General features: G+C 37.6%; 4 protein-coding genes and 1 long non-coding RNA gene across 5 annotated transcripts; 2 read left to right on the top strand and 3 right to left on the bottom strand.

The window, feature by feature from the left end:
• Window positions 1-7,816: 7,816 nt before the first annotated feature.
• Window positions 7,817-9,472, top strand: LOC139707486 (uncharacterized). Its single transcript, XR_011709046.1, has 2 exons — window positions 7,817-7,939; window positions 8,732-9,472. It is a non-coding gene; the product is annotated as an uncharacterized lncRNA (long non-coding RNA).
• An 11,342-nt stretch (window positions 9,473-20,814) lies between these two features.
• On the bottom strand, window positions 20,815-21,762 carry Or10t2 (olfactory receptor family 10 subfamily T member 2). The gene has a single exon (XM_027920206.2). It carries the CDS (start codon window positions 21,760-21,762, stop codon window positions 20,815-20,817), a length of 948 nt encoding a protein of 315 aa, XP_027776007.2.
• A 10,706-nt stretch (window positions 21,763-32,468) lies between these two features.
• LOC114079130 (olfactory receptor 10K2) lies at window positions 32,469-33,410 on the bottom strand. Its single transcript, XM_027920255.2, has one exon. It carries the CDS (start codon window positions 33,408-33,410, stop codon window positions 32,469-32,471), a length of 942 nt encoding a protein of 313 aa, XP_027776056.1.
• Window positions 33,411-51,732: 18,322 nt separating this feature from the next.
• LOC114079102 (olfactory receptor 10T2-like) lies at window positions 51,733-52,677 on the bottom strand. The gene has a single exon (XM_027920207.2). It carries the CDS (start codon window positions 52,675-52,677, stop codon window positions 51,733-51,735), a length of 945 nt encoding a protein of 314 aa, XP_027776008.2.
• A 13,035-nt stretch (window positions 52,678-65,712) lies between these two features.
• LOC114082177 (olfactory receptor 10K1-like) lies at window positions 65,713-66,621 on the top strand. Its single transcript, XM_027923543.2, has one exon. The coding sequence runs from the start codon at window positions 65,713-65,715 to the stop codon at window positions 66,619-66,621; it is 909 nt and encodes a 302-aa protein (XP_027779344.2).
• The last annotated feature ends 5,468 nt before the right edge of the window (window positions 66,622-72,089 follow it).

Here is a 72,089-nt window from a genome sequence, read left to right as displayed (position 1 = left end):
AACTAGAACAAAGTAAGGGGAAAAGATGGGGGTCAGATGTCACAATGATAGAGGGAGTGGAGTAGAATAAGGAGGTTGAGGGGGAGGATAGAGGGAGAGGAAATGGGAGAAAACAGAATGAACTTGACAAAATCATACTATGTGCATGTATAAATATACCACTGTGAATTCCACCTTTATATGTATCCATAGAGTACCAATTAAAAATAAATAAATGGGTGGAAGGAACACCAGTAGAGGAAAGGAAACAAGAGGAGGGTAGGAGGGAGGAAAAAAGTGAGAAGGGGGTTCTGGGACTGAAATGTAGTAAATTAAATTTTATGCATATATGATTATGCAAAAATGAACTCAATTATAATGCATAAATATAATGAATGTACTTATAAAATTAAAAAAAGGAGTCTGGCTTTGTTCCATAGTGCACAGAAAGGGAAAAATTACACAGAATAACACAGAATAAATTAATAAGTGATGTCTAATATATTAGAAAGTAATACATGCTATGGAAGGAAGTGGAGCAAGTCAAAGGGAGTCGAGATGATGGAGGAGACAATTCTAAATAGGATATTTAGGGAGGCTGCACCAAGAAATGAGGCTTGAAGCATAAACCATGAGCATTAAAGGAACATGAATGAGAAGGTTAGCAGTGGCACACATATCTGGGAAGAAAGGTTTGATTGTATACTGAATAATCAATACAAAAGCCCAAAGTCTACTGCATGCCTAAGGTGTTCTCGAAATTCCAAAGAAATGATGACTCTAACAGTAAGTGCTAGCAGAAGGAGTTAGAAGGTTCTAATCCATGGGGACTTATCCATGGACTTATCCAAGGTGACCAGCAAAGAGGGTGCTGAGCTATAGTAATCTAGGCAACTTGTAGGTTTAGTACAAGAGAAGAATAGAGAACTGACTACTGGTTCAAGTAAAATGAAGTCAAAGCAAAACATATTTATTATGCCCGCTGGATGATCTTCCTTCTTAGTTTTTGTCATGGTGTCATCTCAACATTATAAGTTACTGGATCAAGTGTAAAAATCCCAGCACAACCATCACACTGTTAAACAAAATAAAGACAATACAGAAGCAAGGAAAAGGGATTTAAAAAAAAATTGAATTACCATTAGAAGATATAATCCTCAGTTCTGCTATTGATATAGCAACATAACTTCTGCTTATTTATGTTTGATTGATTCACTTGCTTTTGTCATGAATTTTTATTTTATTTAGCTCAAAGTTATATGGCACTTATTTACAAATCTCATTCTTGAGAAACCAAGAATTTTTGAAGAAACAACCTTTCAGTGTCTTCCTTTGTTTCTAGGCATATTGGTGCAAGAAGGCATGAAGAAAAGATGCCCAGCATCTGATCATATCTTCCAATCTGCATAACATGTCTGATCTCTGGTTTCCCTCAGACAGTGATGCAGGTCAGACAGAGCAATACCATATTCCCATTGTTTTCTTGTTTGTTCAATAGCTTGGGAAAACTGAAGTTGCCAATTGGTCTCATTGATTCCATTACTGAAGAAGTATTCTTACTTTGGACCCCAAATCCTATAGACCAAATGGAAAGAAAAGATGGGGAAGATGATGGTTTGAACCTGGATATTACATATTGAGAGTTGATCCCTTGTTGAGAGCCACAGCCGAAGGGGCCCCAGCAAACTTCCAGCTGCCAGCAAACTTCCAGCTGCCGGCTGATGATTGGCTCACAGCGGCCCCAGCAACATCTAGCTGATTGGCTCCTCGGCCCCAGCAACATCTAGCTGATTGGCTCCTCTGCGGTGATGCTCATTGGACTGTTTCCCTGCCCTTTCAGACCACGGAGCTGCTCATTGGGGGACTTTTTTGGCTCCGCCCACGTGACCCAGCCAATCGGCCTCAAGAGCAGGAGGATTGTGGGAGGTGGGGAGAAGCTTGGGTGGGAGAGAGAGGCTTGTGGAAAGCCGGTGGTGGCAGTTGAGGCTCTGAGGGTTTTTCCTGAGAGGCTGTTTTGTTTGGCGTGTGTGGTTCTAAAAATAAAGTTAGTTTCTTTTGACAAGTGGCTCCTGATTGTGCCCAACCAGACTGCGGCAGTTGGTGGCTCGCACGGGGAGCGACTGAGGGTAAGTGAACTGCTCGCCCCTGAGGGCAGGGCGAGAGGATGGGTAGCCATTTTAAGATTCTTCTTTTGTTATTTTGTTTCACTTTTGTTTTAAGTTGCCTGTCCCTGGAGATGTGTAAGATGGAAGAAAAACCGCTCACATCTGAGGAACAGATAGGGAGAAAGGACAGATGGACATTTCAGGAGGCTATTATAATGATTTTGTGTTGTTCCAATTTTGTTTCACTCAGTTTCAGTTTTGTTAGGCGTTATCTTGTTGGGTTGTATTATAGTAGAAATACGGGATCAGAAATTAGTAAAAAACAAACTGAAAGAGTGTTAAGTAAATTGTTAGAGGAAGGAGGCATCTCAGTAAAATCAAGAACAATCAGGGCATACGTTGATACAATACAAAAATGTAGCCCATGGCTTTTTAAGGAGGAGTTGTTAAATATATCACAATGGAACCATCATGGTGAAGATTTAAAAAGAATAGAAAAGAAAAGCCCAGGGACTCTGCCAGTTGGCACATTGCCATTGTGGACGTTCATATCTTGTTTGCTTAGTCCAAAACCTTCAGTTCAGACAATGGTAGAGGAAGGAGAAGACATATTGATTCAAGTAAAAGAGAAGGTCTCTCAAGTTAGTCAGACAGAGGAAAAGATTCAAGTAAAAGAGAAGGCCTCTCAAGCTAGTCAGACAGAGAAAGAAAGTGTAAAACAGAAAAAGCCATCAGGGGGAAAGTTACAACAGGAGACTGCTACTAACACCTTTCTATCACCAGAGGACGTAAGTGTCCAACTAACAAGGCCACCTCCATATGCTGGGAGGTCCCCAACCCCCGCAGTTGATAGTTGGGATCCTGAGACAAGATCTCAAATATTAACATGCCCTGTATTTGAGGCAGGAGGGCAGCGATTTTACCAAGTTTTAAATTTCAAAACAGTGAAGCAGCTAAAAGAGGCTGTAACAACCTATGGTCCTCAAGCACCCTTCACTGTAAGCATGGTCGAATCCATTAACAACTTGAACATGACGCCAGCAGATTGGGCTAATATGTGTAAAGCTGTGCTAAATGGAGGACAATAGCTGTTATGGAAGGTTGCCAATGAGGAATTTTGCAAGGAGACGGCTAGGCGAAATGCAGCAGCTGGTTATCCTCAGAGAAATCTAGATATGTTGTTAGGAAAGGGACCTTATGAGAATCAGCAGCAACAAATTGCATATGATCCTGGCGTATACGCACAAATTGCTGCAGATGCAATTAAGGCATGGAAGACTTTACAAGGACATGGAGGTTTACAAGGTCAATTATCTAAGGTAATACAAGGAGCTAATGAACCTTATGCTGAATTTGTAGATAGGCTTATTCAAACAGCTACCAGAGTTTTGGGGAATACAGAACAAGCAATGCCATTACTAAAACACCTGGCTTATGAGCAAGCGAATCGTTGGTGCAGAGATATCATTAGACCATGGAAACATGAAGATTTAAACACATATATTAAATTATGTAGAGACATTAATGAACAAGAGCAAGTCGTGGCAGCTGCAGTAAAACAGGCTTTAGATGCCAGAGACATTAATGAACAAGGGCAAATTGTGGCAGCTGCAGTAAAACAGGCTTTAGATGCCAGGCCAAGAACATGCTACAATTGTGAACAAACAGGACATTTTAAAAGGAATTGCCCCATTGGAGGAGGGTTTAACAAAACTAGGTATCAAAGGAGTAGAATACCAGGTATTTTCCCACGATGCCGTAGAGGGAGACATTGGGCTAATGAATGCCGTTCTCAAACCACCATAGAGGGTACTCCATTATCAAAAAACGAACAAGGACCAGGTGTTTATCCACGATATCGTGGAGAAAGGCATCAGGCTCCATTGCCAAAAAATGGACAGGGGGGCCCAATGCTCCGGGGCCCAAAACCACAAATATACGGAGCACTGGAGGAACCCAGCAACCCCATCAGGGTAGTGCCCAGGACACATTGTCCATCAGATCCCTCATCAGACAAACCAGAGGGAGCGCAGGGTTGGACATCGGCGCCTCCGCCAGAGCAGTACTAACTCCAGAGATGGGAGTTCAAATCATTCCCACAGGGGTGAAAGGACCTCTTCCCAAAGGAACAGTAGGCTTATTATTGGGACGCAGCTCTTCTACTCTAAAAGGACTTATGATAAGTCCTGGGGTAATTGATCCCGATTATGAAGGTGAAATAAAAATTATAGCCAGTTCTCCAAAGGGTATATCAGTAATTTCACCAGGAGATAGAATAGCACAGTTACTAATAATACCCAGCCTACATGATAAATTTTCCAGTCGTACTGTAGAAAGAGGTTCCAAGGGATTAGGCTCCACAGGTGTAGATTGGGCTATGCTTTCTTTAAACTTAGATTCTCACCCCATGCTAAAACTAAATATTCAAGGACATGAATTTAATGGGCTACTGGATACAGGTGCAGACCTTAGCATCATCTCTCGTCAAGAATGGCCAAAACATTGGCCATTACAACAAGCCACTCAAACGCTTCGAGGCCTAGGAGTGGTGACTAATCCCCATAGAAGTGCAATGGTATTAGATTGGAAGGATCCTGAAGGATGTGAAGGAACTATACAGCCATATGTATTGGATCATCTTCCCGTAAATTTATGGGGACGAGATGTCCTAGATCAATTAGGTTTGACATTAACAAATAACATCAACCAAAATGCACCCACTATTATGACTAGACAAGGTTTTAGGAAAGGAAAAAGATTAGAAAAACAAGAACAAGGTATAGCAGCACCAATACAAATAGATCAAGGAACAGAAAGACATGGGTTGGATTTTCAGAAAGGGCCACTGAGACAATAAAAATTACTTGGAAATCAGAAAGACCAGTATGGGTTCCTCAGTGGCCCTTGACTAAAGAAAAGATACAAGCAGCCCATGACCTGGTCAAACAACAATTAGCGGAGGGACATATACAACCTTCTGTATCTCCCCATAATACTCCCATTTTTGTCATCAAAAAGAAATCTGGTAAATGGAGATTATTGCAAGATTTAAGAGCCATTAATAATGAGATGCTTATTATGGGACCTGCTCAATCAGGGATTCCTCAATTGTCTGCTTTGCCAAAGACCTGGTATGTTTTAGTTATAGATAATAAAGATTGTTTTTTTTCAGTTCCAATTCATCCTGAGGATAGTCCACGTTTTGCATTTACTATCCCTGCACTGAATCATGAAGGCCCTGATCAGAGATATGAATGGAAAGTACTCCCTCAAGGGATGGCTAACAGCCCAACTATGTGTCAAATTTATGTTAACAAAGTAATCCAGCCACTTAGAAATCAAAATCCTGAACTACAAATATTTCACTATATGGATGATGTATTATTAGCACACAAAGATAAAAACACATTGCTAGAATGTTATGCCACACTTACAAACTTATTAAAAAATTATAATCTAGAGATAGCAATAGATAAAGTACAATTAAATTTTCCAATTAATTATTTAGGAGTTCTATTATCCTCAACCATGGTCCGTCCACCAAAAATTCAAATATGAGTAGATCAACTCAAATCACTTAATGACTTTCAAAAGTTATTAGGAGACATAAATTGGATAAGGCCTTATTTAGGTATACCAACAGGAGAGTTGGGACCTTTATTTGATATCCTAAAAGGTCCATCAGATCCAAATTCACCCCGAATGTTAACGCCTGAAGCAAGAAAGGCATTAAAAATCATTGAAACATATATGGAAAATATGCATTTGGATAGAATGGATATAAATTTGCCTTTATTATTTATTGTACTACCAACAAAAAATATTCCTACAGGAGTATTTTGGCAAGAAGGTCCATTATTATGGATACATTTATCTTATTCTCCTAACACTATTCTTACTAGGTATCCTGAGGCTGTAGGACAATTAATACTCAAAGGAATAAAAGCAGCAAAGGGAGTGTTTGGAATTTCTCCCAATAAAATTATTACTCCATATACTATGAATCAAATTGATGAGTTAGCTAATGAGTTAAATACTTGGGCAATAATCATGTGCAAATCTAATGTTTCATTTGATAACCACTTACCATCTAATCCTTTATAGTCTTTTTGGTCATTGCATCCTGTAATTTTTCCAAAAATGACAAGAAAAACACCTATCATGAATGCTCCAAATATATTCACTGATGGGTCAAATAATGGTACAGCAGCAGTAGTTACCCCTGATCAAACTTTTACATTTTTAGTACCCAAACAATCAGCTCAAAAGGTAGAGCTTAATGCAGTTTTACAAGCTTTTGTGATGTTTAAAGATTCTGTATTTAATTTATTTTCTGATAGTCAGTATGTAGTTAATGCTATAGTATCTCTTGAAGACGCTGGTAGGATTTCCCCTTCTTCTACTGTTTTCTCTTTGCTTTCCACTATACAAAGTCTAATCTGGGACAGAAAACATCCATTCTTTATAGGACATATCAGGGCACATACAGGATTGCCTGGAGCCCTTAGTTTGGGCAATGATTTAGCAGATAAAACTACACATGACATACATATTTTCTCTACACTAGAAGAAGCTATAAATTTTCATAAAAAGTTCCATGTCAATGCTAATACTTTACAAAAGCGTTTTAAAATAACTAAGGAACAATCTAGACAAATAATAAAACAATGTCAAAATTGTGTGACCTTTTTACCACAAGTTAATCTTGGAGTCAATCCTAGAGGATTGATACCTAACCATATTTGGCAGATGGACATCACACACTTGCCAGAATTTGGAAAATTAAAATATTTGCATGTTACAGTTGATACTTCTTCTGGATTTTTGATGGGCTCCCTTCATGCCGGAGAAAAAACTAAAGATGTTATAGCTCATTGCTTACAAAATTTTGCCACTGTGGGTGTTCCAAAACAGTTAAAAACAGATAATGCCCCTGGTTATACTTCTACCTCTTTTAAACAATTTTGCTCAACATTTGGCATTATTCATATAACAGGAATCCCATACAATCCACAGGGACAAGGCATAGTTGAAAGAGCTCATCAAACTATTAAAATGTACTTATTAAAGCAAAAAGAAGGAATTGGGAAGGGGTATATATTCCCCAAAGATAAACTTAAAATAACCCTTTTTACTCTAAACTTTTTAAATTTGGATTCATCAGGACTTAGTGCTGCGGAAAGGCATATGTGTCCAAAAAATGTGCATAAGCCCAAGGTACTTTGGAAGGATATTCTAACAGGACAATGGAAAGGTCCTGACCCAGTAATTGTCTGGAGTCGGGGGTCTGTTTGTGTGTTTCCACAGGGAGAACAGCAGCCGATTTGGATTCCAGAGAGATTAACCAAGGTCCTGACCCAGTGATTGTCTGGAGTCGGGGGTCTGTTTATGTGTTTCCACAGGGAGAACAGCAGCCGATTTGGATTCCAGAAAGATTAACTAAAGCGATTTCTACAGACCAAAAAGAAGATGATTTGGCTCAAATCCATAACAACTGATATCCTGTTAGAGTCTGTAAACAAGTCAAAATAACACCTGGCATTTAGCCAGGGGAATGTTAGAGTTCGTAAACAAGTCTGGATGGTGCCTGGCAAAATGCCAGAGGGAGTGGTTTGAGAAGTAACAAAAGCGAGCCATTAAGTGTGGAGATTTCTTATTGGTTCAGTGCTGTATTGAGTTTATGCTAATTAGATAAGCTGTGTGGAATGTATAAATACTGCTCCTGTCCTGCAATAAACGGCTCCTACTCCTGCTGTATCAACGTACACAAGTTATTCATCACCCCCCCGTTAGTTTGCTGCAGCCGGACTGTGGCAGATGGTGGCCCGTTACGGGGAGCCCCGGGACACTCGGGGGTAAGTGACGAAAAAAGCTGCCCATCCATAGATAGGACGGGAGCAATCTGTTCGTCCCTAGGCAGATAGGGCGAGAGGAAAAATGGCCATTTTAAGAAAATGGAGAAGACTGATACAGTATGTTTGTGTCTTGTTTTGTCTCAGTGTATTGTATTGTCTTTGTGATGAAAATATGGAAGGGGTGAGAAGTAAATTACTAAGGGAAGAAGGCACCCCAATGGAACCAAGAATAGTTAGGGCATGTGTTGATAGAAGCCCAGGAACTCTAGTCAGAAAGAAACAGAAAGTTCAGAAGAAGAAAGATTATCAGAGGAGGAAGGATTATCAGGAAAAAAGTTGCAGCAAAAGGCTATTACTAAATACTTTTCGTTACCGGAGGGTGCGTGAAGCAGAGAGGCGGCTGCCGAGTGTGCAAGCCGGTCACAGCGCAGCAAGGATTTTCCAAGAGGCGGCAGCGACTGACCCTTCCCCGCCTTCTGGCTGGGGAGCTGGCTCTTCCACTGCTGCGAGCCCAAATCTAGACCTGACCTGGAGGCACAGTCTCGCAGGCTCTTGCTCCCTGTGTCCTGAAGCAGTTTGAGTCCGGGACACTCCCCAGGGCCATCTGGGGCTGCCCAGGCACTACAGCCAGCAGAAGACGCTACCAGCGTCACTGATGTTTGGTCATTTTCAATGCCAATAACTAAACTACAATGGTTCTCCCTGACCTGGAGGCTGATAAATAATGAGTACTATTAATGCTTATTTCAAATGCAAAAAAACCTTGAGATAATGTACTAAATTGTTCAGAAGGTTGTTTTCTTAGCACCTGCTGGAATACTACAGGATTTTCTTTAGCCATCCGGAGTTCCTGCCTTCGTCCCAGTGCCGGTAAAGACCAAGGTGGAAGAATTTCCAGTGTTGCTGAAAACCGGAGGAGAAACAGACGAAACTTCGGATCAAGCTAGCTGCCTGCAGAACTTACCTGGACTGTGATTTAAGCTAGCTGCCTGCAGAACTTACCTGGACTGTGATTTACCTGGACTGTGAGTTAATCTATTGAGACACTGCTTTACCTGGACTGAGACAACAAACTGTAATCTATAACAAATTGTAACACGGTATCTTTGCTAACAGTGTCATTGCTGGTATAATTTTTCCAAGGGCTTCTTGCATGGAGCCATCAAGTGGCTTGGTATTGTGGCATTTTTTATCCTCCCTTTCTGTTTGTAGCAGGTTATTTATGGTGTTTCTCTAAAAACCAATATGGTCGTTATTTAAATTAAACAAAAGGGGGAAATGTTAGAGTCTGTAAACAAGTCAAAATAACACCTGGCATTTAGCCAGGGGAATGTTAGAGTTCATAAACAAGTCTGGATGGTGCCTGGCAAAATGCCAGAGGGAGTGGTTTGAGAAGTAACAAAAGCGAGCCATTAAGTGTGGAGATTTCTTATTGGTTCAGTGCTGTATCGAGTTTATGCTAATTAGATAAGCTGTGTGGAATGTATAAATACTGCTCCTGTCCTGCAATAAACGGCTCCTACTCCTGCTGTATCAACGTACACAAGTTATTCGTCACCCCCCCCGTTAGTTTGCTGCAGCCAGACTGTGGCAATATCCAAAACTCCAGTTTGGCTATTCTTACACCTGCAACAGAACCAGGATGCTTTTTTCAATATCTATTTTATTATTGCCCTTTGCCATATCATGAAGTTCTATTTTGTTTTTTGAGCTCATACAGACCTAGGTTAATGTTTTGCTGATCAGTTCTATTTTTTGACTATAGAGTTTTTAAACATTGCAATGGAGATTTCACATGTAAAAAGTTATAAGGCCTTTACTATAATGTTATGTGTTGTATGTATTATATTATGTGTGCACACTTGTGTTTTGTGTTATATGTTTGAATGTATGTATGTCCATATATCATATATGATGAGCGCTCATGATAAAATGGATCCAAATATTTTTTTTTTCACGTGATTTATATGGTTTAATTTAAATTGGGTAAACAACTGTTGAGGATTGTTTTAATATGTAAACAAAAAAGAAGGTTAACAGATCTGTTTGTTTACTTTCACCTTTCCTTTTCATTATATTTAATAATTCTCTTAAAGATAATGTAAATTGTTAAGAAAATTGTTTTCTTTTAGTGCCTTCTGTAATGTTACATAATTTTTTCTTTAGCCATTATTGCCAGAATTCCTATCTTCATCCCAGTGCTGGTGAAGTCAAAGATAAAACCAATCTACAGCTTCTACAATAGCCATCACTGAACTGCTTGCAGAACTTGCCTGGACACATTGTGAGCTCACCTGTATGCATTGTGAACTATCTGTTGGTGCAGCGACTTGTGGTAGTGTTGGGGTATTTTTGCTGATGATGTCACCGGTGGTACAATTTTTCAAAGGAGCCCTCAATTGGCTTAATGTCATGGCATTTTGCATCCTCCTCTACTAGTGATGGTCTAAAATTTGGGGGCCAACAGAGGTGAGGCAAAGAACCTCACCCCCCCACTGGTGCAAAGGCCAATCCACAAGTATAGCTGTATGCTGGACCGGTAGTCAGTGACGGGTATGATCCAATTGCAGTGGTACCAACCTAAGACAGGAGGCTGACGCCTAGAGGTCAGTTCATCCGATGACGGGTAAGGACCATATGTTGAATTGGACTGCCTAACAGACACGGTCCCTAAGCCACATGCTTGTTGTTTAAACAGAGAGGGGGAGATGTTGAGAGCCACAGCCGAAGGGGCCCCAGCAAACTTCCAGGAATCAGGAGCCACTTGTCAAAAGAAACTAACTTTATTTTTAGAACCACACACGCCAAACAAAACAGCCTCTCAGGAAAAACCCTCAGAGCCTCAACTGCCACCACCGGCTTTCCACAAGCCTCTCTCTCCCACCCAAGCTTCTCCCCACCTCCCACAATCCTCCTGCTCTTGAGGCCGATTGGCTGGGTCACGTGGGCGGAGCCAAAAAAGTCCCCCAATGAGCAGCTCCGTGGTCTGAAAGGGCAGGGAAACAGTCCAATGAGCATCACCGCAGAGGAGCCAATCAGCTAGATGTTGCTGGGGCCAAGGAGCCAATCAGCTAGATGTTGCTGGGGCCGCTGTGAGCCAATCATCAGCCGGCAATCCCTCTAACCTCCTAGGATTTCCACAAGCTCACCACCATGTAGCAATTACACTTTCAGGCCCTGTGTTTCTTCCACTAGAGGGCATACTTCTCTTTTATCAAACGCATCACACTGAATTCTCAGTAGGTCATTTCAACAAGTGTATGGCAGAACTGGGACAAAGAGGGAAAAACAAATAAAAACTCAGGATTAATGGATAAAGTTAGAATCTATTAGTGAGTGGTAAAAGCCAGTGGGCATTTATGAGGCACATAGAGAGCTTCTGCCACAGCCAACGTTGCCACTGTGTTCCATCAGCTGGCTTAATATACACTGGTTTGGCTATGAAAGTGAGGGAATGGTAGGTAGTCTTGTTATAGGGCTAAGGCTGAGATGAAGCTGAGGCAGCCTGAAAGATTTCAGATATGTTGCTCAGAGTAATAGGTATGAGTTTTTGAGGAGGGATGGGGAAAAGGTAAAAAGGGACACTCTCAAGGGAGAGAATAGGTCTTCTTAGAGAGGAGAGGGACAGTGTGTCTCTCACTCTCCAGTCTTATTGGGGGAGTGTGTCCCAGGAAACTTCCCAGAGAATCCTGTCCAGGTCTACCTCTTGACTTTTGACTGACAACAAGATAACTTGAGTCTTTCAAGTCTCCACTACCATGAAACCTCTAGGTCACTTTGGCTCATGCTGACCTATTATAATTGCAACATGTTCTTTCAGATTTTATGGGTATGGGGAGGGGTATCTTTATCTCCCTGAGTTGTGGGATCTGGTCTGTGTCAGGGTCACAAAAGCCCCACCCCCTTCAGGATAACTCATATTCTTTTTAGGAACAGCACAGGACTGCATTTTTCCTGCAGATAACAGGTTGTTTGCTGGGGAATGTAACATATTCTGTTGACTTACGTTTGGCTGGAGGTAAATTGCTGGGGTTTTTTGTTTGTTTGTTTGTTTGTTTTTAAGCCTGTGCGGATCAGCCCAATGAGCCCAGTTTATAGAATTATTAGAATTATTCCCTTAACCTTATGTGCCCATTGCTTGTGTCTGTCTTTCTCCTATTATCCTCAGAATATGTTACCATAACTACTGCATTATTAAAGTCACTTTGTGCTTTGAGGTCCCACCGAACATGTATGTGGATACAATTAAATTTATATTCAAGGACTGTTCTTGCAGGTTTTTCTAACTCTTTTCCAAATGTCCTTGCTACCAATGTCTGATGCTCCCCCCCCCCCCCCAGGTTTCTGATCATTTGGCAAGGCCAGAGGAATTTTCCTGGATTTTCTTCTGTCTGTCTGCTTCCTCTGTCTGTTCCTCCTTTAAATCAGATGGAAAAACACTCTGTTTGAAGGTTTGTCCTCTGATGGTTCGGACCCCTTTCTGAGCACTCAGAGTCCATTTATTGGTACTGATATATCAAGCAGAACTATCTGTAAAGCAAGCTTTGGGTTTTCTTGCCCAGTCATGTGATCATGGGGAACTCCCTTTAAAACCACAGTTGCAGAATGAAAAAAAAGAATAGAGGTACAATCTAAGAAAATGTGCTTTCCGGTACGAGTCATGTGCTTATATAATGTACTTACTTGTGTGTTTGGGATTTTCTATCCCAGTCACCTATACTTCCCTCAGTTAGTGACTGACAGTTCTCTGGACACCCAGTTTTGTGATTATATCTCTGTTGGTTTCCCTCAGCCCATTTAGTCTCTACCCAAAACATAATAAGCCAGGGGTTCTTTATTTAATGAAAGAAACCTCATGTTAAAAGGGCCATGATCTTATTCTGACATAAGTGGGGTAGTATGAGCTTTTACATTAATATTTAGATTGTTTAGTTTACTCATTAGTTTTTAAAACAATTAACTAATTTTACTACACAAAGGGTAATGTTTTATTTTTTTAAAAATTAAAATAAATGCACTTTGGGGATAATTGTAGGGGACCGGCAAAGCATCGGAGGGAGAGACCACCAAGTGATCACTCATGCAATTGGCAGAAGGGGATTTATTGATCTAGCATGCTAGGGCTCCGTGCCCACTCAAGAAATGAGAGCAGCCCAGAGCCCAGAGCAGGGGTTGTGCAATGCTTAAGTACACTTTTTGGGGAGGGCGGGACTTTACATACATCACAGTCTCCTTTAACAAATCATCATACACTGCAGGAAAGTCAAACAACAATTCTTAGACTTGATTAGTACATACATACATTGGCAGGAACAGGTCGGGCGGGGGTGATAGGTCAGTTCTAAAGCGGGGTACACATTCAAACTGATAGGTTTAGGCCCTGTGATGCCTACGTGCAAGACCACACAGAGCCCTTAAGGTATTAAACAACCAGGCGGTCAGGGGAAATATTTACTGGGCGGTTCCAAGCATTGTCTTAACAGCTACAGGAATTTCAGGTTTTGCATGTAGCATAGGAACTTAACAATACCCAGTCCTTTACATTTTAACTCAGGCCTTGCAGCTTAGAAACTTTACAATACCCAGTCTTTTACCCTTTAACTTTTACACTTTAACTTCAATTTCTTTTACCCTTACATAATAAAATATCTCAAAAGAATCTTTTATATTTCAAACTGTTGGTGAAAACAATTCCACATTTTTAATGAGAATATTATTTAATATTTATCTCAATGTATGATTTCATGGAAAAACATAAAATTTGAAACCCTTACAAACTGCCTGATAAGAAAACCTGATATACACTTCAAGTCAAAAATAAATAAACAAGTAAAACAAACTATGATTTTCCTTCTGGAGATGTGTAATACTAATTTCTTAGGTTACTTACGGAAGACAACAAATGCAACATGTTTCCTTTAAAATAATCACCAGGTTGCCAGGTCTGGTGGCACATGCCTATAATGTCAGTGGTTCAGGAGGCTGAGGCAAGTTCAAAGTCAGCCTGAGCAACTTAGCAAGGCCCTAAGCAACTTAGCAGGTGCTGCCTCAAAAATAAATAGATAGATAGATAGATAGATAGATAGGGGTGGGCATGTGGCTGTGTGGTTAAACACCCCTGGGTCCAATCCCTGATACCCCCCCCCAAAAAAAAGATCACCCTCATTAAATGTAACATTTTATAGAACACTTCAAATCATCTTCCTTTTCAAGCTACAATTTGTTTATTATTGAAAAGATAAGAGCATGTATGAAGAATCCTGCCAGAAGTATACTGACAGTTTTACTTTTCAGACTAATTGGACAGGTTTGGTGATGCAGGCCTGTAATCCCAGTGATTTAAGAGGAGGCAGTGTAATGCCAGATTTGTGGGACCCCAATAGACCTCCAGGATGCAATCACAGGAGAGTCTTTATTGCAAGCTCGAGCCTGGACTCACAACCTTTCCGATGCAGCGGTCCCAGGGAGTGAGTCCCAGTCCTTTGTCCAGTGAGATTTTATAGGTTTTGGGGGGATACTGAAGCCAGATTTAAAGTTAGATAGTCAGTGTAGTTAGGTAAATCGGGTCTAATACCGAGTGAAATCTAAAATGGAGGCCATGCTGACAATGATTCCGGGGAAACATAGGACAACTCAAGGAATGTTAATGAAGTCCCAGAAAAGCCCTAGGCCAAAGTCCACCCCCAAAGGAATGTTAATAGAACCCAGGAAACAGCCCCCAACAGATTTGGAGATAGCCCACCCCAAAGAAGTGATAATGAAGTCCTTCCTGCCCAGATTACTTGTTTGGCCCACCTGTGTCCCACCCCTCAGGCCTTCCAACCTACATTCCATCACCAAAACTATAAAAAGGGGAGACAACCGCACTTCCATGGATTCCACCTCTTGGGTCCCCTTCTTCCTCTGGGAGAAGTCTTTTCTGCTGTCCTTTAATAAACTTCTAATTTCTACTCTGACCTTGCCTCGGCGTGCTTCTTTAGTGTTATTCTTCAACACTGGGGAAGCAAGGACTCACCGGTCAACAGTGGTAACAATACTCTGATAAGAAAACCTGATATACACTTCAAGTCAAAAATAAATAAACAAGTAAAACACTACTCTATGTGTCACAACATCACACAGCAAATCATTTCACACCGCAGGAAAATCAAACAACAACTCTTAACATTGATTAGCACATTCAATGGCGGGACAGGTTGGGTAGGGGTGATTGGTTAGTACAAGAGGGGAATTCCTTTGAACTGATTGGTTTAGGCCACGAGGGGTGTACATGCTGAACTACATGGTTTCCCAACATGTTATCAACCACCATAAACTACTTGGGGGTCATCTGGCATCCCAGGTATTTTCCCTGTCTCATGCTGATTGGTGGTTGCTATGGGGTTGCTATGGGTCCCCACCTAGCCTGACTGAGTCAGGGACACCTGGAGCAGCAGCTCTCTCCTGGTATTTGTAGACAAACAACTCAGCAGGGTGGGTATGTGCTTAGGAGTGCTCTGTGGGTTTTTCCAAGGACAAGGGTCACGCCCCTTCCTTGGACAGGCTTTGAGGTAGAAGCTGTTTTCAAAAATGGAGTCACATCAGTTTCTCAGACAGAGGATCACAAGTTCAAGACCGGCATAGGCAATTTCAGGAAACCCTGTCTCAAAAAATAAAAAGGTCTAGGGATATATTTAAGTGGCAGAAAAGTGCTCCTGGGTCCAATCCCTAGCACCAAAAATAAACCAAACAAACAAAAAACATAATTTGACTTTCCTACTTTCCTAGTGAGAAAATTGTTACTGCTTGCTTCCTCGAATGCTGAAGTACAACACCAGAGAAGCACACTGAGGCAAGGGTAGAGTGGAAAGTGAAAGGCTTAATTAAAGGACAGCTTTAGAAAAGACTTCTCCCCAGAGGAAGAAGGGGACCCAAAAGGCGGAATCCATGGAAAGTGGAGGTCTTCCCTTTTTTGTAGCTAAGGTCTTCTTTTAGTCCTCCCACACTCCTGTCCTTTGCAGGTGGGAAGGTCCAAAAGGTGGGAGGTAGGTGGGTTGGAGGAGTAATCTGGGCAGGAAGGGCCTGGGGTCGTTTGATTAGCATTTCCCTGTTTGCCGGGAGCTGTTTCATTAATAGTTCCTTAGTATGGGTTCCCAGCCTTGGGGACATTAGCATTTCAATTTCCTCAAGTGCTGCTCTGGCTTCCTGAACCCTATTCTCCACAATGGCCTCCATTTTCTTTATCTGACTTGATATTAGACCCGATTTACCTAACTACACTAACTACCTATCTTTAAATCTGGCTTCAAAATCGTCTTCAAATCACTGGAAGAAGTTGTTATAGGTAGACACACTTGAAAAAGGTACATAGAGGAAGCCCTTGAGTTGCAAGGGTATTTTGCCTTTGAAGAATGGTGTAACTTGATGTCTGAGACACCTGCACAGCAGAAAAAAATTCTCAGTATTCCTGAAATGGATGGTGGTTGGGGACACGGCTCTGGATGGTAATTAAAGAGGGGCAGGGCTTCCATCTGAGGAGTGCCTGTGTGAAGAAATCTCATTTTTTTCTGAAAGCAGTAAGTTAACAACCTTCAAAGAACCATGCCACTTGGGAATGTTGCTGTAGAGAGTTGGATGAAGTGCACTGCCTTGCAGCCCTTAGGGACAGCCCTGATAGTGACAGGAAGGAACAGCAGCCCAGAGTAACCAGCCCCTTTCTGCTTTGGTGTGGAGGCCACTCTGAATCCCTTTTGAATATGTAAATCCCCAGGGTTTCTGAAAAAAACTCCAGGATTAAAGAACTTCAGAAGGAAACAGTCAATTTCTTGCTAACCAGGCAAGAGGGGTGGAGTGAAAACTTGGAAAAATAAGAGGTGCCCCTGCACATGCACCTTGAGTGATACAGCAATTCATAAGATTATAAGACTTCAAATAACTTTTAAGATAGAATTAATCAACGGCACATTCATTGATACTGCCTGTTATCAGTGATGAGTCCTGCTCCCCCACATGTTGAAGTTTGAACATTAGATAAGCATGCGGAGGCAAGCATATAAAGCAGGGTTTATTTTAAAAGGGGTAACATAGGCTTCTTCCGGGAGGGAGAAGGGGTCCATAGCTGGTGTCCTGGTATCCCTAGAAGCGAGGTGTTCTGCCCTTTTTATATGTTCTAGGCTTCCTTTGTTCTCCTGCCCTCTTCCCCTATCTTTCTCCTCCCTGCATAGGTGACTAGGCCCAGGAATGCTTGGTGGGATGGCTGAAAGGTGGGAAACAGGTGGGCTGAAGGGGGAAGGGCAGGATGCAGCAGCCCAGGACACATTAATTAACAACTTTATAGCTCCCTGTAGTGTGTGTGGGGGGGCAACTCCTGGGCCAGGTTACCTTAGCAACAGGCTGGAGCAGGGGGAGGTTCTTGATAAGGGTGGAGGAAGGGCTCTGAAAGAATTAACATTTCAGTCCCTCAGGGGACAGTCTCCAACTTGAGGGACTCACTCAAAATCGCCCTCCTTGATCCAACCTGACTCAATTTACCTATCTATACAGACTATCCATCTAATTCTGGGTTCTTCATCACTTTAGCACATTTAACTTTGGTTTTGTATATTATATCCTTTTCTCATCATATATATATATATATATATATATATATATATCTTTTTTTTAATGGTTGAAAGCATATGATAGAAACCCTCTCATCTGATCTTACAAAGTCAGGTTAATTTGTTGGTTAATTTTAAAAAAATGGTTGAGCTGAAAATCAAAAAAGATGACTTTTGTATAATGAAAACGTTTTGCTGCAACTCAAAACACTGAACTACACATGTTAACACATATTGATTGATATTTTTATATACATATAAGGCTTTTTATTTTGAGTATTGAACTACATGACTGGAGTTCTTCAGAGTGGTCCTACTTAAGTCCACCCACAATACATTCCCTAAATTCTGGTAAATTTATTTATTTAGCAGCACTGGGAATTGATTTAAGAACAAGCAGGAACTTGAAGACAATTGCAAAATAATTCAAATAAATCACACTTTTAGATTTTTATGATTTTATTTCTTTGGTCTGAATTCACGTTTCCCAAACACTTGCCTTAGGTGAGTAAGTAACAAATAATCTTTGTGCCAGCATAGTAAAAAAAAATAAATAAATTTCACAAGTAGAATAAATAGAATAATAAATACAATTTCTATAAAGGGTTTTGAAAAAAAGTGCTATGGCTTGTCAGAGGTGAAATAGGCAGGCATATTATCAAGCAATCTATTTGATGTGTGTTCATTACGCTCTGGGAATCAGGCACTTTACAGAGGGAATAGAACATGCTGCTGAATATGTTATGTAACATATTGTCTTGTTTATATGTTATTTTCACAGTTAAAATATGATACACCAATCATCAGTGCTGAGTCCTGCTCCCCTACATGTTGAAGTTTGAACACTAGAGAAGCATGCGGAGGCAAGCGGATAAAGCAGGATTTATTTTAAAAGGGGTAACATAGACTTCTCCGGGGAGAAAGGAGGGGGCCATAGTTGGTGTTCTGCCCTTTTTATATGTCCTAGGATTCCTTTCTTCTCCTGTTCTCTTCCCCCTATCTCTCTCCTTCCTGTGTCCCTGAGGAGACCCAAGAGGTGCTGGGTGGTATGGCCAAAAGGTGAGAAGCAGATGGAAGGGCAAAGGGCAGATGGAGCAGCCCAGGATAAAATAATTGACAACTTTAAAGCTCCCTGGAGGGAGGGGCATTCCTGGGCCAAGTTACCTTAGCAACAGGTTGGAGCAGAGGCAGTTTATACCTCGATGGGGTGGAGGAAGGGCTCCTAGGCATTTCAGTCCCTCAGGGGGGAGTCTCCAGCTTCCTGATCCAACCTCACTGAATTTACCTATCTGTCCTGATTGCCTGATTCTGGCTTCAGTTACACAGTCAAGCATAATACAGTTTTTCATTTGTGTGATGCAACATCATTTTAACAATTCACAGGGTTTTATTCCAATATGAGTTGGATTGTTGGGCAGGAAAAAAAAAAAAAGCTCTATATTAGCTGGATATTTTACATATTCTCTGAAAAGGAAAACCAAAACAAAACCCAAAGTTCAAGACTCATCTGTTTTAACAGTTTTAAATACCATGTCTCAAATCACACAGCTTGAAAGGAGTAGAGTTAGGATTTAAAATTAATTCTGTTCAATGTTTATATTCAAATTATTTTTAAAAATGCTAGATTCACATGAGTGTTGCATTACTGCCATCACAGTTATGGTCTGTGGAAAGATGGTGGCCTTGTCTGCCTCCTTAGAGTGCTTTGTTCATTTGAGCATCAAGCATGAGGGTGTCATGATGGAGTTTTTGAAAGAATTCCCCATGCAAAGACACTTCGCTGGGAGAATTCCAATTTTATTGCAAAAAGCTGTGTGCTTATATGGAACTAAGGGGGAGATGGTAGGGCTTAGATAAATGGCAGGCAACCCGTTTGTTGGCAAGTTCTTTCAGATATCAGCTCCGGAGCCCAGGAATTAGTTCTCATTGGGGCTAAGGTTCCCCGCCAGCGAGATTTGAAATTGGCGCTGGCGGGAGAGTTCACACGGGAGGGAACTTTTCGCGCCACTGCAGAAAAGAAGAAGGTAGGAAGAAGAGGTGCTTAGGCGCCATGTTGGGGTTTTTTCTCTGGGGTATGGCTGCAGTTTATACTTTTCCCAACAGTTTTTAGTTCATTATTAAATACAATTATATTGTCTTACAGACTTAGACATACCACTACATAAAAATAAAGCACAACTATAAGCAAAAATGTAAAGTTTGCTTTCTAATTAGCATAATAAAATTCTAGTATAAAGTTTAAAAATCAACAAATCTACAATGTTAACTAATGTTTTTTTTTTTTTTCCACTGGAAAAACTCACTTTCTTAGTATTCAAATCTTTTTCTCTCTTTAAGAATCTACTTCAAATTTTCTCTTCTTTCTTCTCATCCCAGTTATCCCAAACCTTTTTACCTTTCAGAAGGAATAAAGATTCATTTTATTTTCATTTTTTGATTCTTATAAACATTTATTTATATCCTTTTAATAGATCAGAATATCTTGCATTATAATTTTTTTTAATTTTTGTCTTTCAACCTACCTGCTGCTCTCCCACCACCAAAAACTATGGGTTTATTTATTTTTTGGTAATAAGGATTGGACCCAGTGGTGCTTAACCACTGAGCCATATCCCCAGCCCTTTTTTTAGTATTTTATTTAAAGAGTCTAACAGAGTTGCTTAGGGCCTTGCAAGCCGAGGAGGCTGGCTTTGAACTCACAATTCTCCTGCCTGAGCCTCCCAAGCCACTAGTAGTACAGGCATGTACCAACACACCTGGCAACTGTGAATTTATTTACCTTGATTTTTCCTATTTGGGGTTGGGGTGTGGCTCAGTGCTAGAGCCTTTGCCTTAGCATGTATGTGACCCTGGATCAACCCCCCCCCCCCCCTCAGTACTGATAAATAAATAAATAAAAATATTAAACATTTCAAAGAAGAATTTGGGGATTTTTAGCTCTTTGCACAGGACCTGGTACAGAGTGAATTTGCTATATTAATGGCCATGACCTGACAATGCTTTTAACCACCTCAGAGTTTTTTTTTCTTTTATCTGACCAGAAAAGTAATTCTTGGCTTGATTTTCATTTTTGGTTGTGTCTTCCCTCAAAAGATTCTCACCTTTTCTCTTTTTGTCAAGTGTGAGTTCCTTTCCTTCTTTTCCCCTTTTGAACCGGGCATTGGACAATGTAGGAAATGGACTTGCTTCCTTCTAGGAGGGGAAGAACTGTTCAACTAGTGTCCAAAAAGTCAGAGAAAGATTTTAAAACTTTCATTTCTTCTGTGACTTTCCTAGTGAATTTTAAAAATTCTTTCCTTAGCTCATCTTGGTAGCTTTAGGCATTGTCAGAACTCTTTTCAGGGCACTCTTTACTTCCTGGTTCCTCAGACTGTAGACAAGAGGATTAAGCAAGGGAGTCACCACTGTGTAGCTCACGGCCACCAGCTGATCCTTGTCTGAGGCTGACTTGGACTTGGGCCGGAGGTATATGATGGATGCACAGCCATAGTGGACAAAGACCACCGTGAGGTGGGACACACACGTGGCAAAGGCCTTTCTCTTGCCATCGGCGGAGGGAATTTTGAGGATGGTGTTAACTATGAACCCATAGGATATGAGAATTAACAGAAAAGGCACCATGATCACCAGGATGCTGAGGCTGAAGAGAGCCAGCTCTTTGACCTGGGTGTCAGTGCAGGCTAATTTGATCACGGGTGCCATGTCACAGAAATAGTGGTTGACCCTGTTGGGACCACAAAAAGGCATGTCACAAATGAGGTTCGTGGCCACCAAAGCAATAAATAACCCAGTGACTCCTGATAGAGAAACCAACCCCAGTCCTAGCCTTCTGTTCATGATGAGCAAGTACCTCAGGGGGTGACAGATTGCCACGTAGCGATCGTATCCCATCACAGCGATGAGAAAGCAATTGGTACAGGCAAAGCCAAGGAAGAAGAAGAGCTGGGTGGCACAGGCCACAAAGGAGATGGTCTTGGTGGCTGAGAGCAGGTGGGCCAGCAGCTGAGGGATGATGACCAAAGTGTAGCAGGATTCAGAAAATGAAAGGATGAAGAGGAAACCATACATGGGAGAGTGAAGAGTCCGGCTGATGCGGATGACGGCCATGATGGTCACATTGGCCACCAGGATGGTTAAGTACAGGAGCAGGAAGATGACAAAGAGCAGCAGCTGGAGCTCCCCAAGGCTGGAGAAGCCCACCAGGACAAAGTGGGTCACCACGGTGGTTGTGTTGAAACCTCGCATCGGGATGACTTGTTCCTGTGAGTGGATTTAGGGGAGACAATGACAAAGGTCATCAGAATATAAACACTTTCCCAGTGCCTCGACTTTAAGTATATTGCCAGGCTTGGAAGGTTACTCTCTTTTTCTCTCAACCTCTCTAGATAAAAAGATGATTTTTCAGGTAATTTTTTGTTTGTTTTTACAAGAAACGGTTACTCTGTACAATAGGAGAACCGATCCTGTATTATAGAAATAGCGAAAAGTTAAAAGGAGCCATTTAACATGTTTTTTAAAAACTATTCAATGAATGAAAACATTTCCCTGTTTAACCCATTATGTCCTATCTTCCTATACAGAATTGAAAAGTTAGGATTAATAGGTTAAGAATATTAGCTTCAATAAGCAAATTAAAAAATTAAATTATTTATCTTGTCCTGTATAGTTCTCCGGTGTTCTTGCATGTCCAGGCTCCTAGCACAATGATTTCTTTCCCTTCCATCACAACCCATTTAGTTATCCCTAGAGTACCATGACGCCAGTCCTGAGCTCGGAAGCTAGAAGATTGGAGTTGGAACCTTGCCTTGATCAACTTTAGACCTATGAACTTCAGTGTGATTGGTTTTTGCCATTTGTAAAACATAAATAATAATAGAGTCTCACAAAGAAGAAGAATTAAATTAAGTAAAATGCTTGAAACAGTGCTTCACACATAGTAATCACAGTCCCTTTCTTAACCATTTTTACCTTTATCTCTCACACCCATTACCAAAATATTTGAGAAGAAAACATCTGATATTTGCTATCCCAATGCTAGAAGACCCTCGATCTCTGAATCAGAACAAAGTTGTCCTGCATTTGACTCATGTTTTCTATTTTTTTGCACTTCTTTGCTTTATTTTAATTAAGTGAAGAAATTTAAATATGTAGGGTTAAAAGATTATCATTTTTCATATTTGTTAAAATAAGTTTTATTTTATTTTTAATGGTAAATCATAATTTTATGTATATATGGACTTCAGTGTGATTTTTTTTTTCTTATTCTTTTCTTTTCTTTTTTTTTTTTGTGGCACTGGGCATTGAACCCAGGGCCTGACACATGCTAGGTAACTGCTGCATCACTGAACTAATACCCAGCCTTTTAAAAACTTTTATTTTGAGTCAGAATTTGTGATCCTTCTGTCTCAGTCTCCTGAGTCGATAGGATTACAGGCATGTGCTACCTTGTCAGGCTTAGCATGTGATATTTTGGAACATGTAGACTTTTTAGAATTGGTCAAATCAATGGCTCTTCAATGTTTCTCTCTGTTTCTCATCCAAGGGGTTCTCGGTTCTCCAGATTTTGACTTTTCTTACCCGATTTGACTACAGTTGTGCTCTGTGTTTATGGAGTTTGGGAAGCAGAACAGATTTAACATATGGGTCCCAGGGCTAGGGCATTCCTCCCTGTGAAACAAGAGGCCTTGAGGATACTTGGGATGGAGGCAGAGCAGGAAATACTAGGCTAGGATAATGCAAGAAGAGAAAATAGAATGCACTTTGAATTTATGGCAATTAATAGCCAGAAAATGCTAGTGTTCAGGAAACAAAAACAGATTATCTCAGAAACCTCCTATTATCTTACTGTCTAGGACTTCCCTCCTCACAAAGTCCTAAGCATAGTTACTCTCACAATTAGTGTAAGAGATTCAGGAGAAATCAGGCATAGTATCGGTTCTACTCAATATCTCCCGACTTGTTGGCTACTTTATTTTATGTTATTTAATTTTTTTGAGTTTTAATTTTATGTTAACTGATACATAAATTGTACATGTACATAAGTTGCATGTATACATTGTACCTGTTTATGGGGCACCTTGTGATGATTTGATGCATAGCTAAAAAAATGGAAAGAGCTGCCCCAAAGGACACACTTGTGCGTGCTCACTTTAATCATGCCTGGCATAGTTCATTTGCTTAGAAAGCTCCCCACACCTGCTACAATACTCTTTCCCTTATATCAGACTTTACAGAAAATAAAATGCCTTCATGTAAGCTACCTCGTTTTGATCCAAACAATCTGGTAGATGCCACAAGTGTTTTTGTCTTTATTTCTCAGGTAAGGCAAGTATACTATGACCTCTCTCCTGAGCATGGTAACCTAAGAGCATCCTCATTGTTTTATTTAACATGTTAAATTGAATTCATGTCCTTGTAGTTTTGGCTTCTTTTACAGAGTATAGGCTTTTTAAGTACAGGAACAAAATATGTATTTTGTTTTCCTTACTTTTATTGAGCCCAGAGGTGCTTTACCACTGAACTACATCTCCAACCATTATCATTATTATTATTATTATTATTATTATTATTATTATTATTACTTTGAGACAGGGTCTCACTTAGTTGCCCAGGCTGCCCTTGAACATGCAAACTACTCCTACCTCAGCCTCCTGAGTAGCTGGGATTTCAGGTGTTTCCCATTGTACCTGGTTGTTATTTCACTGTTTATTTACCTTGAAAGAATATTATCTGCCCTGTACCTTTTTTAAAGAACAAAAATGTAATTGCATAATGTTTGTTCAGAAAAAAATAATCTTACCATTTCTGACTCTTCTGGCTTATATGCTTGACACATTTCTTTGCTATCATCAAATCTTATAATACATGTACAAGCTTTATTCTTTCATACTAAAATTAGGGAGATAAGAAAACAGGTCAAAAGAGTAGGAGAGTAGGTAAGTCAACTGTATGGTTGGTGAATGCACTCAAAGGTGAGGAAGACCAAGAGGATATTATTTAATTGCAACCACAGTTTTATGAATCAAACAGCATTCAACATAATCATCACCTTACTTTTGGTGACTCAAACAAGAATTTGGTGATATACAAGGTATCCTTTGTTTCAGGTCACAATCACAGTACTATTTGTATACCTTTTTCAAGCTGTTTCACATATATGTGATTTCCACACTCAAATCCCCTTCATGTGTATGTCTCCAGTAAACCTTCCCTGATTGCTAGAACCTGCAGAGATGCTCTTCTTTTCATAACACTTAGAGATGTTAAAACTATGTTTATATGATGAGTAGTATCCTTGTATTAGTGTATAATTAATTTATCTCTACAGACATCTCTTGTCTGTTATAAAATGTCTTATATGGATACATGCAATGTACTCTAATGATCTGTGCAACAGTATTGGGACATAATAGATTTTAATTAAATACTTAAATGATGGTGTGGCTTAGTTTTCCTTGTGTTGATGAGATATCTCACATACCATGATTTTTATCTATTCAAAAATTTTCAATTTTTCTCAAAATCCATCTTTCATTAAAAAGCAAAATCTACACTTGAAAGCATTTCTACCCATTGTTTACTTCTTTTTCTTATTCCTCAGCTTTCCTATTCAATATATTAAGATGTGTTTTTTGTCTATTTGTATTTCTATGTGTATGTGTACTTAGAGTGGAGGCTTCTTTCATTACAAGAAAAGAGGAGATAAAGTTTTAGCTTGGTGCAAAATAGTTTTTCAGAACAATAAAAACTACGTGTGCAAGTTTTTTCAAATTTGAAATCTTATGAAAAATGTTTCTTTCGTCAGGTAGTAACTGAAAAAGAATATATACTTACCTACTTATGTCCAAAAAATCAAGGATGCTGACATGTGACTTTGAGTTCGATGACTGAGTCTCTTAGGACTTCTGGATGTTGAATGAAGGACCAGAAAGCCAATAGTAAAGCAGTGACATCTGTCCTGGAAGATTAAATGACTGGAAAAATATGTACTGACACGTTTCAAAGGGTTCATTTGGACGCTTAGATGTCCACACCTTAATGTTTTAAATAAGAGGCCGAAAATAGCCCACTCTATGTTCATATGCCAACTCATATCCTATAATTGGACTGGAGAGTATTTATAGCCTTTTGGGATTCTAAGGACTAGGGACCTCTGAGATTTAAGGAGAGCTCAAAAAAGTGAAAATTAATGCCTACACGTGGACAAGGGCATCTCATTTACAATCAGAAGAGATACTCAGATTGCAAAGCAAACCAATGCAATAAACCTTTCCATGTGTAAATGAAACACATAAAATTCAGATAAATATTCTTTTAGCATGGGAGAGTTAAGCTACTATTCTCACAAAAAAGGTTACAAATGGGTTTCTTTTCCTATGTATGAGAATCCAGAACCTATATTCCAAACTGCCTTCTTTGTCAGGCTCTTAGAAGGAGAGACATTGTTTCCCTAATCACCCAGAGCTGGCATCAGACAACTAGGGGTAGCCTTGACGCCCACTGAAATGATTCCAACGAGTCAACCCTAAATCTGCTTAGCCAGCTTTCTCTGCCTTGCTGGATCATTCCCTGGAAAGCCAGTCTTTCCTGACTTTCCCTTCATTCTCTCCACCTTTGACCAAACTCTGTTCTGCTTTCTCTCCCTGATGCTTTCTGGGTGGTGTGGTGTGCTCCCCTTCTCCATGTGGGAACTGTGAGTAATAAACCACCTGTCAATGGCAGTCTTTTTCTGACCTGTTGGCTTCAGCATTCCTTCATAAATATAAATAAAAAAGGTTGTATGCAGTAAGGTAGGAGTTCAAATAGGTAAGAAACTTCCAATACAGTTATCAACATAGTCAAAACATGGATAAAAAAAAAAAAAACTAATAAAATTGGTTAATCTGCAATGACACTGATTAGAGAGAGAAACCCAAAAAACATCAAAAAATAATAAAGGGGATATAACAATTCATTCACAGTCAACTCATACCATTACTCTAGCCACGGATGCCACAGAGTAACCAGTTAATAAGGACAGACTGAGAAGAATATCTGGATAGATATGTGAAATTTAGATGACAGTCAATAAATGCCAAGTAAAATAAACCTTAACATGATTCATTCTGAAAGAAATTGAGTATTTATATAAACATTATGCAACTTAATAATTTTCCATCATGTCATTCAGCAAAGAAACATGGGTCGCAATAGCTTCAACAAAAATACTGTACATTCAATAATTCATAAGTTGTTCAGAGACCATAAAGAAAGGGAAAATCCCCAGCTCGTTCTTGAGAAAAATAGTGAGATCAAATCTTAATAAGAATTGTGAGAGAAAAGAAAATTTCATATCATTTCCACTGAGAACACACACACAAATATTAGCTTATAACAAATATTAGCACATATGGCAAAAAGATAACAGAAAAATGGAGTAAATTAAGTTCAATTCCCAAAATGCAAGTGAATCTTTGTTTGGCATTATAAAAATTTTACTGTAATTCCTTACCTTAACTGATTAAAAAGGACAATCATGATCAATTATGTATGTATTTTTTTAACCAATCAAAAATAAAAAGCTACTTTATTAATCTGAGGACATTTGCTTACAAAGAAGCTGGAACAAATATTAAACCTAAAAGTAAAATATTGAAAGTTTTTCCTTTGAGATATAAACAATAGCCCACTAATACTCCTTTTCAATATTTTACTTAAGGTCCTGGTACATTATAAGTTGATTTAAAAAATAGCCAAAGAAATAAAAATTTTGAAAGACAAATCAAATTTTTATTTTTTTTGTTATTGTATTTGTAGGAGTTTGAAATAATTTTTAAAAATGTATTTAAATTAATCAGTGTTTAGTAATCTTACTAGATAGAAAATTTGTAGTAGAGATTGTTTTTCTAAATATCACAAGAAAAATTTTGAAAAAAATATAAAATATACTACTACAAAAGCATTTAAATAGAAATGAATCTCTCTCTCTCTCTCTCTCTCTCTCTCTCTCTCTCTCTATATATATATATATATATATATATATATATATATATATATATATATATGAACCCTATAGGAAAATTTCAAAATTTATTGAAAGAATAGAGATTTACTTGAATGAAGACATAGATCTACATATATTACAATACAGAATTGAGTAGAAATTGTATTTCATATTAGTTGAGGAAAGGAGAGATTATAATACAGATGTTGAGGGCAAATGGCTAAGATTTATAGAGTAACACTAGTTATATTTGCATAAAATATATTATATTCAAGGCACTATTGTCACACAAATTACAGTGCAAATATTAGGTCAATATGACCCTCACTTTTACTTATTATTTACATAATATTACATTACAATTTAAATTATGGTGTAAGTGATAGACAAAGAAATTAAGTAACCTGCCCAAGGTCACACCGCTAAATTAGAGTTTAACTCAGGCAGAAAGTTTACAGAACTCATACTCTTTTACTATGCACCATTTGTGTAAGTTATGAAAAGTATACTAGAAATATAAACTAAAATAAGATATTTGTGTCTAATTTGATTGGTTCAAAAAATAACAATCTTTTTTATGTTTGGCAAGAACTGAGAAATATACTATTGTTATGTTACAGGGAGTGGACAAAACTGATACTTTAAAAAAATTATTTTGAAAATTATTTAAAACATGTCTTATTCTTATGTTTATTAATTCCACTTCTAGTATTTAATTCTACAAAATCACTTATAAAATTATGCAAATGTATACATGCAAAAATTTCTTCATTGCTGTTATATTATATTGACAAAATGCCCTTGAAGAGTGAGATGATCAAGTCGTATATTTATTTAGTAACTCTGGAGTCATATACTTTTGATGTCATTATTGGATCTATTTCTTTCTATTATTTAATCATGGGCAATTTACTGCTCTGTTCCTTAATTTCTTTATTAATAAAACAGAGATAATAGAAACACCAGAGAAAAGGGTTATAATATGCGAACAAAGATATCTTGTGGAAAGTTGTCAAAATATGTTATCTACTCCTATTATTATCATTATAGGTGTTTTACAGAGGTTTAAAGAATTAAGTTCATACCGAGTGTGGAGGCACATGCCTGTAATCCCAGCTACTGATAAGCTGAGAAGGATGAGTTAGAAGGACCCCAAGTTCTATAGTCTCTAGCCTAAGCAATTCAGTGATATACTTTTTCAAAATGAAATATAAAAGGCTGGGGATGTAGCTCAGGGGTAGAGTTCCCCCCTGTTCAATCCTCAGTACTGAAGGAAAAAAAAAAAGTCAGGTTCATAAAAAGAACCTAAAAAGAAAATAGATAAATTAAATATAATAGTTAAAACTATATGCTTCAAAAGATACTATTAAGAAATGAAAAGACAATCCACAAAATGGAAGAACATATTTGTAACAAATGTCTGATAAGAATCTAGGATTCAGAATATACAAAAAACTTTTACAACTCTACAATTATCACCACATAGACAGGACAAATGTTAAAGGTGAATGATATGCTAATTACTTTGATTTAATCATTATACAATGTGTTGAAACCATTGTACAACAGGTGTTGTAACCATTATACAGGTGTTGAAACCATTAACATGTGATATGGGTCAATTGAAAATGAAAAAAAAAAGCAGTTAAAAAACAAACATCCCAGTTTAAGAAGTGGGCAAAGGATTTAAACAGACAATTTTCACACAAATGACCAATAAATGTGGGAAAATATGGTTAATATTATTGGTCATTAGGGAAATGCAAATTAAAACCACAATAACATACTGCAAAACATTTACAAGGTTAATATACTAAGAATAGTAACAATATGGAAAAATATGTTGCCAAGAATGAGGGAAAATCAGAATTCTTACATCCTGCTGGTGGCAGATGCTGGGGACAGCAATTTGATATTTTCTCAAGACCCAGTAGAGATTCAGGGCTGAGAGTGAGAAATGTAGGTTTGGTTGAGAGAATAGGAGATTGACCATATAGATCAAAGATTTGGGAAAAGATACATGAAAGTGATATTTAGAGTAGAATGTGACATATTTCATGATATATGTCACTTTTATATCTCTTTAATTCTTAGTAAATAACTTTTTCAAAAATTAGAGCATTACAGTTACCCAGAGTAGCTGAGTTCATCCCTAAATGACTTTTTAAAAATAATGGTTTCTTTGAGGGTCAATATGTCGGTCAGCTTTGTGTTGCCATGACCAAAATACCTGAAAAGAACAATTTAGAGGAGGGCAAGTTTATTTTGGCTCACAGTTGAAGAGTTTTGTCCATGGTTGGCCAACTCCGTTGCTCTGGGCCCAGGAACATCATGGCAGAAGGGCTTGGTGGAGGAGTGCTGCTCACCTCTTGGGGGGCCAAGAAGCAGAGAGAGCAAGGAGGAGGGGCCACAGGAAGAACAGCCCTTGCTGTCCCAGGCTCCTCCAGGCATACCCCCACCTTTCTATAGTTACCACCAAGTAAATCCATTCAAGCAAAGGTGGCTGATTGAGTTGTAGCTGTCATAATCCAAACATGCCTCTGAATACTCCTGCATCAGCACAGGAGCTTTTGGGGGGCACCCGGTATCCAAACCTTAACAGTATAGATACTGGGTTAAGTAGGGAGCTAGAAACAGCTAATGTGTGGGCTTCCTTCTCCCGGGTACAAGTCGGACTTGCTAATTTACATCAGGCAATTGATGAGCGCTGCCCCCTTGTGATTGTTCAATTGTGATCGGTCTGTTTATTGTTAAAGGTTCCCAGAAAATGTGTCCTAATATACGAAGTCAACCTGTTAGGCTAACAGTATTTGTGGCCTAGGAAACAGAATTTTTATAATCTTACCTTGGTTTAACCTTTTCTTTTTAACACTATGCTTTCAAAATGCATAATACATATGGTGAATGGAAAATCAAACTACCAATTTATTATTATTGATTGAGTTTATGTCTGAAACTCAAGTGCAGATTTCCCTGTGAACTTGGCTGGATTATGTGGCCTTTAAAGGACGTCACTCTCTTGGTCAAGCCAACTCCAAATCTCCAAATCTTATCACTCTTCTACAGGATACATTTAGAGAGGAGAGATGAAATTAACCACAGTATGTGTGGGGTGTGTGTGTGCGTGCGCCTGTGTGTGCGCATTTATGTAAGAAAAGAGGAACAGAGTGAGTAGGAAGTCCAGTTTTAACCAATAGGAGAGTGTGTCTGAGGTCAACTTAGTTTTTCAGTCATGACATTAATAACAGGAAGGATAAAATGTCAGGAGAGTCATTCTGACATTCATGACCTTTCCACACACAGTGATCTCGCCCACTTGCCAATACTCTGGCATGTGACCCCAAAATAATAGCATCCACAACTCTGAAAAAGAAACAAGATTTGAAGGCCATTTGTCTAATGTTAAGAGTGCATCTTTTCCACTGGTGTCACATGGCTTAGTCTTGCATTATTAAAGATGCATACTTAAATGTTCCCAGTCTTTGCAAGGGGTCATATGTGGGTATCGTAGGCGTTAACTAAGGAAGCAACTCCTGTGTGCTCAGTATCGGTTCTGTTTTTCAGTAGGAAAGTCATTTCATTCTCCAAGTTTCAGTTTCTCATGTACACATTTGGATCATAATATGTACTACCCAAGGCTGCTCTCCAGTGTAAATGAAGTAGCATTTTTAAATAACAGCACAGTGCAGGTGTAAACAATTAACACATTAAATGGATTCATGTTAGAGGTTATCAGTTAATTTCCCTTTCATGAGACAATTTGATAGGCTAGGGGCCTGAAATAGGCAAGGAAGCCAAAACAAGTGAGAATTTGGTGACTACATAAATGATCTTGCTTTAGTTTTCATTATCTCCACATCCTATCCTCCGCAAGTCTCAAGCTTCATGAAAGAAAAGCAGTTGACTGAACTTGCTGGGAGACATCCTTGTCATCAACCAAAAACAGGGCCTCTGAGCAGCGAGAGGTCCAGCTTTATTCCTTCTTGCTTCATTGGTGAGGAGATTTGTGGAAGAAAAGGAAAACACGGAAAATCAAAGTTAATCAATCAGGAGACCTTTATTTATAAGTGGGTCTTGAAAAGAAGTGAAATGTGAGGAGGCATCTCTGGCAGAGCTTCCTGTTTGCTCTCACTCCTGCAGGCAGGAGGGCTCCTAAAATGTCTCACTAAAGTTCTACACACACACACACACACACACACACACACACACAGACTCCTAAGGTGCATGAAAAACAACAGAAGACTGGTTTCTCTTTACACAGTTTCCCATTCTGTGAATGTCTGAAGAAATGGATTTCAGTTTAGCTTGCCTTTCTTGGCCAATCTGTATGATTTTTAGATTTTTTTCTCTTTAACATATGCTGCTAGGAATATCTTCAAGGTTTGCCCACCAAATTTAGATATGTTCTAGTGCATAAAAAAATTAGAAAAATATCATCTCCTGTTAATCCATTAGAAACAGAGAAAGTGTATAATTTTTTTACTTGAGAATTAATTGAATATACTTTATGCACCAAACTTTGTAGCATGCATTTGAAAATTGTTATGTCATTTAAAGACTGAGATGTAGAAAATATTCAGAAAGAGTGCAAGGGAGAGGCAGGGATTTACTGGGTTCCTAGAACAGAGTTAGGTAGCTGCTTATATTTTCCAGGGTTGGTTTCTAGTTTGGTTGGATTGTGATAGTATTTTCCAGACCTAGAGTTCTGAATGAATGTATGCTTTCTTATAGTTGTCATCTATTATTTTTCATTCAATTGAGAAGAAAACTTGACATTGGAAATAATTCATGTGATCAAGTCAAGATGTTTTTTTAGAACTTTGTATTTGGAAACAGGGGAGTAATACTCTCTGTCCCTGAACATGGTGCTCAATTGATCAATTTCACTTTGGGGATTATTTCCCCCTGAATGAGAGGTCCACCTTAATTCTAACCTTGTGCTTCACTGTTTAGAAAGGAAGGATCCACATTAATGTGGCAGAGAAATTGTTCTTCCCACAACTCTACGAAGCGCTGATTTGAACTCTTTATTTCTTAAACTGTAAATCATTGGGTTGAATAATGGAGTTAGGATAGTGTAGGATACTGATATCAGAGCATCCTGGCTCGATGAGTAGTTGGACTTAGGCCTTAGGTAGATAAAAGAGGCACAGCCATAGTGGACAATGACAATCATAAGGTGTGAAGCACAGGTGGAGAAAGCTTTGTACCTGCCCAGTGTGGAAGGAAACTGGACTATGGCTGAGATGATACGAATGTAGGACACCAAGATTAACAACAGAGGAGCAACCAAGACCAATGCACAGAGCATGAAGATGATAATCTGACGGAAGTGGGTATGGTAGGATGCCAGTTTGAGGACAGGAGAGATGTCACAGAAGAAGTGATGCAGTTGGTTGGAGGAGTGGAAGGGCAGGTGAAATACTAAAGATGTGATGATCTGAGCCACAGTGAAGCCACAGGCACAGGCAGCAGCCACTAATCCCAAGCACACCCCGTGGTCCATGAGCACTGTGTAGCGTAGTGGGTTGCAGATGGCCACGTAGCGATCATAGCCCATGGCTGCCAGCAGGAAGGAGTGAGAGCAGCCCAGGAAGAGGAAGGTGAACATCTGGATGGCACAGCCCAGGAAGGAGATGGTCTTCTTCTGAGCCAGCAGGTCCACCAGCATCTTGGGCACAATGACAAAGGTGTAGCAGGTCTCAGAGCAGGAGAGAACTGAGAGGAAGAAGTACATGGGGGTATGAAGGGCTCTGTCCAGCACAATGGTGGACATGATGATGGCATTGGTGCCCAGTGTGAAGAGGTAGAGGAGCAGGAAGACCACGAAGAGCAGCTGCTGCAGCCCAGCCAGAGCAGAGAAGCCCAGGAAGACAAACTCTCTCACCACGGTGTCATTGGTCCACTCCATGGAGGGTACATCCTCAGAAAACAGTACAGGAGAGAGGAAGAGAGACTGGCAAAAGAGCTCCCTGAAAATTAGTAGAATCACTGGAAATTAATCATGGCGGAGCAGGTATTCTCATATTTGGGGTTCAAAATACATCATTCCTTCTCCCTTCTGATTTTTCAATAAATGAAATACCTAAAATTGAGTCAGTGAACATTAGCTTTTAGGTCTCCTTGGTCCTTCTAACACCACAGCCAGGAAGTTCTTGCCATTTCAGATTCAACCATGTCTCCATCCCCACAAGGAGGCTGACATTTCAATTTTTCCACTTGTGCATTTGACACTTGTTCATTTGGTTTTCTTGCATCCACACTATTTTAGGGAAAGATTTCCCACAGTTGCAAAGAAAATAGACCATCTGAAATTATATATATATATATATATATATATATATATATATATATATATATATCTTCATATTCTTTTTATTTGTATTTCCTTATATCAAAACTCCTACTCTTAAACTCTTAAATTTAATCTCTCCGTATCCTCAAACTATATTCTCTTCTACACTCCTTGCCTTACTTCTTGGCAGGAAGCATTATTTCTATTTTCTCATATTCTCTTTATGCTGACTATTGCCTCTGTATTCTTATTCTGTTCCAACAGCTGGAAACATTCACTTCTTATTTACGTGCCTCTAGCCCAAGATGGATCAGGGCATACACCCTCCAGCGCAGGTCTGAGAGCCTTTTCTACCACAGCAGAACCACAATCTTTTTTCAGGACTTTTGTGCATGTCCATCACTCCCCTTAACCACTACAGAAATTATGTTGTGGCTCTCCTGCCCACTACTACTCACATCTCTTTGATTTATCTTTCCCCTGAAGCCATATAAACCTTCTGGTATATAAATTGCATGACAGTTCTCCCGTCCTCAAAAATTTTACTCATGCCTGTTGAATAAAGTTCAAACCCTACAGTTTTTCAAAGTCTTTCATCCGGGAAACCAAACAATATTTCTAATATTCTTCTGTACCACTATGTGTTAATATTAGGAAAAGAAGTTTTGGCCTTCTTTGTCTTTATTCCTTGCTCAAAATTGTTTATTACCCATTTATACTTGTAGATATTATATAGCTGTTCTGAAGTCACAGCTAGTCCACACTTTCTGGAAGTTTCCATGGTTCTGGTAAGAGAAGTTCTTTCTTCTTCAGAACTCACATAAGACATCAAAAGATAATTTAAAAAGACATTCACTTAATTTTAAAGTATTAAATTGAATTGTTCTCATCTCTCTCTTCTCCACTAGATTTTGTACTGTTGATGGAAAGATGGGAATTTTATGTGTCTTCACCTGATTTCTATTTAGTCACTAGTATTTAATAACCTCTCAATAAATAATTACTAGGTAAATAAAAAAAAAACTAACTTGTTAAGCTATTACTGATCTCATTGATGGCATCAAATTCATGAAGAAAGAGAATCCTGAGTGTTACCCTGGGAATGAAGATTGCTCAATATCAAGAATTTTTAAGGATCTATGTACCACATGTCCTAGTGATGATTCATTCAAACCTAAAAAAAAAATATTTTTGGTTTAAAATAAGAAAATAGTTCTGAATAGGATAGCTGGTCATTGGAACTCCATACACCTAATATTATCCCCAATTTCTAGTACATTTTCAGCTCTCTAAAGCATATTGGAATATAGATATTATAGAAATAACACTTTATTCATCCCCTTTAAAAATATCACTAATTATTACCTTAATTGATAGTAATAACAAAAACTTTGGCAATGTGTTCTACCTTAACACAGAACAATTGTCTCAAGAATATCAGTCAGTACACAATGAATATTAAGCAGTATGATTATAATCATGTGTGAGGAGCTGTATGTGATAATGATACACATATAAATAAGTCCCAGCCCAAGGCTTCATGTTGACTTTGGTTCAAGAATCAGACATATTCAGAAGAGATTATTATTTAAAATATATTGATTTACATGATTGATATTCATTTGGAATTATATGAGTACGATTAAGACAACTCTTGTATATATCCGTAGAAAAGAATTTTTAATGTTTTTATTAATGCTTTATAGCTATACAGAATAGCAGTGTTCATTTTGACCTATTCAGATATTTCTCAAAAGAAGAAATAAAATGCCCCATAAATATAAGAAAAAATGTTCACTATTTCTATCCCCAGCAATCAGGGAAATGCAAATCCAAATTGCATTGAGATTTCTTCTCACTCAAATTAGAATAACAATCATCAAGAACACAAATACTAATAAACGCTGGTGATGGTATGAGGGAAAAGATACAATCATATATTGCAAATTAGTACAACCACTTTGGAAAACTGTATGGAGATTCCTCAAAAAACTACCCCACTCTTTGACATTTAGAAAAAGAACAAAAATCAGCATTTTATATGTGATACAGACACATCAATATATATCACAGTGCAATTCACAATAGCCAAGTTATTATGGAAGCATAATATTATGGAAGCCCATCAATAGATGAATGGATAAAGAATTTTTAAAACTTATTCCTGGGTTTCTTTACATCTGTTATGGATAGGGTGAACTAAATAATGCTTGGCACAATATCACGAGAACGGTACTATTGAGTTTCTGTGAATTTAAATTCAGATATAAGCACCAATATAGGCAAGCAACTTTGCTTCTCCTAAAGGAGTGCTGCCTGATCTCTGATGTTTCTATTTCCATAATTATATTTAAACTTCCCCAGCTCTGTGAAAGGGACAAATATACTCTTCTTGCTCCATGTTGTTTCTCTGGTTATTTGCCAAAAACTAACATAAGACTTTTTATTGCCTAGTAAGTTCATAGATTTATCACAGACATACTGTTATCTTTCTCTAATTTTAGATTCCATAATTCTCAATACTAACTAATGAGTTTCTACACATGTGATCTGAAATTTTCCCCTAAGAAGCCGGGTAATGCAGGGATCAAATGGGTTTTGAGTTGAGACAGATGTAGGTTTTAATCGGAATCTGGCATATTATAGTGGTAAGGCGTTACAACTTCATGGACCATTTTCTCCCTTCTATGATGAGAAGAGTAATTTCTGCTTCCCAGGGCTATTGGAGGGGATTCATTGGGATTCACTATATGAAAGAGATCATTTTGATAATCAGGAAGTGCTTACTAAATACTGCCCTTTCATTACTTTATTATTATGTTTTATGTACTTTCCCAGATAGGGGAAACTTAAGAGGGATCTGAGGTTCTCCAACCTAAGTGTAAATAACTTCGTTTTCCATGACGTTCTGGTCTGCATTTGTAAGATGCAAGCGTTACCAACCTTGAAATACCACACAAATACTTTGGTACCTGGTTGTTCTGTAGGTAAAGTCCTATATGTAGGATATTTAGACTCTGGTCGAAGGCAAAGGAAGTCTCCTGTTTTCTACTTTGGGGGCAGGATGGGAGAAACCACAGAAGTCTAATTATAAGTATTCTTAGACACATACATCAGTTTCCCCTTACAGATGTTTTGTAATTATCGAGCATGCATATTATACAAAGCTGGTTTTATCTACATTTGTAGACATAAACTTCAACTGTTTATTGAGCTCCTAAAGACTGGAGCAGATTGTCTAGTAATTCACATGTTTTATGATTTCTCTTATGTTCTAAGTACTAGAGATATAAAAATAAAATTATTATTAATTTTGCAGGGAAAACAGAAGCAAATGGCTGTCCAGAGTATAAGAAAACTATCATGAATCTTATTTAATATGGTTCAAAGTCAACAAAATGTCCTGGAAATCTTGAGGAAAAAAAACAGAAAACGTCAGGGAAGGCTTTGAACAACAAGTGATATCTTAATACTACATGTGAGCATTTTGACAAAAATATAGACTGAGTCTAAATGACATCACGGATGTAGACAATTTGACTGAATTGATTAATTTTTTTTTATTAATATTGATTGGCCCTTTGGAATTGAAAATAAAAAATATCCCACTGTTTTACTGCATGTGCACATTTATAAAGGAAAAGCATCACTTCACAGAGGCCTGTGAAAGGCATCCATTTTCTCCCTTTCCCTCTTCTCTTTCCTTACAATAAACTTCATGATGAGGTCACAGATTCACAGATAGTGATGATGTATAAAATACAGTAAATCAATACATTGTATTCTTAGAAAATTCTTAGAGCGTGGGTGTTAAATATTCTCACTACAGACAATGATAACTATACAAGTTAGTGCATGTATGGATTAGGGAGCTGTAACCACTCCACATAATATTTATACTTCAAAACATCAGGTTGCACATGATGAATACGAACAGTTTTATCTGTTAATGGAAAAATAAATAAAGAAAAATGCTTCAGCAGGCAAATGAACAAAACAAACCATAAGTAAATTTAACCAACTTCTCCAAGGAACATCATTCCAGGCTATCGGCCTATTGATATTGTTTTTGATGTTTCCAGAAAGAAGAAAAAATAGGACAAATTTTGTACCAATTTGTTAATTAAGATTCAGACTTATTTTACAGAAAAGTAACATAAGCTAATACTTATTATATGTTCTGAGTAGGGTGAAAACACTGTTATGTATGTTGTCTTAGTTGGTTCTCTCAATGACCTTGTGAGGCAGTTATTTTTTTGTTCAGTCTCTCCATTATTAAGATGAAAAACTTGAGACTCAAAGATATCAGGGATGCCCTTTGGGTTTCCAGGGCTGGTGGAACCTGCACTAGACTAAGGTGCAATCTGTGTGTGTGAACACACGTTCGTGCACACAAGTAAGGAAAAGAAGCATCTGCCACCCTCCTTCCACACAAAAAGGTACTTACAGGAAAAAATTCCAATGCAATATATTAAGAGTTCAGGTCTAAGCTTCATCATGTTTTAACTTCCAAAAATTCTTTAAAATGGACAAGACAATGTTTTTGCAATGGTTAAATATCAACACAGCTATTAGTTCTGAGATGATAACTTAAGAGTTGAAAGGGGCTGGGAGAGCTGAGGGTTTTGAGACGAGGACTTTCACACTGTCTCTTGCATCTCCATTGGTTTGGGGAAGGATTTAATTAGATAAAGATGGTTTCCCTTTGCACGACAGGAAAGGTATGGTGTGCTGGTCCTCATCACTCACCCAGGTGGAGCTGCAGAAAGCCAGTGTGGCAAATGTTACAGCTGTAGATGATCTTAAAGATCTAGCCTAGTAGTCTCCATTGACAGATGAAAAACTTGGGCTCAGAGAATTCTAGGAATATCCAAGACCAGAAAGCAACTGAATGGATGTTTAGTTAAAAAAAAGAGAGAGATTTCTTGTCTTTCAGATGAATGTGGTTCCATGACATGATGCTGCCTGAAAAAAATAACTTCTCCTTTTTGCATAGCACTCACACCTGTGTTTCTCCCTGTACCTACCTGCTTTCTGCCTGCTCTTGCTAGTGGTTTTGCCAGACTGATTTTGTGTTCCCACAAGGCAGGGTTTCTTTGTGTCTTTGTATCCATCAACTGTATTTGCAAAGCAATCACAATCAGCCCTGTATTAGGTAGTATAACTTTGTCTACTTTGTACTAATAAAGCTCTTTCTAAAAAAAAGGTCATTATTTAAGATTTTGTAATTAAAATATCATTAAATGCCCTGCTAAGTTAGAACCAAAAGCTTCTATGTAAGTTTAGGAGAAGCAATGAGTTAGTTAATTTATAATATGTATAAAATTTATATGTACCATTTTGTGGAAATTCACACTAAAAGTTAACTGATACTTGCTTGGATTCCAGATATTTAACTGTGGCCCTCTTGTTATTGGTTCTGCGCTAGCATGGACCCATCACTTCTCTCCTTCTTACCTGAGATGTGAAGACCTAAGTCCTGCTGGGTGTTTACAGTTATACTCTGTCCATTGTCCGGTTTCACAGTGTAGGAGGTGCTAGTCCGAGACGCTTGTCCCCTATTCATGAACAGGCTCCCATTTTCCTCTCCCTCTTCCTGAGAGAAGCCAGTGGCAGAGGCTGTCACACAGGATAAAGTAGAAGTACTGAAATGGGTCGGGGCTGCTGATACCTACTCAGGGGATGAGATGGAATGATGGTCTGGAGTCTCAGACCCAGACCAAAGCAACTGTCATCAGTCTCCCCCACCCATTTTGTGACAATTGACCAAAGACTACACAAGCCACTGCTAATGATGGTGATAAAGCCATTGGCACTTTCATTTTATTTATTGGGAGAATAGAGTTCTTCTGTGGGTCTCTTGATGCCAAAGCCATTATCATAGAGATGTCACACTGGGTTTAATTAACAGGTGAGTTGATTGTAGAAAATAGAGGCAAGTCACCAAACATCCAATTGCTGAAAATTGGGCCCAACATTAGGGCTTAGGGAGCAGAATGCTCTTAGCCACTCTCAGATGCAGCAATTTTAGAAAACTGGGTTAACTTTAGGTTCTCAATTTATTATATTATTAGAGGGATAAAAAGGAACATTTATACAGATAATTAATTCATTTCAGTTGGTACGTTGCAAAATTGTTTAGCCTTAAATCCGTTTTTCTACTTATAATTGTGTGGTGGGTTGTTGTCAGGCTGGAAGGATAGATTGAGCAGTGGCTTTTTACAGTGAAGGTTCTGGTCAGGATAATGAGCTCACCCATCTCACCATCCCAAGTTAATTTCTCTTGCTCGACTCCACTGTCCAGAACCTCACGTGGTGTTTTCAACATCACTTCCTATCCCTACGTCAATGGATGTTAAAGACCTCTGACAGTGACTTGATGCCCTACTAAGAACACATCAAGTATCGAATTAATGAAGAAATAATGACACTGAGAACAAAAGAGCTACTGGGAACAAGACATGATGCCCATGAAGAAGTAAGAAACCAGAACAGTGGAATTTAACATATTTGAGTCCGTATGTTGAACATGTTAGTGGTTATGCCCAGCTCTTGCTCCCACTGAGTACCCCAATTTTACTTGGTTTTGTTTTCCCACTAATCTCACCCAATCACTCACCCCCACGTTCCAGGATGGAGTGGGTGCTGTGCACTAAAGCTGTCGGCATGCTGCATTTTCTCTGGCTCTAATGTTTGGTTCCAGAAGGGCAAATGATCCAACTCTGGATAATCAAGTAAGGTTCAAATTCGTCTTGTGACATTTGATTTCCCTTCAGAATGAATTTGTTCTTCTTCTGGACTGGACTTGGTGAGCTGAAGGTGTCAGAGACTATCATGTTTAGACTAAAAATGGAACAAAGGGAACTGGGGTTATGGCTCAGTGGTAGAGCACTTGCCTAGCACCTGTGAAGTACTGGTTTCAATCCTCAGTACCACATAAAAATAAATAATATAAAGATATTGTGTCAGTCTACAATTTAAAAAAAAATTAAAAAATGAAACAAAGGCAGAAATAGCAGAAATATGAGATGCCTGCAGGTAACTGTTTGAGCTCTGCATCAACCTGTACCTGAAGCCATTTTATCCCTAGACTTTTCAGCTTACATAGGTCAATAGATTTGATTTTTGCTAGTGACAGTTTGAGTTGAATTATCTGTTATTTACAGACCAAGGAATTCTAAATGATAAGACCCTATCTCACTCAAGGATGGATCTGAGATGATTTAACAAGATATCCTGTTAAGGCAAGTGTAAACATATTATTTCAATATATTAAGGAATTAGAGGAAAGGTAAAGTAATTTTATATTATCAAGGTAAATTCAGGAGGAATCATGATATAGAAATATATTCCATGAGGCCCAATATATTTATTAAATTTGGGCTAAAAGTTAAGCACCAAAGTTCACATTCACTATTTAAAGAGCCAACATAAATAATTACGAGTCATATTGTTTACAGATATAAAATAATACTTGTGATTCCCAGTATAGAAGTGCTAATTATATTAATGCATCTCTAAGTAATTGTGGTTATCTGGACAAAGTGTCTCTAAAACAATGTGACTGTGTCATTCCTTAGAACATCAGACTTATAGCCTAAGAGAAGTGTGTAGGTTTATTTATCTATGCTTAGCCCACCCAGCTCTCTGGTTTATATGGCTGCTACACTGGATTAAGATTGTTCAGACTGTCCTCAAATAAAATTTCCTCTCTACAACATTTTCGGGGCTTCAGGAATTGGAGATGACACACAACAGGGCATGAGAGTTTGCCATGGCCCCTTTCTTAAGCATCCAGACCACTTACTTAGATTTCTTCTCCATCCCATACAATAGACACCAAAGGGTAGCTTCAAAGTCCTGGATATTTTACTTCAGTTTCAATTATCTTGCTCCAAAGAACATTTCAAAATCACCTGCTGTTGCCACACCACCCGCCTTACCTCTCTCCCTTGTCTTTCCCATAGTTCCCTCTTTTGGCTTTCTCTCACTATTCCTATTCCTCCACCTCTTTGCAGTTTCCTCCCTCTCAAGGTCTGAGTTTTAGATGTACATCTCACTTCCTTGGTCTCCAGGCATCTCCTAAGAGGAACTGAAAGGACAGGTCGACCGTGCCCCCTTGTAGTGAGCTGTCCTCCTTCGCCATCCTCCAGATTCTTTCTCCTGTGTGTTCCGTAGAACAAACCTCCGTCTATGGTTTAAAGGAAGGGAGAGAGGGAAGTGGGCCTGGCAGTTGGTTCTCAGTGTCAGACCTCCTAAGTCCTATGCTGCCTCTGACGTGCGGCCAAGGTGGCCTAGAGCCAGAACCACAGGGCGGTTTTAGGTGGCAGACAGTGAAAATAACAAGGAAAAACTGCCTACAAACAACGCACACATGGCTATTGGTAGAAATTAGCTTCTTAAACCAGGAAATAACTGGTACATGGAAACAGGTTACAGAAAACAAGCCATCATTAGTAATTTTTATGGTTTAGATGTGGTGTCTCCCAAAAGCTCACATGTGAGACAATGCAAGAAGGTTTGGAGGAGAAATGATTGGGTGATAGTCTTAACCTGATCAATGAAGTAATCCCTGATGGAATGAACTGGGTGGTGACTGGAGGCAGGTGGGGTGTGGCTGGAGGAAGTGGGAATTGGGGGCATAGCTTTGGGATATATATTTGTATCTGGCAAGTGGACACCTCTCTCTCTCTCTGCCTTCTGGTCATCATGTGAGCTGGTTCCCTCTGCCACACTGTTCCACCACGGTGTCCTGCCTCACCTTGAGCCCCGAGGAATGGAACCTGCTGTCTATGGACTCAGACCTCTGAATCGATGAACCTCTAAATAAACCTTTCCTTCTCTATGATTGTTCTTGTCAGGTCTTTCAGTTGCAGCGGTGCAAAAGCTGAATAAAATAGTAATATATTTAAAAAAAAAGATATTAAGAAAACAATCTCATCTATAGTAACTGCAAAAATACCTAGGAATACATTTAAGAAGGTAAAAGGTCTGTTCAATAAAAACTATAAAGTGGGGGCTGGGGCTGGGGCTCAGAGGTAGAGCACTCACCTAGCACATGTAAGGCCCTGGGTTTGAACCTCAGCATCACATAAAAATAAAAAAATAAAAAAAAACTATAAAATGTTGGGGCTGGGGATGTGGCTCAAGCGGTAGCGCGCTCGCCTGGCATGCGTGCGGCCCGGGTTCAATCCTCAGCACCACATACAAACAAAGATGTTGTGTCCGCCGAGAACTAAAAAATAAATATTAAAAAATACTCTCTCTCTCTCTCTCTCAAAAAAAAAAAAAAAAAACCTATAAAATGTTGATGAAAGAAATTGAAGAGGACAGAGATCAATGGAAAGACATAGAGTGTTTATTGATTGGAAGGATTCATTGCTAAAATGTCTATACTATACAAAGTAATCTACATATTTATTACAATCCTTATAAAAATGCTAATATCATACTTCAGTTGCTGAGGCTGGCCTCAAACTTGCAATCCTTTTGCCTCCACCTCAGATGGATGCTATTATATTTTATATTTAAATTAAAAAAAATCATAAAATTTATATAGAAGCACAAAAGACTCTGAACAGCCAAAGCAATCTTGAGCATGAGAAACAAACCTAGAGGCATCATGCTGACCTGACTTTAAAATATACTACAAAGCTTCAGTAACCAAAACAGCATGGTAATGGTATAAGAAAAATATATAGACCAATGGAGCAGAAATAAATCCACACACTTTTAGCCAAATGATTTTTAGAAAGGAGCCAAGAACACACATGTGGGTAAGAATATTCTCTTTAATAAATGTTCCTAGGAAACCTGAATGTCCACTTAAATTAAACTAGACTCCTATCTCTCAACATAATTAGAAGCATCAACACAAAATTTAAATATAAATGTAGTTAGATAGAGTTGTGTACTCCTATAATCTCAGCAATATGGGAGGCTGAGGCAGGAGGTTTGTAAGTTTGAGGCCAGCCTCAACAACTTAGCAAGACTCTGTCTCAAAAATAAAAAGGACTTGGGATGTAGTTTAGTGGTAAAACTCCCTTGTGTTCAATCCCCTTGCAAAACAAAACACTTCAAAGTTAAACCCAAAACTATAAAATTACTAGAAGAAAACACTCTATGACATTCATCTAAATGAGGACTTTTTTGACAAGAAAGTCAATGCACCAGCAAAAATAGAAAAAAAAAATAGATAAACAAGATTACATTGCATTACAAGGCTTCTGCATAACTACATGAAGAGACAGTCTATGGAAAGGAAGAACATATTTGCAAACTATTCATCCAAAAAATTAATATGCAGAACATGTAAGGAATTTAAAAAACTAAATAGCAAACAATCTAATTACAACATGGGTAAATGATCTGGATACACATTTTCCAAAAGAAAATATACAAATGGGCAACATATATAAAAATATTCTACAATACAAATTGCCAGAGAATTGCAAATGAGAACCAGAATAAAATAACACTTTACCCCAATTATAAATTATAATGACATAATCAAAGCGAGATAAAATGACCAACGTTGGTAAGATGTGAAGACAGGGTAATTCTTGTAGACTATTGACAGGAATGTAAATTAGGATAGCCACTATGGAAAATAGTAAAGTTCGTAAATACAAGAAATAAAACTACCACATGACTTAGCAATTACATTATCAGGAATTTATAAAATGAATATATCAGAGATACCAAAATATCAACCAAGGTCTCCACTGATAGATGGATAAAAAAGATGTATTTATGCATGATGAAATACTATTCAGTCACAAAAGGACAAAGTCCCGTCCTTTGTAGCAACGTGGATGAAGTGGCGATCGTAATGTTAAGTGAATAAGCCAGACACAGAAGACACAGACTGTTAGAGTCTGTAAACAAGTCAAAATAACACCTGGCATTTTGCCAGGGGAATGTTAGAGTTCGTAAACAAGTCTGGATGGTGCCTGGCAAAATGCCAGAGGGAGTGGTTTGAGAAGTAACAAAACCGAGCCATTAAGTGTGGAGATTCCTGATTGGTTGACTGCTGTATCTAGTTTATGTTAATTAGATAGGCTGTGTGGAATGTATAAATACTGCTCCTGTCCTGCAATAAATGGCTTCCACTCCTGCTGTATCAAGCTACACAAGTTATTCATCACCCCCCGGTTATTTTGGTGCAGGGTTATTTTGGTGCAGCCGTACTCCGGCAACAGACCACAGGATTTGACTAAGATGAGGAATTTGAACCATCTGAACTCATAGAACTAGTGAGCCGAAGAGTGGTTACCAGAGGCTGGGGAGGGTCCGGGAGAAAGGAGAATGGGGACAGCTTGCCTAACTGGCTCAGTCACGGCCAGATAGGAGGAACACATGTTGGTATTCTATCACACAGAGGTTGCTTGTCATTACACGATTATATCACATAGTCAAAAATAGCTAGAAGAGAGGTGTTTGTTCTCATCACAAAGAAATGATAAATCTTTGAGATGATGGAAATCTAAAGATGTACAATTCTTATGTTAATTAAAACAAAATTATTGTAGAAATATATTTATTTACCCATTGAACACACTATAGATGATTTTGCTATAAAACATTAAAATTTTTTGCTAAATATGTATTTTCTGAATCACTATGAATTTCACTATTCTAATATTGTGGAGTTGTAAAGATGAATGAAACCATAGACCTTGTCTCATGGAATTGTAATGTATTTATAAAATTTGAAACAACTGGAAAACCATAATATCTTGTACATTACACTGATTTATAATAAACCATTCATTATTCCTTTGAGCCAACCAATCCTTTCAAGTTAGAATTCTAACCTGTTTCTTTCCTAAATTTTAAGCATATTTTATTAAAAGCATAATAAAAGCATATAAGTCAAAGTATGCAGCCAAATTCACAAAGTGATGTATACATGTCCATGACCAGATTTAGAGGTAGAACATTCAACAACCCTTACCTGAGGAGCCATCTTTCTGGCTTCTATGCCCATATGTTGATTTTGCCACATCTCAACATTTATGAATGGAATTGCAGAGTAAATATGGTTTGGGCTTCTTTTCCTTAAATTAGGTTTGTGAGATTTACCCTGTTATTAAATGTAGTAGTACATTTTACTGCTTTATAACATGAGATTATGTGAATGCGTGTTAGTTTACTTGTTCTGTTGTAAATGGATAATATAGATTATTTCCAGGTTTTGTCTATAATGAAAAGTACTGGAAGAACAAACTTGTGTGTGCATTTGGTAACATGATTCTCCTTATCTGGGCTACATTAGTGGTGGAATTGCTGGGTCACAACATGCTAGTTGGAGTTTTAGCCATAGCTCTTTCTCCCTCTCCGCATCCTTTGTCTGATAAAACACTGCACTTTGGGTTTGGTATTAGCATTTACATCAACCAAGGAAATGCAGGCCAAAATGATAGTGAATTCTAAGCCTCAACCAAAAGAAGAACTATAGATTTTCTGTCATCATTATCAGAAGAGTTTTCCCCAAGTAACTTCTGTCCCTGTAACCAGGGCTCTAGAATGAACATACACGGATCTGACCACAGTCTACCAAAAGAAGAGAAGCAGAGCTATCATTCTAAGCCCAGCTTGAACATGTGCTAACCCTAGTCCATGTGCCAACACACAAGCAAGATTTTTTATTATTGTTTTGGTAAAAACTACATAATGTAAAATTTATCAACAACTATATTTAAAGTTCAGAAATATGAAACATATGCACAATGCTAGGAATCAGATATTCAGGTTTTCATCTTGCAAATCTGAAGGTCTGTAACCTTTAAATACCTTTCCTTTTCCTTAGTGAAATAAGTCAGTCATAAAACAAGGCAAATAAAGATTTTTAACCCACCATGCTTTGAGGTAGCTTAGTGCCCAGGCAAGCTTAGATGAACCTATACATGTGTTCTATTCTACTAGACTCTGACAAAGAGCTTTCCAAAGAGATTTTACTAATTTACACTCCTCCCAACAGCATATGGGAGTTACAGTTACTGAACATCTAGGGCAACATTTAACTCTGTAGCTCACTTTCACTTGTTTGTATCTATAACAGTATTTGCCTTTTGAGATTGAGCACCTTTTTTTATAACTGTAATGGGTTTCATTTTTTGCAAATCTTGTTCAATAATTTGTCTACTACAAATCTTGTTTTCTTATTGATTCCTCTTTCACTTATTGATTCACAAGTATCATTTATATTCCAGATATCAGTATTTTATTGGTTTTCCTGCTGATATAAATTAATTTTGTATTATTAACTTTGTATCAGTCAACCTTATAAATATATTTCGCTTTTTATTTCTTATATTTATCTGTAGATTCTAATGTAATTCCTATTTTGTATATTTCTGTTTTATTTTTCTTAGCTTTATTTTATTTTATTTTTTAAATATTTTTAGCTGTGTATGATAGTTCTACACAATGGTGGGATTTGTTGTTATATATTCATATATGCACACAATAAAAAATATAATTTGGGTAATATCATTCCCTAGCCTTTCCCCCTCCCTCCCTGGCTCCTGTGCCTTAGTCCATTTCTTCTTCTGATCACACTTTGATTTTCATGAAATTTACCCCTCCTTTCTTTTCTTTTTTCTAACTTCCACATATGAGAGAAAACATTATAGGACCCTTGGTCTTCTGAGTTTGATTTATTTCACTTAAAATGGTGATCTCTAGTTTGATCCATTTTCCTACAAATGACATAATTTTATTTTTTTATGGCCAAATTAAACTCCATTGTGTATATATACCACATTTTCTTTATTCGCCCATTGATGGACACCTAGGCTATTGTGAGTTGTTCTGCCCTAAGGGTACATACAAGGGTATGCATGTGTCACTGTAGTATGATGACTTTAATTCTTCAGGATAAATAACCAAGAAGTGGAATCACTGGGTCGTTTGGTGGTTCCATGCCTAGTTTTTTGGGGTGCCTCAAATTTCCTTAATGGTTGTACTAATTTACAATCCTACCAAAAGTGTAAAAGTGTTCCTTTTTCTTCACATTCTCTCCAGCATTTATTATTATTTGTATTCTTTATGACTGCCATTCTGACAGATGTGAGATGAAATCAGTGTAGTTTTGCTTTGCATTTCCTAAATGCTAATGATATTGAACATTTTTGTGTATTCGTTGATCATTTGTATTTATTCTTTTAAGAAATATATGTTTAGTTCATTTGCTCATTTATTAATTGGGTTATTTGAATATTTGGTGCAAAACTTTTTGAGTTCTTTATATATTCTAGATACTAATCCTCTGTAAAAAGAGTAGCTAGCAAAGATTTTCTCTATTCTGAATGTTTTTCACTTTCCCTATTGCTTCCATCACTGTTTCCTAGCTTTTTAAATGAATGAATAAACTATTTTATTTTTAAAAAATGATATTTGCATGTTCAAAATACATATTTTTTCTTCAACTTTCATGTGTGAGTGTGTGTGTATAGTTTATGGTCCAGATCCAGCCAATATTTTTTCTATGTATCTCTCTCCCTTTTTGTCACAAACAATAGTTTTGAAGTTAAAAAAAAATGCTGTTTGTATTATTATGTCAAAATAAACCCCAATAGCCAGGCTCCGTGGTGAGCACCTGTAATCCCAGCAGCTCCAAAAGCTAAATCAGGAGCATCACAAGTTCAAAGCCATCCTCAGCAAAAACTAGTCACTAAGCAACTTAGTGAGATCCTTTCTCTAAATACAGCTGAGGATGTGGCTCTCTGCCCTGAATTCAATCCCTGGTAGCCCCCCCCTGCCAATAAATTAATAAACCCCAATGGTATGTATAAGTTTAATATACTAAGGGAAAAAATCAGTTCAAATATGTTAAGCCAAACCACAGTTGACTAAACCCCACTTGCTCATAGCGTGGGATTAATTCTGATTTATTTAATCTACAAAGTCCTTAATGAGATTATGCTTTCTGCCTTATCTTTATCATTTTTTTTTCTGTCACCCTGTAGGTCTATTTTTAGGCACATAGGACACTTAATTTAGTCACTGAAGCTGTGTATTCTTGTGTATGTGTGTGTGTGTGTTCTTTCTGGATATCCATGACAGTAGTGTGTGTTTTGAAATACATGAAATTTATTCTTATTTCTCTAAGCCTGTGCACTTTTCCAAGACTCTTTTTGCTACTCTTTTCCTTCTTAATTTTACTTATCTTTCCAGATTTCATGTAAACATTATTTACTCTAGGAAATATTTCTTGATTTCTCCAAAATTTGGTAGGACATTACTATATATATATATATATATATATATATATATATATATAGATAGATAGATAGATAGATAGATATAGATATAGATATAGATATCTCCAATGTCTCTCAATTAACTTTTTATCATACTGTATTATAATTGTCTTTTCTACACTGCATTTCACCTCTCTCTGTGCCCAGTGACAAATGCTAAATAATTATCTGTTAGGTAAATGCATTAAAGTCAAAAACACATTGTGGATTGATAATATAAAATACCTTTAATCAACATTTAGTTAAATGAATATTAACAGGACCCCTGGAGATCCAGAAGAAAAACTTTTGTGGTCATTTATAACTACAAATAAATTAGAAGACTTCGGATGGTCCAAATTTCATCATCATTTGTAATTCTAAAAAAAATTTTGAAACCCAAATATATGCGAGGTCTAGTCTTTGCTGCTATTGCCGTCTCCATCATGGTCATTCCAAAGTGTCAATTCAGTGCAAGTCCATGCCAGTCTGTAAAAAGAGTAGAAATACAGTGGACCCTTTCTAATCTGCAGCAAGTAGCGAAGTATGTGTGCCCATATACAAATTAGAGGGAAATACCTTCCATAGATGTAAATGTAAGTGTTGAGTAGATGGAGTTGGGGAAGGTGGTGTTCTGGAGATTCTGAGGCCACAGAGAATGAAACTGAAGGTGACCTCTAACTCCCAAACACCTCTTACCTGTAGGTGGTGTCCACTTCTTCTCAACAAATATAGCTTAAACCTGGAACAAAATAATATTTAAAATATATGTACATGACTCATTCAGCACCTTAATGAAATATGTTTTGAGGGTGTTCTGGACACTATTCTGATGAATACGTTAGCAACCTAACTTTATCCTAGTGACACTTGTTGCCAAACCATTGGGTATAAACTTTAAAAAATAGAACTCCAGATATTAAAAGAAAATCACTGTTGGCAGAAAGCAAATTCGACTCAGCTTTCTATTTTTTTTTTTTGGGGGGGGGGGAGGAGTTCCTATTCTTCTAATCCCAGTTTTTCTTTCTCTTTTCATCTCTTTGTATTTGTTCTCTCATCTCTTCTTTTAGCCTCTCAGTATTATAGCATATTATAACATATAACAATAATATTATCTGCAGGTCCTCTAGGTTTGAGAAGCCTATCAGGATCTATCTTTAAATTTGTCCAATGCTCATTATGTTTCAAAACAAGGTGCTAGATACTTTTAGGTGTTTTCTCATTTAATCATTAAAGCAAACACATTTTAATCACTTCCAATTTATGGTGTTTAAGCTGTTGGTTTATGCTTCCTCAGCAAGTATGTGAGAAAACTTACTGGTGTTGATGTAAGGTTATAATTCTCCTGAAGAAGATTAATTGAACTGCTTGTCACTAAAGTAAAAGACTGAGGAGTAAATACTTATATTAGTGCCATCTAATTCTGATTTATCGAAACACATTTTAACAAAAGCCACCATATATTCAGGCAAAAGCATATGATGCACTTGAATAGGTAACTGTCCTGAATTATTTATGAATCAACTATTATGCAAATTATTAAAGTAAGTACAGAGAGTATAGTGAAGAGAGAAGTCCCTTCATGTCTCAGTATAAAAATATCTCCTAGCAGCAGCATGAAATTGCTTTATATCCATTAATCTATGTAGTTCTTGTAATGACCCATGAGGAGGTGTTAAAAGTCCATGTTCCATAAAACATAACTGAAAATAAGAGTGCTTAAATCTTGCCCAAAGCACTTAACTAGGAACTGTTCTGAATCAACAGTCAAACCCAGCTCTTTCTCTTTTTTTTTAAGTTTATACTTTAATTGTACATTATCTTGTGTTATTTGTTGTTCTTCACAAATTTCACCAATTAGTTCAGAAACTTTGACATCAGTCAACATGTTGTCTCTTTCTTTTGAATCTCCCACAGTGCCCAACTGTAGTTCATGTTCAAAGAATAGTATTGACTAATAGATCATGAGCATGTTACACACTCACCCCTTGCCATTGCAGTACAGATAAGAAGGAGAGAAATTCAACTGGGTGCTCAGTGAGTAGGCTTAAATCATTCAGATCTTTTTATTGATTAACAAGGTAAACAATAAACACAGCTAGACATAGTCTTACTTATGGGATTTCTCTGCCTCAAAATAAAAATATTCAATGGTGATATAAATGTCTCCCTTCACCATTTTAGTTAAAATCACCCCTTGCAACTTTGAAGTCTGTTTTTTACTCTACCTTTAACCTCTTAAAATTTTAATATCCCCACCTCTTTTTTTTTTCCAAAGTGAATTCATGCTTTTTTTTTTTTTTTAATTTAGAAATAATTTATTGTAAGTAATCCAGAGACAGACAATGTTGTCTGTTCTCTATTGTTTCTTTCGGTCTCAGCATTGGGTACATTCACAAAAACAGTGCAGCATTTGCAGTGTTGATCCTAGAAAATTGATATTTCAGGGCTTGGAAACAGCCTGGCTTTACTCTTTGAGAGTTTCCATGTTCACATGACATCTAGAGACTGACTGGTATGACGTCTACACCAGGGACAGTTAACCAGGAAGAAGAAATCTCCAATAAAAAAGAATCAAGATGATCTGAGTCCTTATATTTCCCCTTTTGGGACAAGGAGTCCTAGAACAATAAAAAAGGACAGGTATCCCCAGGACACTTGGGTGAACACGGTTTCCTGAAGCATCAGCCCATTCACACAGCTTTGGGAAATGAGTATCTGCTCAGAACCTTTCTCAGGGCTGTCTTCACTTCCTTATTTCTCAGTGTGTAGACGACAGGGTTGAGCAGTGGGGTGATGACGGTATAAGTCACTGCCACAAGCAAGTCCTTGTCTGAGGAGTACAGGGAGGTGGGCCTCAGGTAGATAAAGGATGCACAGCCGTAGTGGATGACCACCACGGTGAGGTGAGAGGCGCAGGTGGCGAAGGCTTTGCGCTGCCCCTCCACCGAGGAGATCCTGAGGATGGTGGAGACGATGAAGACGTAGGAGACGAAGATCAAGACGAAGGGGACCAGCAGCACCAGGATGCTGAGGAAGAAGATCGCCATCTCCTTCAGGTTGGTGTCTGTGCAGCCCAGTTTTAGGACGGGGAAGATGTCACAGAAGAAGTGGTCGATCCGATTGGAGGCACAGAAGGGCACGCTGAACACCAGGAGGTTGACGACCACTGAGATCAGGAAACCACAAAGGCTGGAGGCCAGGACCAGCTGCACGCAGGTGGCCCGGCTCACGATGAGGGTGTAGTTGAGAGGGTTGCAGATGGCGACGTAACGGTCGTAGCCCATCACGGCAATGAGGAAACAGTTGGTGCAAGCTAAGCCCACAAAGAAATAGAGCTGGGCCGCACAGCCCAAGAAGGAAATACTGGGAACGGTGGCCAACAGGTTGCTTAGCATTTTAGGTACAATGACCAAGGTATAGCAGGTTTCAGAGCAAGAAAGGACAAAGAGGAAGAAATACATGGCCGTGTGCAAAGTCCTGTCCAGGAGAATGACGGTCATGATGGTGGCATTGGCCATCAGAGTGCTCAGGTAGACTATTAAGAAGATAAAGAAAAGCAGGATCTGCAGGTCCCCCAGGTTGGAGAAGCCTATCAGGATGAACTCAGTGATCATGCTGTGGTTCTGTCTCTTCATCAGTCAATGGAGATCAGATTCAGACCCCTGACATTAAGGACAGAATTTGACAAAAGTGAAATGCCCTCAAAGAAACCAGGTCTACATGTCTGTATAAGGCTGATAATAGCGATCTGAAATAATGAGTTAATCACATCAAAAACATGATTGGGGGATCAGGAGACATGGGTAGCAACACATATAATGCCCCAATATTTGAACACCTGAAAAGATCTTTTTAAAAAATTTTTATATTGCTTCTGTTATTTATGTTCATAGGTCCAAGGAAGGTTCATACCATTAAAATTGTCCACATTGTTAAATGGTTTAGAGCTCATCTTATTCAATTCTGACATTTTATAGAACAATAAATTGAGGCTCAAAGAGATTAAAGACTTCCTTAACCCACTTTAATGTAGCAGTGGTTCGACATGGTTTCTCTCCAAAGTCTTCTTATTAAAATTTGATTCAGAAAACTAAAGCAAAAACAAGTGAAAACTGACATAAACTCTATCTCATATGCTTGACTGAAACTTATTATTTAGGTGGAATTAATTACTTTCATTTATTAAAAAGTGTTCAGTTCTTTTTACACCTGGTCAATTGTGAAGTCTCTGAAATGGCTCAGGCATTAATTAGGGTTTCTCTCGTCATGAGTGCATGGGGACCTGGTACTAAGAACCAACTTAAAAAAAACAATATTGATTAAATTACAGTGTTGGATTTTGAGCACATACAAATATGTATCAATGAATCCCACTATTATGTATAACTATAATGTATCAATAAAAATATGGAAAAGAGCATTAACTATAAAATATATCTGCTTAAATCTCTATTTACCTTCAGAATATTTTGAGGATTGGGCTGAGACCTCTACTTTGCTGACCTCTATTTCAACTTTCATTACTCTCATAATGTTCTCAGAATGATCCTTACCATTATTTCTGGGGAGATCCATAGCTTGGTCTGAAGATCACAGAATGCTAAAATTACCAGGGTTAAGCCAGACATGGTGGGGCTTGGTGGTAAAGTGCCCCTTGGTTCAATCCCCAATACAAATATAAAAATAAATAAGTAAAGGAAATTACTAGGGTTAGGTAATCAGACTATATTTTACATGGAAAAAAAAAGAAAAAGATCAGAAATCTCCAACCTAAACTTTCATCCAACTCTGGGAAACTTTTTTACAGCAATCTAGAAAGGATTGTTGAGTCTCTATAGTCATATTAAAGTAATAAGAAACTCATTACTTTACCAAATAGGATGCTCACTTAGCTAGAACCTCCCTACTCTGAGATGCATTCTGAAACCTCCTTACCCTTCCTTGGAATCTCCACCCATTGTCCTTGATTTGTCCTCTGCACATGCTTACAAGAAGTAACTCCTTTCTATAAATGACAGCTCTTTAATTGTTGCAGTGAATCATCATATCCCTGGATGGGTCACATTTTCCTCCTAATGTTCTTAGTTATTTCAAATATTAGCCAAGGCATCATTTCTGGAAACTTCTCTATCTTGGACACCACCTTAGGTGTTGTAGTCCTGAGTGTGGGTCATGAAACTGTCCCTCAGTTGTAGACAAGCCATGCAAGTAACTTCTACTGCTCTCCTTCTATACATAGCATTAGAATTACCTTCCCACTCTTCTTTATCTCTCACAATTAATGGTCATCTCTCCTACAAAACCCCAGCTTGCTACTTCGCTCTTGGCTTCTTGAGTAGCCCCTAAATTACTTTTATTCCTGTTTCCTTTTCTTAACTATCGGTTGGTTCTGGGATCTTTTGTTTGATTGGCAGCATGGGGAGGTTAGGGAGGATGGAGTCAGACTGCCTCGGTTGTGACTATGGCTTTGCTTCTTTATGATCTTAAGAAATTCAAGTCCTGAATCTGTGCCTCATTTTCATCTTTGAAAGGGCAGTAAATAATAACATAAACTGAAAAGCTTTTTGAGTACCAAACACGCATACCCACCATGAAGTTCCTGATTGGTAGTAAGCATTCAGTAAGTGTGAACGGTTAGTATCCCGTCTAAACCCCTCATGTGTTACATATGAGGAAACTGAAACCCAGACAAGTGAACCATGAAGATATAGGTTACATAATTTACTTAATAGCAGAGGTGAATCTATATCCCAAATGTCCTAAAGTCTCCCTTTCAGGACTTGGTGGTCTGAATGACCCAGGTTTCATTTTTAATATTTTCTTTGCACTTTATTACGTTCATCAGCAATTTAGGGAGCAGATCAGTGTTCTCTTTACTCCGTATGAACCTCTTGAAGGCTCCCTGATTCCTCCTTATGTCGACTCCTATTTCCTATTCTTCCACCTTTAATTCATTATACATTTTTCTTCCTAAGCTACATAGCTGTTCTTCTATTCAGGCAGTTCTCCTGATTTAGATCTATTTTAGGGGAATTTTGCTGTTTTACAATCTCTTAATCCTTTTCCAACTTTTCTTTCTTTCTCATCCTCACATGGTCATTTCTCTTCCCCCTGGCCTCTTGCCACCTGCTCTCGGCCCCTGTCTTTTACTCTAGATCCCGATGCTATGACCCACCTTAACTTGCATGGTTTCTGCCAGTTCTTCTGCCTCTGAATCTCTCTTTGGTATCCAAAGTGTCTTTAGAGAAGACCGATAGATGATGTTACTAACAAGAAAGAGTGATCACATAACTTTAATATAAAGGAGACACCTTACGTTCACAGGCAGTCTTAGCTCAATCCCAGGTTCTTTTCTTCTGAATCCAATCAAAATCTAGAGAGGAGGGAGAAATAAGCAAAATTACAAAGTAATAATTTTCTCAGGTGTTATTAGAGAAAGTTCAGGCACTTGAACCTTTGAAGATGAAAGATAACTCTGTCTAGTTGCTGGGATGCGACTAACTGGACATCCCTTCTCTTAGCAGCTGTGTCTCTGTGGCATACACTCTGGCAAAATCCCTCAGCTTTATAATAGCTGGGACACTCAGGGGATTGAGACTTTAGAAGGAGATCCTTCTTTGAAGCCTAGGAACTAAAAAATGTCTATTAAACCCCATTGAAATTAAAAAAAAAACACACATGCATTATCTGTTTATTTGATCTGTGTAAGATAACTATGAATGTTATGATTTTTTGGCATGGATTATTAATTTTGAATCAAGGTTATTCTGGCTAAAATAAACTATATTACTTCCTCAATTATTAGAAAGAAAGAAAAAAAAAACAGATAAATTAGCTATAGATCCTGCATATAGATGGAATATTTTGAGGGATTAAATAAATGACATCCTTGTCAAAAAAAATTAGATATTTTTTCTTTAACTCTCCTGTTTTATATATTTTATATATTTAAGTCATGTTTGCATTCACTAATGTTTCCTATATTCATCTACTTTTTTGATGTTTAGAGAGAGAAATAGTTGGAAAATTACAAAATGCGAAAAAGGCTAAGGTAGGCCCAGGCACAGGGCACAACAGTGTCACCAGGAAGGAGCACATTTCCCATAACCAGCATTAAGACAGGAGAGTCACCCCCTCAAATTCCCCATAGAACTGCCCCTTTCTGAGAAATAAAAGGTTCTTAACTGAGAGATGCCTGATGTCATGACCTAGCATGGTCTCATCGATCCAGTGTTAATTTGATTTCTGAAGAGGAAGAGACAGACATTTAGGAGTAAGAATCCTTTAACTTAATGGGTTATTTTAGAAAGCAGAGGACTGAAGGACTATAACAGCAAGCTGTCCTTTCTACCCATTTTTGATGTCACAGCTTTAATATTAATAGCAGCTTGTAGAACACTGATTCAGCAGCCATCATAATCCATCCATTAGCTCATATCCTGTGCTCCCTGTTGACCTTATCAGGTCAGTGTTATTCATGGAAATCAAGGAGAGTACAGTAGTCCTGCTTAGCAGAGGACAGTGAAATCAGAGGTTTGAGGAGGCTAAAGCAACAATAATTTACTGAGTAAAATGCCAGAGAAGGGAGCTGATTTAGACTCATAGAAACATTCATGAAGATGCTTTTACATGATCCACTGAGTGTTAAGATGTCTAGGTACAAGACGGTACTCAGGGAGACTGGAGAGAACAACTAGGAGGCTCTTCATAGCACCGATCCTAGAAGTCTCACAGCAGAGGGAGATGTCTGAGTTTCAACTAGCTAGGATGGAAAAATGTCACAGAACACCCGAGACAGTCAGTAGAGATCTCAAAAATTCACACCTAAGTAATACAGATTCACAAGGGCTCAGAAAAAGCCATTCTTAAACTGCCCTGACAAAGTTTAAGAGCTCCAGTCTTCCTGCAAAAAAAAAAAAAAAAAAAACTGCTGCTGTACCAAAAAATATAAATAAAGTAAAAAATCACATGCTGAGTGAAAGCATTTAGATAAGAAATTATAGGTACTATATTATTCCATTTATATACATCTTATAGGCAGAGGAAAACAGTTAACAAATATCCTAGACATTTCAGGAAAAAAGAGAAAGTTTTCTTTGCCAAGAAAAATGTTTAGAATTTGATATTTAGTGACACCATCGCTCAAAAATAAAGGTGTAAAATTTCAGGGGTTATAAGATCTCTTTCAGATACATAAAAGCTGAGAAAATGTTTGCTAATTATAATTCACTAAAGTAATATAAAAAGAAGTTATTTAAGTGTAATAAAATAATTGGAGGTAAAAATCTCCTTGAAGTGATGCACAGTTCTGGAAATGGTAAACATTTTGATAATAACTAACATATTTGGTTATCATGAAGATATTTTTCAAACATAATGCTTTTAAAAAATAAATACTAGCTTTGAAACTTCAAAAACACCTTCAAAACCATTACTCTGCTGAAGACAGAAAAAAAAGTAAAAAAATAAGGTAAGCCAAAATATATGAGGAAGTATGCTATGTTTACCAAATGAAAGACATAAAATTATTAATATGTTCACTATTAAACACATTAAAATACAAATCCCAGCATGTTTTTCTCTAGAAATTGACAAATTGATTGTAAGATTTGAATAGACTTTCAAAGCTCATAGAATAAACAAAACAATTTAGAAATAGATGAAAACATTCAAAATACATTAGTATGATAGATTTAAAGACATATTGTTGAACTATGTTGACTTTGTGACATTTGGGGGAAGAAAGACACATTACCAATGAAACAGACTATACAATAAAAAACAGAACCATGGATGTATGGTTAATTGATTTCCAAAAGGTAGCCAAGGTATTTTAGTGAGAAAAATACAGTTCTATTCTTTTAACATACAGTGCTTGTAACATTAGATATACATATGAAAAATGTAAATAAAAACGAAGGGAACCTTTCTAAACTCATTCTGTAAAGTTAGTGTCACCATAATTGTTAAACCTGACAAAAACACATCAAGGAAATAAAACTTCAGACCAATAACCTTGATGAACATAGATGCAAAAATTATTAATAAAATACTAGTAAATCACATACAAAAACATATTTAAAAGTTTCTGCACTGTGATCAAGTGGGTTTCATTCCAGGAATGCAAGGTTTATTTAACATATGGTAATCAATAAATGCAATTCACCACATTAATAGACTTAAAGACAAGAATCACATCATTATCTTAAAAAGATGCAGAAAAAGCATTTGACAAAATTCATCATCCATTCATGTTCAAAACACTAGAGAAACTAGGGATGGTAGGAACATACCTTAACATTGTAAAAACTATATATATGTTAAACCTATGGCCAACATCATTCTAAATGGAGAAAATTAAAAGGATTTCCTCTAAAAACTGGAACAAGTCATAGATGCCCTCTTTCACCAACTGCCATTCAACATAGTCCTTGAAGTCCTCCCGCTAAGGCCAGAGCAATGAGACAAAAGAAAGAAATTAAAGGAACATAAATAGGAAAAGAAGAGCTACCCCTCTTTGCTGATGATATGATTTTGTATTTAGAAGATCCCAAAAACTCCACAGAAAGCTTCGAGAATTCATGAACAAATTAGAAAATATAGCAGGATATAAAATTAACATCCATAAATCAATTGTGTTCCAATGCACCAATAATGAATCCAGTAAAAGAGAAAATAGGAAAACTATGCCACCCCATAGCCTCAAAAAGAAAAAAAATACTTGGGAATCCATCTCACATAACAGGTGAAATCTTGTACAATGAAATCTGCAGAACACTAAAAAAATAAATTGATGAAGACCTTAGAAGATGGAAAGATCTCCCGTATGCTTAGATAGGCAGAATAGATATTGTCAAAACAGACATCCTACTAAAAGTGAGATGCAGATTTAATTCAATTCCTAGTAAAATTCCGATGACATTCTTTATAGAAATAGAAGAAACTGTCATGAAGTTCATTTGGAAAAACAAGAGGCCCGTAGCAAGAAAAGTGAAGCAGAAGTCATCATAATACTAAAACTTAAATTGTACCACAGAGCTATCATAACAAAAATAGCATGATATGGAGCAAAAACAGACATGAAGACCAATGGAACAGAAGACACAGAGAAAAACCCACATGAATATAGTTATCTCATACTAGACAAAGGCACCATGAACATACACTGGAGAAAAGATAGCCTCTTCGGGGGTACTGGGAAAACTGGAAATCTATATGTAGCAGAATGAAATTGAATTCCTATCTCTCACCCTGCACAAAACTCAAAGTAGATCAATGACCTAGGCATTCGACCAGAGACCCTGTGCCTACTAGAAGAAAAGGTAGGCCACACTCTCCATCATGTTGGCTTAGGAAACAACTGCCTCAACAAAACCCCTAAGGCACAAGAAGTAAAATCAAGAATCAATAAGTGGGATGGCATCAAACTACTAAAAACCTTCTTCACAGGATGTGAAACAATCAAGAACGTGAAGAATGAGAGAAAATCTTTGTCACTTGTGTTAATCTCCAGGATATATAAAGAACTCAACTAACATCAAAAAACAACTCAATCAATAAATGGGCAAAAAAACCCAGACACTTCACAGAAGAAGAAATACAAACGGTCAACAAATATATGAAAAAAAAAGTTCACCTTCTCTAGCAATTAGAGAAATGCAAATCAAAGGACAGTGGAATTTCACCTCACTCCAGTCTGAATGGCAATTATCAAAATACAAAAAAAATAACAAATATTGGATAAAGAAAATATATTTATAGACAGTGGAATATTGCTCAGCCATAAAGAAGAGTGAAAATATAGTATTTGCTGGTAAATGGATGTCATTGGAGAGTATCATGCTAAATGAAATAAGCCAGTCCCAAAAAAACAAACGTTCCAACACGTGGATACTAACACACAATAAGGGTCATGGAGGGAAGAATAGAAGTTCATTGGATTACACAAAGTGAAATGAAGGGAAAGAAGAGTGGCATGGGAATAGGAAGGACAATAGAATGAATCAGACATAACTTTCCTATGTTCCTATATGAATCACAACCAGTGAAACTCCACATCATGAACAACCACAAAACTGAGATGCTAATTAGAATAAGTTATATTCCATGCATGTATAATATGTGATAATACACTTTGATGTCATGTTTATCTAAAAAACAATTAAAAAAAAGGAAAAAATATATAAATCTTGACTCAGGTTTCACCATATACACAATTACACATTGTAAACACACATGATTTAAAATGGTCAAAATATACAAATTTTAAGGAAAACATAAGAGAAAAATCTTTGCAACTTGGAATAGACAAAAACATATTAGGCAGGACATAGAAAACACAGACCAGAAAAAAAGAATATTAGGCAAATTGAATGGTTGAACAATTAAAAACTTCTGCTAAAATTAGGCGATGTTGATAATTACATAACTATATACTAAAAATATTACATGAAAACAGCAACAACACAAAACTATGCATTTCTAAAGTGTATATGTTATGACATGCAAATTATAAATCAATAAAACAATCATAAAAGGATGGTTAATCAGATGAAAATGTAATCTACACAATGAGAACATATTTGCAAGATATATTTCTGATAAGGGATTTGTATCCAGAATATAAAAATACCTACTACAAAAATAAAGGTAAACCACTTAATTAAAACAAGGTTAAAAATTTGAACACACTGCACAATTCAAGATGTACACATATAGCCAACACGAATATGAAATAATGCTGAACATACTTTGTCTTCAAGGAAATACATGAAATCTAGTGGCACATATAATTATTCAAAAAGACTGATACCTGCAAGAGTTGGTTAGGATTTGAAACCAATGAAATTCTCATAGCATTATTCTTGAGAATGATGTTTGATATGACTTCTTTTCAAAAAGTTTGGCGTTCTTGTATAGCTAAATTTAAATCTTAGCACAGCCCTTCTGTCCTTAGGTGTTTACAAAGATAACATGCAGCCTACACAGTGATTTAGAAGCTAATGTTCATAACAGTTTTATGATTCCTAGCTTTCAATTGGAAATAATCCAAATGTTCTTCAATAGCTCAACAGAAGAATAAATATTAGCATATTTATAAAATGGAATAAAATGAATCCAGGCAATGAATGAACATATAAATGTCACAACATGAGTAAATATCAAAGATATAATAAAACAAAAGTGAGTGTGCTATATGAATCTATGTATATAAAAGTCTGAAAAAATTCAAGAATTATTTACATAAAATCAATTAAGGTTTTTCTGGGGCCAGAGATGTGGAGGATTGGAGAAAGGAATAGGAAGGCATTCAGCAATGTTATGTGACTCAGTTAGTGTAGGTGTTGCTTGGATGTGCGAATTTGTCAAAACTGGCCAGCTGTACCTTTCAATTGTGAATGTTGAATATGTATATGTGTAATTTAAATATTCATTTAAATCATAAAATATCATTTTAAATGCAAAAGAGTCTTCTAATAGAAACAAAAGACATGAAGTAGACCTTTTACCAAATACAACATTAGAACCAATTAATCTCGCAAATCTATAAAGAAAAAATGGAAAACAAGAAAGACAAATCCAATGAGAATTTCTGAGGGCAAAAAGATAAATTTGTGATCAAGCATATTTTGAATTTTTGCAAACCCTAAAGTTGAGAGCCACTGTGCCAATGTTCCAGTCTCCTGGCTTAAAATTAAATGAGTATTTTCTACTTAGTCAGCTACTTTACAGTCTTCCTGTGGTGGACTCTCCTCAAAATCCCTGACAGATGGACTCAACTTCCTTTGCATGTATGGACTAATGGTACTCATGGCTCCTTGTCCCCAGGCTCTTCAACTAAACCCACCACCTTTGAGAAACTGGTGACATTATTTTTCCAAAATAAGCCTGACTTCTAATTAACCCCAAGACAATGTCTCCAGGGCAGTGGAACTAGCCTCAGGAGCCCAGTGATCACAGTACATTCCTCTAATGACGCTTGCTGGTCAACAGCTCTGAACATAGTGACTTATCTGGAGGAGCTGAGAGTCCTGATGGATGGAGGAGCCTCACTCCCGTGATGCCCCTGAGAGCCTCTGTCCTAGGGCAGATTCTCTCTCTTCTGCTCTTCTCTCAGGCTGTATTCTGTGACTTAAATTTTACTTTCCAGAGAATCCCTGATGCTGAATAGCGGCTTGTCTTTGAATTGGGAAAAAAGAGAGCAATGTGGATCCCTGCCAGGCAGTCGGAACACTGGAGGGACTTTGTGAGGCCTGGACATGAGTGATGGGTTGGACAAAAGCACACTCGTCCTCTGCCCCTTAAAGGAATTTGTGGTGAGTGACGGGGATGAAAAAGAAAATCCGTGCCCACTTTTCATCCTAGGTACCAAGAATGATTGGGAATGGGCTGTGCATTTCTGTGATTTTTTTTTTCTAGATGATTGTACTGGACCATTTTGCTCCTAACTAGATTTCCTTCATCCCTTTCCTCTTCTTTCCTTTCTTTTTTCTCTTCAATGGGTTGAATCATGGATTAAAGGGAACCCATGCCCTGTCTCTCTCTCTCTTTTTTTTTTTTAATTTTTTTTATTAGTTGCTCAAAACAGTAATTACTGTCTGTCTCTTTTTCACTTTTCTCTGCTGTCTACTCACGGTTGTATGTTTTCAGCTATAACTAAAATATGATACTTCAGCTCCATTTTAATTAGGTAATTTGGACAAATTAAAATTTTTCATGTGAATTTTAAAAGACAAAAGTTGTATTTCATTACTCCTTGAGGCTATCTGAATGATTTCTTTTGGATAATTACTTGGTGGTTTCCCTAACATAAATGTTAGAATTTCTCAAATTTTCCACATGTGAAAGCTCTGTAGATGACTCCTTTTTTGAAGACACACAGCACCCTTATGTATTGAGTTTTTATTTAAATCCAGATTATATAAAATACAATGGAACATCTGAGGAGTAGGAAATAGGGACATGGAATTATCATCTGCAAGGATCGAAGCCTGAATTCTATACATGTGTTCTAGAACATCATAATAAGGGGAATTTTAAGAGCATCTAAACAGAGAAACTTACAATGTCTGAATCAAAAATTCTCAAGGGTCTTGCATACTTACCTACTACCCTATGTCAAAATATTTCTGCAAACTATTATCCATGAACCCTCTGCTTTGTACCTTCCATTAATGTTAAATTAACATTTCATTTCAGTTCTTGCTTCTTTTGTTCACTTTAGCTTTAAAATAAGAAAGATTGAATATCTACATTAAATGCTTCTTCCTGAGTCTCACTAAAAGAAATCTAAAAATCTGGATATTCTCATTCTACCTTGAGGAATTTTTTTCATATTGACTTTATAACCTGTGGCTGTTTGGCTGGAAGAGAATTCTAACTTTTATTCTTGTTATTCTATCTTTCTATCATAGTACTGATGATAAAATACTCTGTGTGGTCCCTGATGTCACCTTGAGCGAATGAGGCTGACTTCTCAGATGAACTGTGATGACAGGGATCTATACATCATGAAAAGGGACAATAAATCAATTACACAATTCATTCAAGCTAAGGGGCTGTATTAATAAATATGTAAAACTCCATATTGCTGGGACCGGCTGACTGTATGAGCCTGAGTGACAAAATAATCAAACCTAATTTTCTTTGGTATTGGTAGATACAGGTACTCTTTCAGAACCAGAGAATTTCAATTTCTGCACTCTACTTATTTACATCATATTCAACAAAGAATACAGTGGGCATTAGAAGCAAATTAATGCTAAGGAGATCAGAGCAAAGTCTTCGGGGACAGCAGTGATCCAAGAATAGAAAGGATCCTAAGTTTAAGTTTTCCTTAATGTTTTGAAATGAACAGAAATCCATTGCCCTAGGGGATGAGTGTTATATGGGGAACATTTTGGTTTTCTTGGTATAGAAAATATATAACTAGTATACACACACACAAACACATCTCACTCATTCCCTGACTCTTTTTCTCTCATAAACATGCTTATGTTGGAGTTATAAATTTTATAGACCTTTTAAGACCTTTTTATATTAATATGTAATACTAATAATGATAGGTGTTAATACTAATAGTAGTAGATAGGAAATAATAAATTATAATAGTAACTAATAAGTTTTAGTTATGTTATTACAGATAGAGTTCATTACTATGTTTTCATAACTATGTAGTTCATAACTATGTTACTACCAGGTTGTAGTAAGAAAGAAAAAACATATTATCTCTAAATTCTAGGAACAGATGCAACAAGTTTTAGAAATGTTCATAATTTAACTTAGGGTCTAGAAAGTAAAGTATTGCTATTAGTTAAAACAAAAAATTCTGATAGAAGATGACAAAAACTCCTCAGCACCAAATGATGTAAAGGCTTCAGAGGCAAATAAAAGAAGACTGTATCCAGCTAATATATAGTGGATGATATTTATATTTAGAGAAAACTTTCTTATTATTAGGTCAGGCAGTTGGAAAAAATGATCTCATCTAAGGTCTAAAAATTACTTTAGAAATAATTCTGCCTAGCACTTTGCAAACTGGTTTTCGTAGCAAAATATTCAAAAGGATTTGTATTGGCCTACCCTTACATTAAAGCTGGTGACTTCTAGCTGAGACGCAGGACCTGTCAAATGGCAATGGTCATAATCTCTTTTGACATTCTGCAGCAAGAACTGGAGCCACTTCTGAAAAGCTCTATTTCTATAAGATTTTTTGTGGAAACTCAGAATGGAAAAACTACCATGTGCAGAAAAATCTCGCAAACGTAGAGTCTCTCTCTACCACCTGGTGACTTATGTATCCTGGATAAGAAAAACAATTGCCTTTAATGTTATCTTACGCCCCTTTAATGTTTTCTTTGATTTGATGTATGAGCTTCTGGAAATTCCAGCAGCGTTCCTTATTGGCTTCTTATTAGTCAGTCTATTGGAAATAAAGCTAATTTCTTTCCTCTTATTATTTTGTGGACTGTGCAAAGATAATGGTAGTAAATATGAGATAAAATATATTTATTATATCCTTACCATACATTGTAGTATATTTAGAACCTCATGTAACAATTTGTTCCCTTTCAATCCTTGGCATTTCCCACATTCTTCTCTTCCTCCGTCCTGCTCTACTCCTCTGATGTTTCTTCTGTTTCTTTTTTTTCTAATTAATTATTAAGTCAGTTAAATGTGTGCATTATACTTAGACAAAAATAAGATTCCTTCTGAAATATTCATGGCATAATTAATGTAGCATTATCTGATCAGCTTCATAATTCTTTCATTCTACATTCTGATCAGGACCAGATTACTCAAGTTAACAATGTTTTCTTACTGACAGAGAGCTGCTTTCTGTGGGTTTACAATGAGCAAGAAAAATAAAATAGTACATATGAAAGAAAAAAGGGAAATCTTTTAGACATTTTCATCATCCTGGGCTAAAAAGATGATCTGTCTTTCACTTATAAATAGCCTCCCAAATGGAGTCACTTATTCTTTGGAATATTTAGCATCAATTCTTTTTTAGCAGACGTTTTAAAGAGAAAATGAAACAATTCTACCAAATATCCAGAAACACCAGTCACATGCCAGCTTCACGTTGAGGATCCTGTACTTTTCTGCTCTTCTTCCTGGGTCCTGGCCTCCACCTCTGTCCCTAACGCTCCTGCATAGAACTGCTGTCTATGGAGTGGGTCAATGAGACCTGGGGGAGAGAATTTGTCTTCCTGGGCTTCTCAGCTCTGGCCAGCCTCCAGAGACTGCTGTTCATGGTCTTCCTGCTCGTCTACCTCTTCACACTGGGCACCAATGCCATCATCATGTCCACCATTGTGCTGGACAGAGCCCTTCATACCCCCATGTACTTCTTCCTCTCAGTCCTCTCCAGCTTTGAGACCAGCTACACCTTTGTCATTGTGCCCAAGATGCTGGTGGACCTGCTGGCTCAGAAGAAGACCATCTCCTTCCTGGGCTGTGCCATCCAGATGTTCAACTTCCTCTTCCTGGGCTGCTCTCACTCCTTCCTGCTGGCAGCCATGGGCTATGATCGCTACGTGGCCATCTGCAACCCGCTACGCTACACAGTGCTCATGGGCCATGGGGTGTGCTTGGGATTAGTAGCTGCTGCCTGTGCCTGTGGCTTTACTATCTCTTTGGTCGCTACCTCCCTGGTATTTCACCTGCCCTTCCACTCTTCCAACCAACTGCATCACTTCTTCTGTGACATCTCCACTGTCCTCAAACTGGCATCTCACCAATCCTGCCTCATTGAGTTGGTCATCTTCATGCTGGGTGTATTGGTCTTAGTTATCCCACTGCTACTCATCCTGGTGTCCTATGTCCGCATCATCTCTGCCATTCTAAAGATCCCATCCTCTGTTGGAAGATACAAAGCCTTCTCCACCTGTGCCTCCCATCTCATTGTGGTAACTGTCCACTATGGCTGTGCCTCCTTCATCTACTTGAGGCCCAAGTCCAACTACTCTTCCAGCCAAGACACCCTGATATCTGTGTTTTATACCATCCTGAGAAATAAGGAATTCAAATCAGCCCTTCAAAGAACAATGAGCAAGACTTGGTTTCCTCTTAACTAAAGAATCAATTTTAAACTCTTACTAGTTATTAACTGCCAGGAAAATGTGTGCTTGCATCTATTTTCTCATTCAATTACCCGAACACGCTATAACATAAGAATATTTTTCATGTGAAAAGAACATTTACACTTTATTTAATAAAGCTAAGACATTCTGGCTTTCTCCCATTAATTCTTCTTTAAAAGTTTAAGAATATATGAAAAGAGTTTACTCAGTTACAAGAAAAAAGTTAATCACATGTAACTGCACAACATATTGATCATTTGAAACTGATTTCAGAGCAAATGTACATTCAAACAAATGAGAGTAGTGAGCACAGAAAAGATGTATGTTAAAGTGTCTCGTTCCACTGAAGAGGCTGTCTAGCTGAGTCCTCCCTTTCTTGAAGACAATGCACAACCTTGGCCCCATCAATTCTGCAACACACCTTAGTGACTCTTTTGCGCTTGCATTCACCACCTCAAACTACATATTGACCTGTCTTTATCTGTGCATTATCTTTCCTTTGGGACTGGAATATCCTGATGGAATCCCCCTTCTATTCATATATACATTTATATATATATATATATATATATATATATATATATAAATAAAATTATACATTTATATATATAAATATATATGAATGAGACCCTTACTGTGATATATATATATATATATATATATATATATATATATATATATTTCCTGGTTTTCCTTGTCAACCCCCACATAAATCCCATAAAAAACAAACATATTTTTTTCTCTTCAAAGGAGGTACTAACATTGCATCAGTTGCTAAAATTTCTCAAGTAATTCCAAGCAAAGGCTTGAATTAATATTAGTGCAGAAAAAGATCAGGGTCCCCGAATAGCCAGAAAATCCATGGAAAACACTTCCAATAATTTCCCTCATCAGATAAGATGAAACCAAGCATCCTTCATGAGCCTGAATTTATTATGTAGTTTCTCCCTACCTCTTTAATATTATTATTTCTGAAGTTATCATTATCTGTTTCCATAAGTGCCTAGTTGTACATTCTGAAGCCAACCAAAACTTTGCTGGGCCCCAACTTGACATAGCTGTGTATTCTCAAGTGCTGTTGTCTCTCTTCAGAAAAGCTCCTCTTCTCTGTTTAACTTGTACATAAAATCTTACATTTCAAAACAATCTCCACCATCCCTTTCTTTCTAAATCTTCTCTTTTACCTGCCGCACCCCAACCGTTGGATTAAGCTCCACTTTTTTTATGATTTTATGACATACAGGACCTATTTTGTTGTAGTTCTCATCTTTTCAATAACTTATATATTACTTCCTTAATACACACCAGATGGTATCTTAGCTACGGGAAATGTATGATGAAAACAACAAATGGATGTCTGCCATTATAAACCTTATGCTATGTTTCAAACCAGTCCCAGTAAGCAGATAAAGTCAGGAAAAACTGTTGAGAAGCAGTGTAATTCTATAAAATTTATAAAGGAGAGTGAATGCAAGATTTGGAAGAGGGAAGACTATAAGAAATCTAATTTACATTGAATATGGGACAGGTTTACAAGAGGTATAGACCTTTACATTTTTATTGATACTTTAATATTATACATAATATTGGGATTCATTGTGACATGTTAATAGATGCACATAACATAATTTGGTCTACTTCAGTCCCCAGTGCCTCCCTTTTCCTTCCCCCTCACTCCCCCCAATACCCTTGCTGTGCTCTATTGCTGTCCTGTAAGAGCTGACATTTCACCTACTTCCTGAAGTGTAAGTGGGAGTCACCAGTAAAGGGGATCATTTTGGGAGATCACTTCAGAGGGGACCACATAAACATAAGCCCTAAAAAAGAATGATATGGATGATTTAGAGGTAGGCAAAGAATATAACTTTAAATTTTTTTTCAATTGAAAATTTTAAAAGATATGTGTATTCATTTGTGTATGATGTGAAGTTTTAATCTAAGTATGTAATGGATAAATTAATGCAATTAGCGTATGAAGTAAATCATATTTTTTTTACATGTGATAAAAACACCTGAAATCTACACTTAGCAATTTACAAGTAAGCAGTATGGCATTATTAGCTGTAGTCACCATGATGCAAAATCATTTTCTTTAACATATTATTGCCATCTAACAAAAATTTTCTACATTTTGACCAACTTCTCTGCAAATCACCCAAACTCTATCCCTACCCACAGCCCTCCAGTAACCATTACTATTATTTGTGTTTCTATTATTTAAATTTTTAAAATTCTACATACATATGTTAGATCATGTGAATTTTTTTTTCTGAACCTGGCTTATTTTGCTTAATATAGTGTTCTCTGGGTTCATCCGTGTTGCCATAAATAGCAGGATTTCCTTCTTTTATAGCAGATGAATAGTATTGTATTATGTGTATATATATCGTATTTAATCTATTAATCCATTGATAGACATAAAAATTGATTTCACCACTTAGCTATTGTGAAAAGTGTTGCACTAAATATGAAACTACAGCTATCTCTTTAACATACTGACGTCATATCTTTTGGATACATACTCAAAAGAATAATTGCTGGATCCTTTGATAATTTTATTTTTACTTGATTTAAGAACATCCATACTGCTTTCCATATTCATTATATTAATTTATATTCCCATCAATAATAAGTAATTATTTCCTTTTCTTCACAATCTCTCTGTGTTAGTCTATTTTGTACTGTTACACCAAAGTAATTCAGGCAGGCTAACTGGATAAAGAAAATATTGCTTTAGAAGTTCAAAGGCATGGTACTGCCATCAGCTCAGCTTTGAAGAGAAGCTTCCTGGTTGCATCAGATCATGGCAATGACAATGATAGGTACACCTCTGGGAGGAAGAAATAACATCTACAAACAGGAAGCAGAGGGAAAGTGGGATCCCAAGACCCCCTCTGAGAGCACTCCCTCAAATCACCTAAGTATGTCTCACTAGGCCCCACCTCTTAAAGGATCCACAGCACCTCCTAATACCAGCATCCTGAGGACCAAGCTTAAGATGAACTCCTGGAAGATGCTCAAACCATATCTCAACTATAGCACTCCTCAACACATGTCTTTCATTTTTTATAATAGTCTTTCTAAAAGGTATGAGATTCACACCTGAATTTCCCCGATGATTGCTGTTATGTATTTATTTATTTATTTTAAAATACATGTTTGCCATTTTTATGTCATCTTTTGAGAAGTATCTTTTCAGGTCATTTTTTCATTTTTAATATGCTTGTTTCCTTACTATTGAGCTCTTTGAGTCTCTCTCTCTCTCTCTCTCTCTCTCTCTCTCTATATATATATATATATATATATATATATAGTGTTCTAAATAAATATATGTGTGTGTGTGTGTGTTTAAAATTTTCTAAGTAGATTACACTATTCTTTCCCTAAAGAAAATAGTAGTCACTAATATTGTCAAGAGTAAAGCAAAGGTAATTATCCTAAAGATACACTGTTTAGAATAGAACCTGATGTTACAGAATACATAGGGGTAGCTTTTATATTTATATTTTTCCATCTCTTTGATTTGGTTTTACTTTCACCTTGGGTATCTTTTTTACTTTCAGCATGGGGTGTCTTTTTTGGTTTTCTGATCTTTACATATTGAAGATATTTTTCTATCCTTACCCTGAAAAATCCAAGGATTGCAGACAACAGCAAGAGAAAGAAACCAATAAAAGGATGAAGGGCACATGCTCTTTCTTGGACAGGTCCTCTCATCTCTCCTGCAGGTCCACTGTGGACACTTCCTAAAAATGCCTGCTCCCCATAGAAAGGAGGACACAGTCAATAGAACAGTGGCAGTTTTTTTTCTTATTGCAAATGCCTTGGCAGTTGCCCTTCTCAGGCTGACTGTTAATTTAGAGCTCTGACTTCAACTCATCCCCAACACATATCAAGTCTACTACAAGAAGCACCACTCCCCACATGCCCAAATCTGGAAATCCACAGGCTGTCAAGGACTCATGATACTCTGCCCCAGCACAGAACAGTTTTCTGCTTTCCAGTAACATGACCAGGCATGTCAGGATTGACCTAGACATTGACACACTACATACTTCCATCTAAAGTATTTTCAGTTTTACTCATAGGAATGCAATACCGCATGATTTCAATGAACATTCAGGTAGTGGAACACGGGGAGGTTCCTGGAGAGTGGCATTCCTGGAGAGGGCACGGAAGCTCTGCCCCTCTTCTCCCTTACCTGTACTCTCTTTCATCTGGCTTCCCATCAATCTCCTCTGTAATATCTTTTGTTGATAGACCAATAAATTTACAAACACAAGTGTATACCTGAGCTGCTCTAGAAAATTAAAGAAACCTAAGGAGGGGATTAGAAACCCCAATTTATAGCCTACCAGCTATATGTGTGTGTATAATAAAATATTGATTTATATTATATTATATATGTTTCTTTTATAAAATGTTTATTTATTTATTTATTTATATAAATAAACATTTTATAAAATAAAATGTAAATATACATAAATATATAATGCTGGAGCACTGACTCATCAGACAAAAAAAAATTCTAAATGAATGTAAGCCCAAAATGTAAAAAAACAAAAATTAAACACTAATTTCAAGATAATTTTATAAAGTATTTCTATAACATTGCCATTGGGGAGAAGTTTTTCAACTAACACTGGAAACTTAGCAGATGTAAAGAGAAGAATAACTTATTTGATAACATTAAAGTCTTCCAATTCTTCTCTGAGCAGGGTCTCTTCCTTTGTCAACAGTTTGGCTGTTTGTTCTTTAACTTTTAATCCTGCCGCAGTCTGGCTGGGCACAAATGCCACAGTCTGGCTGGGCACACAATCACGAGCCACCACACAGCTTGTAGATTCAAACAGCAACTCTTTATTCCCGAACTCACACCAGCCTTCTACAAACACTTTCTGGGGAAATCCACGTTCTCTGCCCAAATCCACTCCCACTGGGCTTCTGTCTCCCAAAAAATACTGTCTGAATCCCGTGAGAACTCAAGGGGAACTCAGGCAGCAGGATACGCCCTATTCCTAGCAGGAATAATCTTAAACCTGGAACGCCCTAAACCCGATTATCCTAAACCGGGAACACCCTAATCCGCCCTGGTCCTTGAGCAAGGTCACCTACATTCAATGTCACTGCAACATGGGGTACGCTGGCAAGGAAATTGTCATACCTACTTGGCTAATGGCTCCCAGCATCTCCCCGCTTCTGATTAATTAAACAACAAGCAATGTGGCTTAAGGACCGTGCCTGGTAGGTTGTCCAATTCAACATATGGTTCTTACCCGTCATCGGAAAACTGACCTTTAGGTGTCAGCCTCCAGTCTTAGGTTGATACCCCTGCAACTGAATCATACCCGTCACTGACTACCGGTCCAGCATACAGCCATACTTGTGGATAGGTCTATGCACCAGTGGGGGGGTGAGGTTCTTTGCCTCACCTCTGTTGGCCCCCAAATTTGGCCTTGGTG

Source organism: Marmota flaviventris, chromosome 10, assembly GCF_047511675.1.
Source record: "Marmota flaviventris isolate mMarFla1 chromosome 10, mMarFla1.hap1, whole genome shotgun sequence".
Lineage (NCBI taxonomy): Eukaryota > Metazoa > Chordata > Mammalia > Rodentia > Sciuridae > Marmota > Marmota flaviventris.
This window is presented reverse-complemented; position numbering and strand designations above follow the sequence as displayed.

Excerpts from the sequence above, each read along its gene's own strand:
- LOC114079102 (XM_027920207.2), bottom strand. The coding sequence starts at position 52,677 with ATGAAGAGACAGAACCACAGCATGATCACTGAGTTCATCCTGATAGGC.
- LOC114082177 (XM_027923543.2), top strand. The coding sequence starts at position 65,713 with ATGGAGTGGGTCAATGAGACCTGGGGGAGAGAATTTGTCTTCCTGGGC.
- Or10t2 (XM_027920206.2), bottom strand. The coding sequence starts at position 21,762 with ATGCGAGGTTTCAACACAACCACCGTGGTGACCCACTTTGTCCTGGTG.
- LOC114079130 (XM_027920255.2), bottom strand. The coding sequence starts at position 33,410 with ATGGAGTGGACCAATGACACCGTGGTGAGAGAGTTTGTCTTCCTGGGC.